General features: G+C 36.8%; 2 protein-coding genes and 3 pseudogenes across 6 annotated transcripts; all 5 read left to right on the top strand.

The window, feature by feature from the left end:
• The first annotated feature begins 21,156 nt into the window (after positions 1 to 21,156).
• On the top strand, positions 21,157 to 33,959 carry LOC128176388 (uncharacterized). Its single transcript, XM_052842686.1, has 14 exons — positions 21,157 to 21,365; positions 23,950 to 24,239; positions 24,956 to 25,072; positions 26,816 to 26,902; positions 27,044 to 27,121; positions 28,098 to 28,334; positions 28,642 to 28,806; positions 29,011 to 29,203; positions 30,132 to 30,258; positions 30,489 to 30,643; positions 30,953 to 31,146; positions 31,235 to 31,316; positions 31,629 to 31,738; positions 33,012 to 33,959. The coding sequence occupies exons 1-14, from the start codon at positions 21,245 to 21,247 to the stop codon at positions 33,036 to 33,038; spliced, it is 1,983 nt and encodes a 660-aa protein (XP_052698646.1). The 5' UTR covers positions 21,157 to 21,244; the 3' UTR covers positions 33,039 to 33,959.
• An 8,613-nt stretch (positions 33,960 to 42,572) lies between these two features.
• Positions 42,573 to 47,545, top strand: LOC128176893 (uncharacterized; annotated as a pseudogene).
• LOC128176892 (uncharacterized) lies at positions 47,417 to 48,452 on the top strand (annotated as a pseudogene).
• A 644-nt stretch (positions 48,453 to 49,096) lies between these two features.
• LOC128176389 (uncharacterized) lies at positions 49,097 to 61,353 on the top strand (annotated as a pseudogene).
• A 5,366-nt stretch (positions 61,354 to 66,719) lies between these two features.
• Positions 66,720 to 71,803, top strand: LOC128176387 (beta-1,3-galactosyltransferase 1-like). 5 transcript variants are annotated; one of them, XM_052842683.1, is made up of 3 exons: positions 66,720 to 67,007; positions 67,973 to 68,118; positions 68,345 to 71,803. In XM_052842683.1, exon 3 carries the CDS (start codon positions 68,388 to 68,390, stop codon positions 69,678 to 69,680), a length of 1,293 nt encoding a protein of 430 aa, XP_052698643.1. In that variant the 5' UTR covers positions 66,720 to 67,007; positions 67,973 to 68,118; positions 68,345 to 68,387; the 3' UTR covers positions 69,681 to 71,803. The 5 variants fall into 5 exon arrangements, with proteins under 5 accessions (XP_052698643.1, XP_052698645.1, XP_052698641.1 ...); XM_052842680.1 differs by having other exon boundaries at positions 66,721 to 67,007; positions 67,973 to 68,064; XM_052842685.1 differs by lacking the exon at positions 67,973 to 68,118 and having other exon boundaries at positions 66,720 to 66,988.
• The last annotated feature ends 286 nt before the right edge of the window (positions 71,804 to 72,089 follow it).

The raw sequence follows: 72,089 nt of genomic DNA, 5'->3' as shown, positions 1-72,089 counted from the left end.
AAACAAAAATGGACGCATATTGATTTTTTCTCTCATTTTCTTTTTGCTGCTTTTATAATTTAATCTTATGACTCTGAATTCATGCATGAAGTTTTTGATATATTTTAATTAGATAGATAGATTGATTTGAGTTTGTTATAAAGTTTCAAGCTCATGCTGAAATGATAACTCTGTGACGAAATAAAGTTTAGCTTTGGGTCTGATCCCCTACTATGTTGTTTATATTTTTCTTTACTTTCGTCATTTTTAATAAATGACATATTTCATCATGCACAAGTGTTGAGTTCATTTATCAGACAGCAAACACTGAGCTGCGGTGGGGTTGTGCAGCATGAGAAAACATAAATATCATCTTAGTATTTCGCTTTAGAGTGACCGATTTCATTTTACAATGTACATGATTTCGCCGATGTTTGTAAAAAAAAATCAGATATAGCCATCTTAGGCGCTAGGTGCCCTTTCATAACCGTACCGAAGTTATTACTAAAATTTGTGAAGTTAGGCCACACCAATTTTATTTCTTGGTTATCAGATTCTAGGCAAATAAATATGAGGGCGAGTGGGTGATTTATTAATTTCAAAATTAGAAACTGAAATTTGAAAAATTTTGTGCGGCATAAAAAAAATAGAGGCAAGCGAGTAGATTTTATTTTTAAATATCATTTTCCCCCTGTAAAATACATATAAAAAGCAATAAAAAGTTGGTGACTGTATATGTGTTCGCCATCGTATCAGACTCCTCCTGATGCTAATTCTATCCACACATACAACTCGTTAATCTTAAAATTGCTGACAATCTACATGGACATTTTTTGTATGATCAGAGTAAAAAAAAATGCAATCATGACGAATAAACAAATAAAAGAACCAAAAATGGAGCGGGAAACGGAACGGAACGAAATTTTAAGGTCCGGGATTTATTTTCTTTATTATTATTGGGAAAGCCTTTTTGCAGGCGCGCGCGGACCGGCGACCAAGGATTCAAATTGGTGTGGCCTTACATACACACATAAATATATGACATCGGATATATTTGTCTTTTTATGTCAAACAATTGTACTAATTTATGTTTGTAATATTGCAAGTGAATAGCAGGATGCATGTGGTGCTCTGAGATGGCCTCCTGTTCCAAAAAAACAATTCTGCATTTCTCATTTTCGGCCCTATCTCTCTCTCTCTCTCTCTCTCTCTCTCTCTCTCTCTATTAATTAACGAAATGACGGGCGTACAGACAGGCAGATTATCCGTTCAAGAATATTTCTGTATAGCTAGGGGATTTCATAAATTATTGCCAAATAAATTGCTTCAAAAATCCAAAAAAAAATCCAAAACTGGCTTTCTATATGAAATGCTCGAATAAGGGTTCTATGTCGTGCCGCTAGATTCATTCACATCTTGGCTTTGTATGTTCTTGGGAATTTGTAAAGGACATGCATGTTGGTAATGACCGATCAATGACGTCATCGATGTGGTTTAATACGTCATCGTTTAGACCCGTTACATATAAACGGATGCAGAAGACGATCTACCACATTGAGAATTTCTCTTAAAAGGAGGTGAACGCAGAAATATTTGCTGAGTTGAACTCATTCTAACGCATTGCCTATAAAATATTACTCAATTATCTTATTAATCTATAAAATTACGGTAAGCAATGTATATGTTAACGAACTATGTGAAAGGCATTAAGTAAAACCAAAGAAATGATCTATATTCCCCTTGAGTGTTACTCCGTTTTGTACATGTAAACACTTTGATTAAAGTTTAAGGTTAACGCATACGATATTGTTTGATCAACTATGATTCACATTATCCGTTATACTGAGTTTTATTGCTAGAACAATGAAAAAACAAAAAGGACAAGAGAAACTAAAGAGAAAAAAAATTGACTACATTGTTCTTGGACGGGCTTTAAGAACGTTTTGTACACCTTCTAATGATGATGATCTATCAGAAAATGGCCCCTTTGGGCAATCAGCTAACTCAATAAGTTGGTCAAACTCAATGAAGAATAGAAAATATCTCAAGCTGATATGGGTATCTAACAGAGGTAACGTAAGAGACACAATAAATGACCATTCTGCTCATGTTATAACCAACCCAGAATATGACCATTCAACCATCGTTAATGAAAAAAGGCCACTTGAAAGCAAACGGAAACGTCTGTCACTAAACAGAAGCAATAGACAGCCGATAGATATTTCGTCTGATGAAGCAGATGATTTAAGTCGGTCAACAAGAAAGTTAAGAAAACAGAAAGTTCCATTTACTCCCCAACCTCACAAACAAGAGTCCAAAACTGAATATTGCATTTGTGGACAGGGATTTGAATTGGTAGATGATGGCAGGATGATAGAATGCCAGTGTTGCAAAACCTGGTATCACTGCTCTTGTTTAAAGTTACCTACATTACCACAAGGTGTATCTGGAAAGCAAATTCAGTTTAAATGTGGAAGAGGCCCTTGTAATGAAGGTGATTTTTTGTTTTTATTGAAGGGCAAGTCTGTTACCCCTGTTAGCTTCATTTTACAAAATATCAATTGCGCAGAGAAATCCATAGCTGAAATTGAGAAAGATAGTAGAGGTCTAGAAAAAGAAATATTGAGGTTTTCAGAAAAAGCAAGTGGCTATATATACAAAGAATTGTCCGAGAAACTCACGATGTGTCTTCTTAACTTAGACAAAATTAATGTATATAACCAGACAAAAGTAAGGTCATACAGAAAGAGAACAGTTGATTATGTCCATCGCCTAATAGAGAAGCTGGACAATGTTAACAGTTACAACCAAGAAGAAAATATAAGTAAGAACACATCCAAAGATGAAGATCTTGAATTAAAAAAAAAATCTCATAGAAGGGATTCTGATTTATGCCCCGATATCAACGCTGATACAATTCTGTCTCCCACTGTCTTAACACCACCCCATGTTTTGCAATCAAATTTCCACCACCATGACTGTGATTCCTCATTTCATCTTGATTCTGGTGTATTTGAAAGTGTTCTAAATGATACCAAACCACAATCAAAATCACAACATGACGTAGATCTTGAAGTTCCTCCACCAACGTTGTTGCAGAGATCTGACATTGCTGATATACTCCACTGCGATATACCAGAGTATTTTAATTATAAGATTCCAACCGATACAGAATTTGTCATTTCAAATGATGACACTCTTCATTTAAAATCCATACAAAATGGAAGGACGTATAGGAGAGGACAATGGCAACATATTTTTGCAAAGGGCTTAAAAGATTCGAACAAACACTGTGTCTTCATGTTCGATGAGCACCGAATAAGCAGTGCTCATATACGACGGAAAAAACATGATACGCCTTTATTTCAGTGCCGAGCACATTGTAAATTCAGCGATTGTCCTGTTGAGGTTCAAATTAAAATGTTAAAGGAAGGCATCGCCAAGGTACAATACAAAGGAGAAATAAAACACAAAACGACCCAAGAACATGCACGCCCAATTAGGAAATCAGAAAGAGACATTTTGAAAGAAAAATTTAGGAACGGGGCAAAACCTCTGAAACATTTCTTAGAAAATTTCCAGAAAAAAGAAACTGCTCAATTGATTTCCGGTAATCTTGATGGAGTTGGAAAAGATGACCATGTCTATCGGCAGATAGCAACAGAAGGTCGACATGTAGGAAGGAAAGATGATGATGTAATAAAGTCTTTGTTAAAAAACATGGAAGATCAAATTAAAGAAGGTCATGGTTTTATTCAAAAAATTTCTGCAAAACCTTGCTACATTTTATTTTGGTCCGAGGAAGGTCTTCAGTTTTATCATAAACTTGCCTCAAAATCTGCTTTATTTTGGGATGCGACTGGGAGTGTTGTAAGGCGGGAAAATGGTAAACAGTATCTTTATTATGAACTCGCCATACAACATCCCGTACGAGGCAAAATGGGCCTTCCTTTAACTGCGATGATTACAGAGGACCAAAGTCTTCCTTGTGTCCAAGACTGGATAGCAAGATTCAGACATGCTGAAAAAAATTATTTGGTCATAACAATTCATCAAAACCCCAAATGATAATAAGTGATGAGTCTTGGGTTTTTATCATAGCAGCACTTAAAGAATTCAACACAGAAACTTTGCAAGAATTTTTAGAGCGGACTTGGAATTTTTGTTTTGGTAAACAAGTAGAGAAAACAAATTGTAATAAAACCATCGTCCATCTTTGCAAAAGCCATTTCATGAAAAAAGTACGCAGATTTTGTATGGTACATTATAAGCGTAATACAAAACTTGGTATGTATATGGTAAGTTTACTGCTCAATTCAAAATCCATCGATGAAGCCACAGAAATTTTACATGACATAGTCGTTACACTTCAATCAAGAACGATATCTAAGAAAAATCAAGGTTGTATTGATAGATTAATTGGAAAAGTAAATACTTTTGACACTTCAATTTTCAGTGAATTGTTAACTGATGAAGAGAGTATTTCTTCTCAATTTGATCCAACCCGTGTACCCCCTGGAAGGTTTACCGAGGAAGAGTTTTTAAACCTTGCCAATTTTTCTCCTTTTAAATCTTGGGGGCATAAAATTGCAAATACAGCCGTTTGTACATCTGTTGAGGAAAACCACGGATTAAAAAACCCATATCACTCCGAAGTTTTTCTGCAACAAATTCTGAATAAGTACATTCCTATTTTTCCTCTATGGGGTAGTCTTCTAACATCCAATTTCACAGTCCCGGAATGCACAACCCAAGGAACAATAGAAAACAGGTTCAGAATTCTAAAGTTCATAGGTTTAGACGGCAGAAAAAACAGACGGTTGGATGACTTTGCAGAGGAACTAAAAAGGCAAACAATAGAGATACAGCGATTGGCTGCCAAAGACTCTCTAAAGTCTGTAGGAAAACTAAAGAGAAAAAGAAATAGTTCCACTATGAAAGAAAATTGGTGCAAGAAGCAGAAATCCGACTTCTTGGATAATGTAGGCAAGTTTCAAAAAGCACCAACACAACCTCTGTCTTCCCCTAAACCTACTGAAAGAGTAATACATTTGAACAAAGATTCCTTTTGTCCAATTGAAAATTTTGGTGCAACCTGCTGGTTTAATGCAACAATGCAGAGCCTTTGTGTAACAAACATGGCAAAAGCTATCCTCCGCTTGTTTGAAACTGCCCCAATCAACTTAAACAAAGACCAAAATGATAATATGAAAGAATCTATGCGAGATATTATTCAATACATTGCAGACAATACATTAACAGGAGAGAAGGTGCCCAGACAAATAGTTCAAGTCGCGTTACGCAATTTATGCCTTGTAGTTGGAAATCTAGGGAGACATCATGGAGAACAGCAAGATGCAAATGAATTTTATTTGCAGGCATTGTCACCATTAGCACATGATCTTGGTGAAAAACTCGAAGTCAGCCAAGTCTTTACATGCATTGACTGTGGAAGACAATCCAACAAAAATGTTTCCCATCTCCAAAACTTGTGTCTCACTATTCCTAAAAAGCCAGGTATCCAAATGTCTGTAAGTCAATTATTAAAAGACTATTTTGAACATGACATCATAGAAAAATGTTTATGTGGGGGGTTGCTTGATTTGCAGCAAAAGTTGCTGGATGTTCCGAACACATTGGTGATAACAATAAATCGTTTTGAATATGATGTAAAAAGGCATCAGTGTAGAAAAAATGAAGTATCAATTCAATCTGACAAATCAATTGATCTTACACCGTATACGGAAACACTCCAGAACGTAAAATATGCTCTGCGGAGCGCCGTTTGTCATCATGGTCGTTCTATCCACAGTGGACATTATACAGCTTTCGTAAGCAAGGATGGTCATTTTGCAAAGATAAGCGATACCAATATAACATTAGGTTCCGAGTCTGAGCTGTCCAAAGGTTCCTATTTCCTATTTTATGACAGAATAGAGCCCCCGCTTCCTTTGTACACAAATTCTGTTTTGCAATGCATTGGCAATACAAAGGGATTTCGTTCAGCTTTGGCGTCACTTGACAAGGTTTCCTCCCAAAAATGCACAGTTATGATGGAAGGCATTAGAGATGGTAAGACGTTAAACCATGAATCACTCGACTTATTGAAGTGTACAATTGCACAAACATCCCACTGCCAAACGTCAGATGTTCCCGAAAAGTTCGTTAAACAACTTCTGGAAGGATTGTTTGGAAATGCTTCAAACAGTAACACATTTAGAATTGCATCGGAGATTGTTGTCAGTTGCAATTCATGCAAAAGGAAAAGTGTTGTTCCCGAGACACAGTATGCAATATTAACCCCACCTACTTTCTCATGTCATGATATAGCAAACTCATTGTGTATAAATCATGCTTGTCCTCTTTGTTCTTCTAAAAGAGTCGACTGCACATCATACGTATCATGGCTTCCTGAGACAATGTGTATTGTTACAAACCAAATTACTACAACAGGAAGTCTACAATTAGAGTTTGATCTCAAGGAATTCATTGATACGACTGTGCCTCTGATAAGTTCGAGTTATAAGCTGCAAACTTTGCTAGCGCATGATAGTGGAGAGTATATGAACATCATTAACGAAAAAGGCAGCCTCTTCATCAAAAATTCTATTGGTAAGCTTGTCCCATTCGAATCCAGCAAACTGAAAGGTATTGGTTTAATTTTAGGTTTTTATGATAGAGTAGAAAAGCAGGTCTTGTTGAAATCTATCCCCAAAAAGACTTTCAGTCTCTCTAAATTATCTGTTTTGCATATTCCAGAGTTAAATGTTACAGAAAAACAAATACAAAACTTCCAAGGGTGTTTTAACACGAAATATCATCTTGATAGATCTGCAGTTCAGTCCATATCAAATGATATGTATTGGCTCTCAAGTGATGATATAAATTGTTATATGGAGATGCTGTCTGCTAACACAAATAAAGATGCGCATATGGTAGATGCTGGATGGTTCAGTCATAAAGTTATTGCCAGTGTATCCTCCACTACTATTAAATGCGACATGTTTCAGCTTCAGAGCAAAAGTGTCAATTGGTTTGAAAAATCGCACATAGTCATTCCAATTAACATTCGAAATATTCACTGGATTTTAGTGATAGTTGATATTAAAGAGAAAACAATCTATTACTGTGATTCCAACGGCAAACTAAATAGAATGATTCTCTTTCAGTTGTGTCGGTATCTAGCCTACGATTTCCTAATAAGGAATGGCGAAACTTTGGATATTAGTCGGTGGCAATATGTTGATTACTGTAATGATTCAGAATTCCCTTTGCAAAAGGATGGCACAAGCTGTGGTGTTTACGTTTGTCTAATGGCTAAAGCGATTTTGTCTGGAAAAAAGTTGCCTTTGATGAATCATCTTGCCCATTACATGCGAATGCAGGTAACAAGGGAGTTGCTGTTCAGAAGAATTGAGAATTGAATTATATTGTCAAATATACATGTTACGTCGAAAACAAAACATTAACTTTTCAATTAATTCCCACCTTGGCTTGATCCTGAAAAGAACGCTAGAGATAAACGCCTTTAGGTTTCCTTATTTTTGAAAATGGCTACGGTAGAGACGACGTTTTCATAGCAAGTCTAAGGTAGCTGGAATAAAACAATAAAAAGATCCCTTTTATGTCTTCTGTTTTTGGTTAATGGTGAGAAAATATCTCATTATAGTAGACCCATGGTGAGTTGTACATATTTATAATAAAGTCATTGGTTTGTAGTAGATACAGTGGTGAATGTTTTGTTGATGCAAAGTAAGGTGTTAACTGCCCTTGAAAAATTCCAACCAATTTTGATCTGAATCAGTAAAACCAGCTGATTTTACGGCTTTGGAATTGTGTACCGTTTGAAAACAGTGTTTAAGCTGCGTTGTTTAAAATCATTAAGAAAACCATTAGATCCACGCTTAGAATCTGCAAGATCTCGTCTCCTTCAAATTGTTTTATGGTGTTTTTGTTATATGATGAGAAATATTCTTTGGTCATCAAAATAATACACCATAATCGTTCATAAGTTGTACATATTTAGAAAATGAACACAAGTATGTTGTACATAACGCAATCAGTATTTTGTTGATGTAAAATAAGGAGTCGATTTTCATCACAAAGACTAGATATTCTTGAAAATGACTAGGGTAGAGATTAACCTTTTTTCATTTCTTTTTTGCCAAATTATAGGTTCACTGGCATTTGAACAATGAGGTGATACGTCTTTTGTTTTAGTTTCAAGGCGAGAAAATATGAATTAAACCATTTTATAAAAGGCAGAAATGGGACTATGAATTTGCACAATCTAGTGTTTAACTTTATTGGTCCTTTTTTTTGGTTCATAGTTAGGAAACATCTTTTGTCATCAAAATAATATATCATTATCATTGATGAGTTGTACATATTTGGAAAATGGCTACAGGTATGTTGAACATAACGCTATAGATATTTTGTTGATGTAAAATAAGGAGTCAATTTTCATTTAAGAAAAACAAAATTAAGTAAGCTTATACTTGAAAATGACTAGAGTCTAACGTCACTGGCATTTAAACAATGAAGTGATCCGTCTTTTGTTCTTTGATTTGGTTTCAAGACGAGAAAATATCTCAGTATAACGTAATTATTGATGAGTTGTACATATTAAGAAACCTACCGTACTAGTTAAATTGTTGTACATATCGTGAAAAATATTTTGTTAGATGCAATACAAAAAAAAAAAAAAAAAAAAAAAAAAAAAAAAAAACCAAAAATCTGCGTAAAAAAATTGTTAGGACTGATTTTGAAATGAATCCTTGATTATGGTGATTCGTCTTCGAAATCCTTTTACATTTATTACAGATATTTAAAGTATGGTTCAATTTAATCATTTGATAAAAGCAAAAAAATTGGGCAACGAATTTGCATGATCTCGTGTTTTACTTTTTGTGGCTCAAGGATAGAAAATATTTCAGTATAACGTAATTATTGATGAGTTATAAATATTAATAAAATTAGAATAATTTTGTTGTACATTTCGCGGTTGTTAGATGCCAAAGAGAGATGAATTTGCGGAGAAGGAAGTGTTAGAAGTAATTCCGAAATGAGTCCTTGATTAAAGTTTATGGCCTTGAAACCCTATTACATTTATTACAGATATTCAATAGTATGATTAAATTTAACCATTTGATAAAAGCAAAAAAATTGGGCTACGAATTTGCACGATCTCATGTTTACCTATTCTGATCTTTTGTTTTGGTTCCTGGCAAGGAAATATCTCTGGTCATCAAAATAATATATCATAATCATTGATGAGTTGTACATATTTAGAAAATGGTTACAGGTATATTGTACACAACGCTATTGATATTTTGTTGAGGTAAAATAAGGAGTCAATTTTCATCAAAAAGATAAAGTAAGCCAATTCTTGAAAATGACTGGGGTAAAGAAAAACGTTTTGTTCTTTTGTTTAGGAAAGTCTTTTGTCATTGGCATTTAAACAATGAAATGATCCGTCTGTTGTTCTTTGATTTGGTTTCAAGACGAGAAAATATCTCGGTCTAATGTAATTATTGATGAGTTGTACATATTAAGAAAACTACCGTACTAGTTAAATTGTTGTACATATCGTGATAAATATTTTGTTAGATGCCAAAAAAAAATCTGCGTAAAAAAAACTGATTTTGATATGAATCCTTGATTATGGTGATTCGTCTTTGATGAAATCCTTTTACATTTATTACAGATATTTAAAGTATGGTTAAATTTGATCATTTGATAAAAGCAACAACAACAAAAAAGAAGAAAAAAAAGGGCTACGAATTTGCACGATATTATGTGTAGCTATTTTGATCTTTTGTTTTCTTTTTGGTTCCTAGAGAGGAAATATCTCTGGTCATCAAAATAAAATATTATAATCATTGATGAGTTGTATATATTTAGAAAATGGTTACAGGTATGCTATAAACACCTATAGATATTTTGTTGGTGTAAAATAAAGAGTCAATTTTCATCAAAAAGATAAAGTAAGCTTATTCTTCTCTAAATGACTGGGGTAAAGAAATGATCCGTCTTTGTGTCTTTTTTTTTTTGGTTTCAAGGCAAGAAAATATCTCAGTATAACTTAATTATTGATGAGTTGTACATATTAAGAAAATTGTCATAAACTTGTTGTATATATATCGTGGGGAATAATTTGTTGTTGCAACAAAGGCGTTAGGTTACCTGTAAAAAAGAAAACCAATTACATTTATCAACAGATACTAAAGAAAATGGTTCAATTTAAGCCTCTTAAAAATAGGGCCTGTTTCACAAAGCATACTCAGGACTAAGACATATCTCAGGAGAGAACTATTCCTAAGTTCGTTACTAATCCGTTTCACTAATCCATTTCTATCTTACTAAATTCTTAAGTTATATCTTAACTTTAATAGAGGTGAATCAACGTCTTAGGAATAACATTATCATGGCAGCTATTTATGTTCCACTGAAATGAAATATATGAACATTAAAGTTGTTGAACAAAAATTACTAAAATACACGTATCATTAAGACTTTTCTTAACTTTACTTCTACATTGAAAACTTTAGAACAATCTTAAAGTATATTTCTTCGATTAATTTCTTTTGTGTATTTTTAAGTATTTGATGTCCGATATCTACATCTATTATTTATAACAATGTGCATAATAGCAATGTTTACATTTTTTGGATTTTCCAGTCGCACGCGCAGAAGGATAACGGGTATATTTAAAGATGATGCACTGATAATAATTCAGTTTTACATGTCCAAGAATCAGTGATCGCTTAACCAGTTTAATTAAAATACTAAATAATTTCTCATTTACAGAAAGACTACACTATTTATACCATCCCTACAGTTTTATTAGGAAATATTTGCCTTTATCCTCAATTCTTCTTCTTGCCGAGATGCTTTTGATTTTGATGTTTCCTTATATATAAAAGAAAACGCCCCATCTTTTTTTAAACCACGTAAAAAAAACACGCGCTCCACTGAACTTCAAAAGTTCCACATTTCTTTGATCTAAATCCTACTTGTCACGACATTTTACTATTGTATTGCATTTGTATTGCATACTGTACTGAATGATACAGTAAAATGGTTTTAATGTAGGAAAGAGTACATCAATATGTTTATTTCAGCACGGGCTATAAATCCACTTGGTCACTTTTTAAAGATTTATAACAAAAATTATAGAATTGATATTTTCATTTGAATCGTGGTGTCTTATCAAAATTATATTTAAAATAGAGAAAATTTATATGTAAATGAAACAAAACAAAAATTATACTTCGATTATTGCATTCTGTCTTAAATTAAATAAACTAAACTTTGACCCGTGCGTGCACGGGTTGACTTTACATAATGGACATTTACGAAATAGATACATCGACACACCGTTTTGTTGACATTTACATAACAAATCTATAAGCCTACCATCTTTGTTTATAGATTAAGGCAGTTTGCAAATAAAATTCAAAATACCTGCACCAGAGTAACTGCTTACAGCTTTGGTATTTCAACACATGTGAAATGATGTCCGTAAGGTATAATTGAATTTTAACTGCTAAGTTATTAGTGTGAAATGAATCAAAAACCCAGTTTCATTTTCGATAAACAAGCCCGAAATAGCAAAATTGAGAGTAAGGTGGTGGACATGCTTTGGCGGATCTAAGTTAGGGGTACTTTTGATCAAAATATATACTTCCAGTAAAATATTATTGAATGATTACGTAAAAGTGAATATATTTACTGTAAGCCTATTTAGAAAATACATAGATGTTAAGATTTGACAAATGTGGAATAAATAAACTGAGTCGATTCGTTTCTTCAGTGGGTAATTTTAGTTCGCTTTCGCTTGCGAAGCATGGCCTCTGGGGAGAGAATGGGATAGAACTTTCCAGAACGGGGTAACCAAGAACGCGGATTGACTAATTAATGAAAAGTGTAGGACGAGTTCATCATGCATCGCGGGCAGATACCTTGGATCGGACTTCGATTAATACAAGAAGTTAATAAATTAAATGGAACAATTACTGCTATTTAAGTAATGATGAAAATAACTTTTCAGGACGGGGTGCCAAGAAACGGGTTGATTAAATAACATCATGGCGGAAAGTGTAGGGAGAGGTAACCATCGGGCAGATACTTTGAATCTGACAACTTTAGTTCAAAATATGCAAATAAATATGAATAACCTAGCGTGTTTTAATTTCATACATTTATTTTCATACCACGACAGATTGGTTGTAAACCTTAGACATTATTTTGTAAACATTATTTAATTAACAGATTATTGCATTCTATGTCTATATTGATAAATGATATATGCATAAAATAGGGAAGTTTAATCGGGACTCCCCCCGGCCCCTCAAATGGATTGCTTTTCACAAAAGTCTTTTATCTGAAATACTTATTTTGGACAGTAATAGAAATTTTATTGAAAAACACTAAATACCAATTTACTGGTTTGAAATAAACACAATAAAAAAGTTTATTTTTTCAGTCAGCTGCAAAAAACAGAATTTAAGCCACGTACATGTATATATTATTTATTTCAGTTAATTTTCTCGGGGTCATTATTCTACGTTACACCGGCTCCTCTAAATATCCAACAATGCAGTTTTTAGCTCACCTGAGCTGAAAGCTCACGTGAGCTATTCTGATCGCATTTTGCCCATTGTCCGTCCGTCCGTCTGTCTGTCTGTCCGTCTGTAAACTTTTTTTACATTTTGAACTTCTTCTCTAAAACCGCTTGGCCAATTTCAACCAAATTTGGCACAAAGCATCCTTATAGTAAGGCAAATATTAATTGCAGAAATGAAAGACCGATCTTTTTTCAAAGCAGAAAAAACCTCGAAACTGTAGAAAAAGGGGGATGCATTTTTAAAAATCTTCTTCTCAGGAACTACTGAGTCAAATTCAACGAAGTTTAGCATAAATTGTCCTAATGGGAAGGGAAATATAAATTGCCAAAATTAAGGGCTAATTCTGTTTCAAATTTGAGTAATTTACGAAAATAATAAGACAGAGAGAATGGGGGTCAATCAGTTTAACTTCGGATTCGGTATTCCATATCTCAAAACCTCTTTGAAGCGGCCATTTTGAACGTATGAGAAATGGGTCAATCTGACAAAGATGAATTTGGTTGTTGGGGATCAGTTTGCGTGCGAAAGGAATATTTGAAACATGCAAGATACATTAATGCCGATTTTGTGAAGTAAATTGAGATTAAATATTCCAATGCGTTGACATCGCCTGTATTTTGTAATTTTTACGTATCAATCAAATATAGACAACGGAAAATAAGACAGCTGACTGTTACTTGCGGAAAATAAGATACATTAACAGGTAAGGTACTTTAACAACTACAATACAAATTCTAATGGTAATACGGTATGGTCTTTGCGTAATAGTTGATTACTGCAATGTGTTTTAGGCTAGTTGTCAGTATTTTCTCTAGTCTATGAATTCATGATCAGTCTAAACGGAGATTAATTTTGCTGATGGAAATACTAAGTGTGTGTACATGTAGCAGAAACATAAATAATTGTTAGCTCACCTGAGGTGAGATATGCAGAGAAATATCTTTAAAAATATTCTTCTCAAAAATCAATTGGCAGAAAAGCTGTAACTTGTGTGGAAGCATCCTCAAGTAGTGTAGATTCAAGCTGTCCAAACCATGATCCCCGGGGGTACGGTGGGGCCCCAATGAGGGATCAAATTTTTAAATGCAAATGTATAGAGAAAAATCATTAAAAATCACTCAAAAACCAGTTAGTCAGGAAAGCTGTAACTTGTGTGGAAGCATCTTTCGGTAGTGTAGATTCAAATTTGTTCAAATCATGAGCCCCGGGGGTACGGTGGGGCCACAATGGGGGTCGAAATCTTTATATATTTGCACGAGGTCTCGCATTCGTTGCATGCGTTTAAGTGCTCGCATCAAGTCTCCTCAAAATAGTGGACATGCACACTATTCACTAAAAACTTGTTTTTCTGGGGGAAAAGATCTTCATATACCCTGAAAATTAATGCAATAAACGAACAACATATGAGTATACGAAATACGTGGATTTCTAAAAAAATGTTTCGTTTGATTTCCTCTGTTACTCTCACTTTTCTTTCATAATTTCGAATCATAGATAGTTAAGTTGGTTTTGTGATATTTAGAGAATCATAATGATTTAATATTTTTGATTTAATCATACTTGTCTACATCATATGCTCATATCAGTTTTTTCAACCTTTGAAATGGCCCTGTCACGTGACTTTCTAGACCAATCAAATATAATAGAATAATCGTATGGAGGTATAATAATCAATGCTGCTGCATCTCTGTTTCCTCTTCGGCGGCATGTTCTCTCGCTTTCAACTATGTCTACTGAAGAGAGTCGGAAACGGGCGGTATATATACCCCCTCTGACTCGCACGAGCATTCATGCCATGGAACACATGATCTCACGTCAAATCGCATTGGCGCACCTTCAATGGTCCGATCATTTGGTCTCTCGCGCGATACTATCGCATTATCTTTCAAAAGTCACTTTCATTGTACAAGAGTCGCATATAGACGCAAGATATATCGCAAGATTTAATGCGTTTACATCGCACAACGCTCGCTTAGATCGTGCGAATTTCGTACGTCGTCGAATACTTTTTTCAGATGCGATTATTTCGGCAACCGTTTACGATTCATATCTAATTTTATCGGTCGCACGAATATTCAGTCGCTTCTGCTCGTGCGCCAATTGTGAAAGGGGCTTTATATAGCAGAAAATTGCAGACTGTTCATGGGACCTCATTCTTATTGTCTGCCAAATATGGAACGGAATGAACAATTTATAAGGAAATCCTGAAATCAAACGGCACGTTGTAATTGTATGGGGAATGAAAATATACACAATGCATGGGATGTAAGCAGTCGTATGATAATTCCGGTGCATGTATATTTTTTGTATTCCGTTCAATCTAGACCACAGACAGCGTATGAATTACTTCTGAATGTAGGAACTGTGAAAATTACAGTCATCGACTTTATACTGAATAAATTTGCATGTTTCGCATTTCGTCATTTCTTCATTTATCAAGAATAGATCAATCCCGTTTAATTCAAACATTAGAACGACGTGACAAAAACTATAAAAGCTGTAATACATGTACACTGTACATGTGCAGAATGCATTCTCTAAAGACTGTAATACATGTGCAGAATGTATAAATATCCAATGTTTTTGGACTTCCCCGCGTTGGTGTATACTGAACCCACGATTTCTTATTTCGGTATGAGCTTCAATATCTCGATCACTAATATCTCGAATATGATAAAATGATTCAGTTTAAGCCTTTTAAAAAAGGGGGCCTATTTCACAAAGCATAATCAGGACTAAGGCATATGTCAGGGGAAAACTTTTCCTAAGTTTGTTATTTATATGTTTTACTAATCCATTCCTATCTTAATATATTTTAACTTTGATACAGGTAAATTTAAAAATATACATATTATCATGAAAAATATTGACAAAAAAATTGTTATAACATCAGATCCACCATGGCCTCCTATAGTAGTACATTTGTCAGCAGCGTCCCTCCGATGTGTCCTCCTTAGGTACCATGTCCTAAAAAAATTAAACAATACGACAACTTAGCCAATTATGTGCTTACGTTTTGCGATTAGTGTTGTTATATATAAGGAATAAGGAATCATTCTTTGAGTATTATGAGGTGATAATTTTTATCGGGGCGTGATCAAATCCAATAAAGCCCGGAGGGCTTTATGATAGATTTGATCACGCCCCGACCGAAATTATCACCTCAGGAATCATTCTTTGAGTATTATGAGGTGATAATTTTGGTCGGGGCGTGATCTATCCAATAAAGCCCGAAGGGCTTTATGATAGATTTGATCACGCCCCGACCGAAATTATCACCTCATAATATTCAATGAATGATTCCTTATTACTTATATTTATATAATTTTACGCCATCGTACGATTAAATATTTAAATATAAATAAACACCCTGCTGGCGCCTCGATTTGGCGTCATTTGTATTATGAGTTTTATATTACAAAATCGATACGTAGTGTTTTCACAGACAAAGACACTGGATAATGTAAAAATATATATATATATATATATATATATATATATATATATATATATATATATATATATATATATATATATATATATATATATATATATATATATATATATATATAATGCATGCTCTACACATTCATTATATACCACCATCTAAGCATTACATATACTAAATTAATTGAATTCTAAATTGTTGAAATATGTCGTGTGTACCAGATCATACATATACACAATTGAAAATGCATTAATTCTGAAATATGCCGTCAGAATTTTTTTAAACAATAAAATGCTTTCTTTGGGGATTCATTCGGGATATGAAGGTAACGCGGGTTATGTAATTTTTTTCTGCAATGATCGCTACCTTCATTACCCGCATGAATCATCAAAGAAAGCATTTTATTATTTATTTTAACATCTTTCTTTTAACTAATTAATAAATTGATTATGAAAAGTAACTAAATTACTGTTAATGTACATAAGTACGTTAGCTAAAAGAAACAGCCAAATCGTCCCCTGTGAGACTATGAGTCTGACATCATCATGATTATTTTGTGCAGTCCATGTTTTTTCTTAGGTTGCTGGTGGCTTCGACCAATCGATAAATGGGCGTGTCCATTTTATTCCTGTCAGCATCTTGTCAGTTTCACCCGTTGTAGATTTCGACCAATCGATAAACGGGGCGTGTAGATTTCAGTCTGGCTGTTTCTATAGAGCTATGAATTAACTATATGTTTCCGTAAGAAATAGAGGAAATGATACTTAGTAGATGTAAATATAAAGATATATTATTGACACATGCGACGTTCCTCATTTTAAGATAATTTTCCTTGATACATGTATAACATTTCTCTTTTATTTGCATTTAAACCTGTTAATGCCCAAAAAAAATCGTAGTGTATTACCAGGCTATTTTTGGAGTTAGATATTTTGATTTTGTCTTTTAATAGCATGCAAAATGTAATTGAATGCTTATTGATAAGGTAGCAGTATACATTTTCAACAGAAACTATATATTCAAATAGAAAATTATTAAATAACATGAAAATGTAAATTGGGAATTTAAGAAATGGAAATCTTCACATTGCTGAGATAGGAAAAAGTTGAAAATAATTGATGATAGGCCGCATCTTCAATTAAACTCTATACCCTTTGAATAACATTTACCACCTTAATAAAGTTCATTGCGGTTCATTGTGTTTCATTGCAGTTTACAAGACACGGCGTATTTGGCACCCTTTTTTATACAACATGTCATTTTCCTGTAAAAATACAACTGATGTATTTTACATTATACTTTATTTAAATAAGGCTTCTAATTGATGAGCTAGTCGCTCTATTTAAACCCATGATGAATGGAATCTGTATACATGTAATTATACGGTTCACTTAGCGCCATGGCGGTAATTATCGTTGCCTCTATTACCCTTTTTGAAACCTGATTCCGTCAGGAGACAACTGTACCCCCAAAGATCCGTTGTCAGATGGATGGCACACTTCCTAGTTAGGGCGCAATGGACCCTGTTTCAGAACCATTATATTGTATATAAAACTTGTATTAAAGGGACCATCCAGCGCCCTGGCGCCAGAAATTGGTGCTTATATCCCCCCTTTGGAGACCGGATTCCGTTAAGGCCACCTGTACCCCCGAGGATCCGGTCTCAGCTAGATGGCACACCTCCTAGTTTGGGCGCTAGGCGCCCTGTATAGATACCCTGTCTTAATGTATGGAATTGCATGATGGGGTCAACTCAGCGCCCTGGCGCCGGAAATCGATGCTTATATTACCCCTTTTGAGACCGGATTCCGTCAGGGGACACCCGTACCCCCGAGGATCTGGTCTCAGCTAGATGGCACACCTCCTAGTTTGGGCGCTAGGCGCCCTGTATAGAGACCCTACAATAATGTATGGAACCTGTATGATAGGGTCAACTCAGCGCCCTGGCGCCGGAAATCGGTGCTTATATCGCCTCTTTTGAGACCGGATTCCGTCAGGGGACACCAGTACCCCCGAGGATCCGGTCTCAGCTAGATGGCACACCTCCTAGTTTGGGCGCTAGGCGCCCTGTATAGAGACCCTACAATAATGTATGGAACCTGTATGATAGGGTCAACTCAGCGCCCTGGCGCCGGAAATCGGTGCTTATATCGCCTCTTTTGAGACCGGATTCCGTCAGGGGACACCAGTACCCCCGAGGATCCGGTCTCAGCTAGATGGCACACTTCCTAGTTTGGGCGCTAGGCGCCCTGTATAGAGACCCTACAATAATGTATGGAACCTGTATGATAGGGTCAACTCAGCGCCCTGGCGCCGGAAATCGGTGCTTATATCGCCTCTTTTGAGACCGGATTCCGTCAGGGGACACCAGTACCCCCGAGGATCCGGTCTCAGCTAGATGGCACACTTCCTAGTTTGGGCGCTAGGCGCCCTGTATAGAGACCCTACAATAATGTATGGAACCTGAATGATAGGGTCAACTCAGCGCCCTGGCCCCGGAAATCGGTGCTTATATCGCCTCTTTTGAGACCGGATTCCGTCAGGGGACACCAGTACCCCCGAGGATCCGGTCTCAGCTAGATGGCACACCTCCTAGTTTGGGCGCTAGGCGCCCTGTATAGAGACCCTACAATAATGTATGGAACCTGTAAGATAGGGTCAACTCAGCGCCCTGGCCCCGGAAATCGGTGCTTATATCGCCTCTTTTGAGACCGGATTCCGTCAGGGGACACCAGTACCCCCGAGGATCCGGTCTCAGCTAGATGGCACACCTCCTAGTTTGTGCGCTAGGCGCCCTGTATAGAGACCCTACAATAATGTATGGAACCTGTATGATAGGGTCAACTCAGCGCCCTGGCGCCGGAAATCGGTGCTTATATCGCCTCTTTTGAGACCGGATTCCGTCAGGGGACACCAGTACCCCCGAGGATCCGGTCTCAGCTAGATGGCACACCTCCTAGTTTGGGCGCTAGGCGCCCTGTATAGAGACCCTACAATAATGTATGGAACCTGTATGATATGGTTAACTCAGCGCCCTGGCGCCGAAAATCGGTGCTTATATTGCCTCTTTTGAGACCGGATTCCGTCAGGGGACACCAGTACCCCCGAGGATCCGGTCTCAGCTAGATGGCACACTTCCTAGTTTGGGCGCTAGGCGCCCTGTATAGAGACCCTACAATAATGTATGGAACCTGTATGATAGGGTCAACTCAGCGCCCTGGCCCCGGAAATCGGTGCTTATATCGCCTCTTTTGAGACCGGATTCCGTCAGGGGACACCAGTACCCCCGAGGATCCGGTCTCAGCTAGATGGCACACCTCCTAGTTTGGGCGCTAGGCGCCCTGTATAGAGACCCTACAATAATGTATGGAACCTGTATGATAGGGTCAACTCAGCGCCCTGGCGCCGGAAATCGGTGCTTATATCGCCTCTTTTGAGACCGGATTCCGTCAGGGGACACCCGTACCCCCGAGGATCCGGTCTCAGCTAGATGGCACACCTCCTAGTTTGGGCGCTAGGCGCCCTGTATAGAGACCCTACAATAATGTATGGAACCTGTATGATATGGTTAACTCAGCGCCCTGGCGCCGAAAATCGGTGCTTATATTGCCTCTTTTGAGACCGGATTCCGTCAGGGGACACCAGTACCCCCGAGGATCTGGTCTCAGCTAGATGGCACACCTCCTAGTTTGGGCGCTAGGCGCCCTGTATAGAGACCCTACAATAATGTATGGAACCTGTATGATAGGGTCAACTCAGCGCCCTGGCCCCGGAAATCGGTGCTTATATCGCCTCTTTTGAGACCGGATTCCGTCAGGGGACACCAGTACCCCCGAGGATCTGGTCTCAGCTAGATGGCACACCTCCTAGTTTGGGCGCTAGGCGCCCTGTATAGAGACCCTACAATAATGTATGGAACCTGTATGATAGGGTCAACTCAGCGCCCTGGCGCCGGAAATCGGTGCTTATATCGCCTCTTTTGAGACCGGATTCCGTCAGGGGACACCAGTACCCCCGAGGATCCGGTCTCAGCTAGATGGCACACCTCCTAGTTTGGGCGCTAGGCGCCCTGTATAGAGACCCTACAATAATGTATGGAACCTGTATGATAAGTTTAACTCAGCGCCCTGGCGCCGGAAATCGGTGCTTATATTGCCTCTTTTGAGACCGGATTCCGTCAGGGGACACCAGTACCCCCGAGGATCCGGTCTCAGCTAGATGGCACACCTCCTAGTTTGGGCGCTAGGCGCCCTGTATAGAGACCCTACAATAATGTATGGAACCTGTATGATAGGGTCAACTCAGCGCCCTGGTGCCGGAAATCGGTGCTTATATCGCCTCTTTTGAGACCGGATTCCGTCAGGGGACACCAGTACCCCCGAGGATCCGGTCTCAGCTAGATGGCACACCTCCTAGTTTGGGCGCTAGGCGCCCTGTATAGAGACCCTACAATAATGTATGGAACCTGTATGATAAGGTTAACTCAGCGAGCTGGCGCCGGAAATCGGTGCTTATATCGCCTCTTTTGAGACCGGATTCCGTCAGGGGACACCAGTACCCCCGAGGATCCGGTCTCAGCTAGATGGCACACCTCCTAGTTTGGGCGCTAGGCGCCCTGTATAGAGACCCTACAATAATGTATGGAACCTGTATGATAAGGTTAACTCAGCGAGCTGGCGCCGGAAATCGGTGCTTATATCGCCTCTTTTGAGACCGGATTCCGTCAGGGGACACCAGTACCCCCGAGGATCCGGTCTCAGCTAGATGGCACACCTCCTAGTTTGGGCGCTAGGCGCCCTGTATAGAGACCCTACAATAATGTATGGAACCTGTATGATAAGGTTAACTCAGCGCCCTGGCGCCGGAAATCGGTGCTTATATCGCCTCTTTTGAGACCGGATTCCGTCAGGGGACACCAGTACCCCCGAGGATCCGGTCTCAGCTAGATGGCACACCTCCTAGTTTGGGCGCTTTGCGCCCTTTTATCTTATTATACAATGCAATCGGGATCGGACGTCTCTAAAAATAGTCGATAAAAATACGCTAAGAATTGTTATTGGCAGGTAGCTTATTGGCAGGTAGCTTGACTAAAGCGCTCGGAGGATTCTGTTTCGCCACTTTCGGTTTCCGCCTCTCTAACTTAAAATCAACAAAATTTGCACTTCGAACTGTAATTTGTTCGAGAAAGATGTCCAAAACGACAGCACCTTACGGTACATGGAAGTCGCCAATCTCCAGCAAGCTTGCCACGGAAAGCAGTGTCAGATTTCAAGAGATCCGTTTAGACCAAAAACCTGGGTTTGTCGCAGGTGTTTAATTAATTCATAATATGTTTTACGGTTCTACCGTTCTGGCGAGCGCAGCAAGAATTACACATACCTTGCATCATTGTCAACCTAGTGTTATTTAGGTATCAACGAATGCTAAAGAATATTTGAGAGAGTATTGCTGTACAATAAGTATGCCAAATGTACTAATTTTAATGGTTATGATACAGCGCAACCCCCTACCCCGAGAGAGAGAGAGAGAGAGAGCCCGGTCCCTGTTTGTAGGTTGTGTAATTTCCCACTTTCAAATTTATATTATAATATGTTCTCGCTATTAATTGATACATGCAGTGTATGGCACGTCAAATTCACAAAAGATGGCTAAACATAGTTTCACGTTTGATAAACTAGGTTTATCGACTGTTAACTATAGTTTATAAAGCTGCAGGTCTGTAGTTACCTGGTCTGAAAACATTCGAATGGACGACCTGGGAGGTATAGTGCAACCCATTGAAAAATGGTATATATAGTAAAGAGACGATATCATTAGTAAACTGCACAAAGAATTTAATGGTACTAATTGTTCACAGAATTTGTGTATAAATAAGGTTAATTGGTCCAAAACTACTCTATAAGCTGTCCCAAGATATTTTTGCTGCATATTTCCTTAAATTATTCGATATTTATAAATACCTCTTGTATCAGACGATGTTCATCCAATAGTATGAAAAAATCCCAAGATTTCCCCTTTGAAACGCCCCCTCTAGCTTGTTGGGTATCAATACCCGGCTAAAAATAAAAAGTCTACAGGTTTTTTCCATTGCCAAGGAGATGAAGATGCCCGGATGATAATGTTGAAAAATGCGCGAGGTGTCCTGAGTACCTCCGAATGGAGAAAAGATGTCAACATTCCCCATTATAAATCTCCGTAGGAAATCTGTTTTCGTTCCTGTGATTTTTTACGAGGGAAAAATAATAATGTTTGAATGAAGTTATCTTGGTAATTTTCCCTTTCATCGATTTTAATTGCACTTCTGTCACAGGTATGTGTATTTTTATTAAAAATCGTTCAATTATGCAGCATATATATCTTGGGACAGACTATAGTATGTGCATGTTTTTTCGCGCAATAAATATACAGTTTTTTCAGTGGGTTGCACTGTAACTCCCAGGTGGTCCATCAGAATTTTTTCAGGCCGGGAGCTACAGACCTGCAGCTATAGTTTGCAAACTGTAAACTATAGTGAACGATTCGTTAACTTTCGTTTTTCATCTATGAATTTAACTAAACTCGTTTAGTATGAACATGGATATAGCGAATTCTTGGTTATAGGGAAGTTCTTCTGAGTCCCTGGTAAAGTTCTGAACAAATCTTTGCAAAATTTTACAGTTATAAAAATTTGGATATAACGAATTTACAGATATAGCGAACTGATTTTGAGTCCCTTAGAGTTGAATAATAAAGAAATTTAATACTTTTATAAAGGATTTCTTTACAGTTTAAAAAGTTTGCACTATCATTTAACATAAACAGTAGGAATGTATTTATTTTCATATAAAATTTTCAATTCACAATCCAATTATTAAAATATCATAGTAATGTATTTTTATTTTAAGCCTCAATTAGCAAAAATTATAGTCTTGTAAGAGAAAACATGTATATAGTGAATTTGCTATAGTTATTACTATGAATTCGTTTGACGGATAAAACGAAATTATGGATATAACAAAGCATATCCACTGGTTCCTAGGACTTCAATACAGCAGAGTTTTACTGTATATATTACTATAGTTTATATTTTTCTACTATAGTTTACTATGGTTAAACCTATTATTTAACTATAGTTGACAAACTGTAAACTATAGTTAACGATATGTTAATTTGTGTTTTTATATGTAAAGTAAACTACAGGCCTATTTAACGGTTGTAAACTTTCTTAAACGGTTATAAACTTTAGTTTATAAATGTTAATCTAAGTTTATCTGATTGTAAATAAATGTTAACAATAGATTTTGATGACAAATATAGATTCACATATTTACGTTTGTTAACTATAGTTAAGAGTGGTTAACCATACATGTAGTTTCACAAGTCATGAAACTATATTCATCAGATAAACTGATTGTTTTCAGTGTTAATTATTGTCTTCACTTCTGAAGCATAGATTATCATAATGGTTTGCATATGTGAAATATGATGAACGTCCTTAACTATAGTTTACAGTGTAACTGTCTGTAAACTACAGTTTACAACCAATAAACTAGTTTATTGACTGTAAAACAATAATTAACTTATTTTTGTGAATTTGGTGTGCCATAGCAATGATGCACAATTATGAAAATGAAGAAGTCTTTGCTAAAGTAATGTGTTTCTTATTATTAAAGTTACATGTGTAAGATTAATTCATGTTAAATGTTGTTTTTATGTGTTTCTTTTTTATAAGACATCAGCTATTAATCACTGCATTCTTAAAACAGGTTTGGTACAGTCAAAAATTTTGGTTGTTTGACCCTTATTAAGAGGTCAAACTCTCTATAATACCCCTATTTAATGTTCCAAACTTGAGACAACTTTTGTTCACATTTTTGTTTGCAAGTTTTTGAAATTGAAGCAATATTTTATTAGAAACTGTTTTCTGGAGTGAACTACGTTTTGATGAGGGAGGTCGCTATGTTGTATGTTCCCTGAATAAGAATGAAAAAGATTTCAAAGTTTGGACACCGAAAGACTTCAATGCCCGGACCAAAGTCCACGAGTATGGCGGAGGTGCATTCTTTGTGTATGATGGAGCGGTCTACTTCTCCAACTTCTCTGATCAACAGATGTATGTGCAGAAATCACCCGATTCTTCTCCAGAAGCAATCACTCCAAAGGACTGTAACTGGAGATATGCGGATGGATCTCTTTGTTCAAAAGTAATTATATTGATATGAATTTTTAAAAATATTAACTGGACTGTATTCCGATATCACATTTTTATCACATGTCTGCATGTTTGCATTTTTGTGTAGGTCAGTGCTGGGTAATGCCTTTGTTATCTTCAATTGTTTTACGGCTTTTAATTAAGGAATAAGGAATCATTATTTGAGTATTATGAGGTGATAATTTTGGTCGGGGCGTGATCAAATCCAATAAAGCCCGAAGGGCTTTATGATAGATTTGATCACGCCCCGACCGAAATTATCACCTCATAATATTCAAAGAATGATTCTTTATTACTTATATTTATATACTTTAAGCCATCGTACAATTAAATCTTTAACTATAAATAAGCAAACCCATATGTGTGTAGTACCAGAACTGGTACCTTAAGAGCATATGTTTAAGAAAAACAACATTAAAGATTGCTTCTTGTTAATTGAAATACATGAAACATGTGCATATAAATTACCAGTTTATCTGTTCAAAACTTTCTAACAAAGTACTCTATAACAAAGATCTAAACACTGTACTGCCAGGTAATCAATTCTCTTCATTACAAAAACACTCACTGATAACGTATATAACAGAATTCAAGGGTTTTTAAGTTAGTTATCATCTCTGTGCAATTTTGATTCAACTTGTAGAACATTGAAGATGTAATAAACTGTGTGCAATTTTATTTGGATTACTTAATTGTATTTTTTATTAGACAGGAAAAATATATTGCATTCGAGAAGATCACAGCCTTGTAGAGAAAAAGGAGGCAAAAGAACCCCAAAACACTGTGGTGTCCATAGACCCTGTCACACAGAAACAGACAGTGCTGGTGGGTAAACTGAGAGGAGGCGCAAAGACATGGAACAGTTTTGTCTTGTTATACCCACGCTCCCAAGGAGAAGGGGGTATACTGTTTTACCCTTGTGTGTCTGTCTGTCCGACTGTCCTTCTGTCTGTCCGTCTGTAACAAAAATTTCTGTTGCATTTTTTTCAGCAACTATTTATCGCAGATGCTTGAAATTTTAACACACTATCTATCTAGGCATGCCATATCCTGGGATATATTTTTGTACCAATTGGACGTCAACTTCCTGTTAAAAGACGACTTTGTTTATTTTTAGCCTAAATTTTCAAACAAAATTTCGTCAAAGATTTCTTAGCAACTATTCATCGCAGATGCTTGAAATTTTAACACACTATTAGTTTAGGAATGCCATATCGTGGAATATATTTTTTTACTAATCGGATGTCAACTTCCTGGTAAATGATGACTTTGTTTATTTTTAGCCAACATTTTCAAACAAATTTACGTCAAAGATTTCTCAGCAACTATTTTTCACAGATGCTGGAAATTTTAACACATTATTAGTTTAGGCATGCCATATTGTGGGATATATTTTTGTACCATTGGGATGCCAACTTTCTGTTAAATGTTGACTTTGCTTATTTTGCATATTCACATTAGAGTGGGGGTATTACTAGTAAGCATTGGCTCACAGATATCTTGTTGGTGTATGATGTACATTGTATGTTGATCCTTCAAGGTTTGCAGGAAACTCCTGCAAAATGATACAAAAACTTAAAGTCTTCCACTTTGTCTCCCCTATTATATCCTGCCACTTATAAACTTTTTTGGGGCATGCTTGCGTGTTTTAAATTCAACAGCAATTGAGAGGTTTTCTGTGATTTTGGCTTCAAAAGCGACTATGATCTTGGGTAAAGCCAAATCTGCTCTAGGTCTTTCACTCGTGATGACAGTGTTTCGTTTACTTTCTTTAACCTCTTATATGGTTTTGACTGAAGTCAGTTGTAAAGGTCGTGATATCTAATACATGTATAAGGATCAATGAGAGCTTTAGAAAAACACTCAACCACAAAATATATTCACCTATACACATATTAATGGACATTTATATATACACAATGTATAGACCATTCAAATGTCAATATCTTCAGAAGCCTTTGTTTAACAGACTTCAAACTTTGTATGCAGTTGCAGGTATTCCAGAGGCACTGTATACAGGGCAATATTTTCCCCATTTTATTTTTGCCCCTTTCGCCATTGTTGTCAGCGGGCGAATTTAAGACAACGCGAATTCGTAAGTGTTAAACTATCTTTCTTTATTCACAACTTTGTATGGGCAAATTCAAGATGGGGGAACCCGTATGCAAGTGAAAAGAGAGGAAAATAACACGGGGAAAAAATAACCCTGTTTACAGTAGTTGATGATCCATAGTGACTTTTTGGACCCAAGTTCAAAGATCAAAGTACTCTGGACATAGAAATATATTGTCTGCAGGGGCATGATATCTCGAGCCCTTGATTTGCTTGTCTATTTTGTGTTAAATTGTGAACAAGTTGACCCCTTTTCAATATGTGCATTTCCACATTTGGGTCCTTAGAATTGATATATTTATTCTAAATCATTTTTTGTTCAAATCTTAGGTGTATAAACAGCATTTTGTACTGTATGTTTTGGGTTTTTTTGCTGTTTTGTTTGGTATGATTGATTCTATGACTCTATTATTAAAATAGCTTTGATTGATAAATTTTTTTCTTTGATATTTTTAGGCAAGTGGTTGTGATTTTTACTCCAGTCCCAGATTTTCACCAGATGGAAAAAAGCTAGCCTGGATTCAGTGGAATCATCCAAACATGGTAACACAATGATTAACACACAGAATCTGGAGCTTTGTGAATTTTATCGATGTTAATAGTAGATCACTAATTCAGATTAATTAAGATGTTTTGATGAAAAGCATTGTTCTGAATGGGCTTTGTTGCTCTGTTTCTATGTAGCCCTGGGACAACACATCCCTGTTTGTGGGGGAACTCTCTAGTACTGGAGATGAAATTGTTCCTGGGACAGCCAAGCAAGTAAGTTTACTGTTACTGTAAATACCATTGCTAACAATTTTATTGAATAAATCACGGTGTGATGTTACAGGGTTCAGTTTTTGAGTGTTTTTTTGTGTAGTTTTACTCAATGAAACTGACATGGTTGTAATTGTTGTCCAATAATTATTTATAAACCTGTTCATTGTGGCATTAAACTACCATATATAGCATGTAGATGTTAACAATGAAATTACATTGTTCGATTCTTGCCATGTTTGTATATATGTTTTAGTTGAATCTCAAGATATAAAATAAGTTTTTAAAAAGTACTTTTAAAATTTTTATCAAAATTATTTTTATGGGTGCTTCTTTAAGGTACTTCACTACACCTAGACTTACACTTTTCAAGACACTACGTCACAAGATGGCGATTTAAATGTTTTGTTAAACTGTTTGTATCAATCGATTCAGATGTATATCATCACAGCTCAGTGGTTAAAGTATCAGGCTTGTGAACCGAAGATCATGAGTTCGAATCCGCCTGGGGCTTTTGTTCATGTTTACTGAATGAAAATTTTGAAAATATCATTTTTTATCCAAAATTGTACATTTTTTCGCCTATTTGACATATAAACTTCTTATCCATCATGCTCTCTATCAAAATCAAGTAATATTCTGCTGATCTGAGAAACTATTTCATGGTGTAGTGAAGTACCTTAAGTAGGTAGATGATTTCCATACTATAATAGAATTCAGTCTACTTTATTGTATGGAGAAATGTCTTCCTATTTAAAGAAATCCTTAAATGTCAAGTGCAAGTGGGTCAAACAAAACTAATTACAATTTATTTGAATTATCAGAATATGAACACTATTTTTCAAATTCTATTATAGGATATTAATTTTGTAGTATATATTTCTTTAATTTTTGATAGACTGACATTGAACTGCTATCGATCAATATTTCTCTGTGTCTCCTTTTAAAAGATAGTACTCTCAGTACTTTGATTTTTTAGGTAGCAGGGGGTGAAGGAGTGAGTGTCATGCAGCCAGTGTGGACCCCTGACAATAATCTTCTGTTCATTGGTGACCAGACTGGCTGGTGGAACCTTTATCAGTACTCTCCTGATGGGAACCACCAGAACCTCCTCCCGTGTGAGGCGGACGTTGGCGTTTGTCAATGGGTGTTTGGGAGACCTGATTTCAGTGTGGAGCCATCAGATGGGGGCACTGTTATCATGAAAAGGAAAGAGGTGATTTGAACACTTTTTTTTTATTGTACAAAATTACATTTGGGATTGGGCACAAGTTCAAAAACTTAGACCGCCCTCTCCTTATATGGCTGCAGTGTCTTCCATGCCTGTAAAAAAAGTTTCCCCAATTTTACCAGTATGAAGCAATGCATATGAATTTTTTTTACAAATAATTTTAAGCTAAGCATTAAAAATACAGAAAATGTATTATTCAAAATATTAATTTGTATATAAAGAAGTTTGGTGTTAGCATTTAAAGTCCCCATTGCTTAAATCTAAATGAATCATTTTTTTTTTTAATTTCCAGGAAATCTTAAAATTAGACATAAAAACAAAAGAATATAAGAAGCTGGAGACAAATTGTACATCACACAACATGCTGACATTTGGTCAGAACGGAGAGCTTTATTGTGAAGTGGGGAGTCCTACAAAATTCCCCTGCATAGTACAGCTGAACACTCTCTCAGGGGAGGTAGGATTATTTCCATTCATCAGTCAAAAGTCAACAAATAACTATTGAATAAAAATCATAATCTTAATCTCCCTTTTGCTCTTTTTCTATAGATTTGCCATCATAGATTTGTATAAAAAATTCACTAAATTTAGTTGAAGATGAAGATTTCATCCCTTAAACTGGTAGATCTAAATGTTTGACTACCAGAACTTTCTTTTATAGATTAAAGAATTGCGTGTTTCCAAGTCTCTATCCCTAGATAAGGGCTATTTTAGTGTCCCAGAAAATTACACCTGGAAGACTTCGGACAATGATGTGTGCTATGGATACTTGTACACTCCACAGAACAAGGATTACAGTGCTCCTGAGGGAACCCTCCCCCCTCTTCTTGTCAAGGCACATGGAGGACCTACAGGTGTGGCATGATTTAATTGTTTCACTTATTGCCTCTTATAATGTGATATTTAGCCCATACTATATTACATGTACTAGTACATACCTCCCCAATTTTTTTATAAGCAAACATCATCAAACTCTTATATCAGAACTAGTACTGTTTAAACAAGAAATTTGGAAGGAAGGAAATGTTGTCAGTAGATTTTTATAATTTTGTTTGTGTGTGTGTGTGTTACTGAGACTTTTGAAGGGTTTTTCAAAAATCAAGAAATTGGTTGTAACAAATTAAAGGATTATTAGCAAACTTATTTTGAGTCCCATAGAAGTGAAAAATAACAGTTTTTACAACAATAATTTTTATAGTGTTAGAAGAAGGCAATATTGATTACTGGTAACACTATTGTTTGAATTAGATTATTTCCACACAAATTACTTTGTTAACAATCCAATTATTGTAAGGGTTTTTTTTTTATATAATGCTGCAATAAACACATTTCAAATGATAGTCATGTGGAAGGAACCATGTATATAACAAATTCGCTATGCTTATTATTACAAATTGTGATACGAATATAACAAATTACAGATATAATTAAGTACAGTGGAATCATTAAAATTCGTTGGGGCCAATTTTCACGAATTGCTAAAATGTTATAAGTTAATGGGGACGTAATTTCGTGTATTTTCTTATCCCTACAAATGGAAATATGACTTTACAATCTAATGTATTAACTCGTGGAGGTTGTTAGTTCATGGTTGAGAGGTACCCACGAATTCCACAAAACTGAGCCACAACGAAATCTCATGATCCGTCATTAAATTCAGTGGTCCCTATGAATTTGTTAAAACCGAGTTTTACTGTACATGTAATAGGTAACTCAGATTAGATTTGCTGATTTGTATGTTTTTTTTAAAATATACATGTTTGATTCACATCTAATTTGCAGGCTACAGCTCCAACACAATAGCTCTGGGTATTCAATACTTCACAAGTCGAGGATTTGCAGTTCTGGATGTTAACTACAGAGGAAGTTTTGGTTTTGGAACTGCATACAGGAACAAACTAAAAACAAAGTAAATTTTTAGCTGTAATCCAGATATCCAATGGTCTTAATGACCATTTTAATGAAAAATTGTGTTAATTAACTAATTCAAAATTAAATTAAACAGAAAATGTTACCCAGTTACCAAGAGTTACCACATTTGTACATTGTATTAAAATGGTATTTTTAAAATTATCAAATTAAATTTTTTCTTTGCAATTTGAAATGTGCGATATACATGTATGTCAATCTTCCATCTAGGTGGGGAATCTATGATGTGGATGATTGCAGTAGTGGGGCTCAGGCTCTTGCGGAAGAGGGTCGTGTAGACAAGAATTGTCTGTGTATTGATGGGGGATCTGCGGGGGGATACACTACGTTAGCCTGTCTAGCCTTCAGGACCGTATTTAAAGCAGGTTAGAGTACACTGAGGGGGGAGAATGTAATAAATTCCTGTCTATGTAATACCAGGTAGATTAAAAGGCTGATTAGAATCAATGATGTATTAAGCATATTAAACATTAGCACGTTCATTTTCACTTTGTCTTAGATAATTATGTTTTGCATGGGATTTTAACAGTATAAGATAATAAAAGTGCTGAACTTAACTTTAATGAAAAAAAATTTATTTGCAAAATTTCTTTGAAGCTTAGATTTTTTAAACGATTCTCAATGCATAATTCTTGATTTAAAAAATGGCTTTTATAGTTTTAAATTTTAAACAGGTGCTAGCCATTATGGAATAGGGGATTTAGAAGCTCTTGTCAGAGATACACACAAGTTTGAGAGTCGATACATTGACAATCTTATTGCACCATACTCTGCAGAAACCGTCAAAATTTACAAGGAACGCTCTCCAATAAACTATGTTGATCAACTTAATTGTGCAATGGCTTTCTTCCAAGGGGATGAAGACAAGGTTTGACATTCACTATTTTATGTTTCAGTGTTGGATTTTTTCCTTCAGGAGGTCTGGCAACTGATTGAATGTACGTCTTTATTTTCAGATTGTTCTTCCTAACCAGGCTGAGATGATGTACGAAGCTGTTATGGCCAAAGGCCTACCAACAGTATTGGTCATGTTCAAAGGTCAGTACATGTAATGAACGCTGCTAGGTAGATACCATATTTATAAGATGACAACCATTTCCGGGGCCACTGAAATAACTGCAATGCAGCATATGCACAAAAGTATCATATGGTGTTAAAATTACTGGTTTACCTTTCATGCCTAGAATTGAAAAAGTAGAATATATGTCACTTTCATAATCATTATACAGGAAATATGTACATATTAGAATTTTTTTAAAAAAAATTTTGAAGTAAATATATTTTAGCTATATTCCTATATGATTAGTTAATAAAATGAACATAAGCTGTTCTTGATTGTTTAAATAATAGGAGAACAACATGGATTCAGAAAAGCTGAAAACATACAAAAGGCTCTGGATGGGGAGTTCTATTTTTTTGCCAAAGTTTTTGGTTTTGAGCCAGCAGATAAACACATCTCAGTAAGTCCAAATTATATATATATTTACATTTTCCAGTGCCTTTGCCTGTGATAACACTGCATATCGATTTTGTACTTTATAACCCATAATACAAATGACGCCAAATTGAGGCACCGGGTTTGCTTATTTATATTTAAATATTTAATCGTACGGTGGCTTAAAATTATATAAATATAAGTAATAAGGAATCATTCTTTGAATATTATGAGGTGATAATTTCGGTCGGGGCGTGATCATATCTATCATAAAGCCCTTCGGGCTTTATTGGATTTGATCACGCCACGACCAAAATTATCACCCCATAATACTCAAAGAATGATTCCTTATTCCTTATATATATACCAGTATATGTTTAGGTTTGTTTTGTTTTACGATTTTTTGCATATTCAGATATAGCTGCAGGTCTGTAGGTCCCCGGTCTGAGAACTAGTGCAAGTTTTTGTGCGCTGTAAATTGCAACTTTTTTACACATATGGAAATGTGGCTTCCAGGTTGTCCCTCTGAATTCTTTTCAGACCCGGAATCTACAGACCTGCAGTTACATGTATAATTCAGACAGCGTTAATTATATAGTTGCTTTATTTTTGCAAGTATATATTCTTACTTGTTACTTATTTTATCTGGGGCATTGGCTTTTCATCAAAGTATTTTTACAAATGCTGTGTTAACATAACAATTTAAAAGTATAATAAACAAGTATAAGAATATTTAAGGAATATAAGGAATCATTCTTTGAGTGTTATGAGGTGATAATTTGGTTGGGGCGTGGTCAAATCCAATAAAGCCTAAAGGGCTTTATGATAGATTTGACAGCGCTCCAACTGAAATTATCAGCTCATAATATTCAAAGAATGATTCCTTATTACTTGTCTTATATATATATTATTTCCAATTTTTACACTTTAAAACAACATTTCAAAACCACTATTTTTTCATGCGGCATGTGATGTTTTATTACTGCACAGCGCAGCCAATACCGTTTTTCGGTTATGCTAAAGACACTACCTTATTGTGTCGCTCATCTTATTTTGAAATTATTGGGTTATAGGCTCAAAATTGATTTGTAATGTTACCACACACAAAGACAGTTGAAAATGTAAATATATAAAGTTACTACTTCTTTATTTTTTCTTTAGTGACTTCTTACACAAAATACAAATCTCCAATTATTAGGAATCTAGCTATATAGTTAGAAACATTTTAAAATAACAAATCAGGGAAAAAAACTAAGTACCGGTACATGTTCTAATTCATTCTTTAATTTTCTTTTCAGCTCGATATAAAGAATCTAAAGAATTGAGAGCCACAGAGAGAACTGTTGCAGTCATCTATATTTGTAAATAACATTGATCCACAGGATTATTCATTATACCTAAAAAAAAAAAAAGTATTCCAACCATGATAGCTATGGATTTGATGATTTTGCACTATTTTCTTATTGAAGCCTAAAACCAATGTTTGTCATACTGTTTTTGTTTTGGGGTTTATATATATATATCTATATAAGTGTGTCCCTGAGTAATTGTTGACCAATCTAATTGATTTGTAAATGTTTGTTGTGTAATTGGAATGAATAAATTTCAATCTGATTGAAATTGTTGCTACAATAGAAAAACAAAGATCAGATCGAGGATCTGATTTTAATCAGATATTGGATTGAATCTAGCACTGAAATGAGATGATATGACAGATCTATTCATTTCTAGCATTACAATTATCATAAAGGTACCTTCTGTATACTACTATATCCAGAAAACAACATGGAAATGTATTTTATTTACAAGTACTAATTGTTACTGCTATGTTTTGATTGATTATAATTGATTAAGTGACCAAGCTGTGCCCAGAAGCCAATAGGCAGAACATAACCCAAAAATCAATGTTTTGTTGCACATTTTACTTTTTTAGATAATTAAAGGTTTCAAATTGAATATCATCTTTTTTATCAAAAGTTGTAGAATTACATGTATATGTATTTAATTGTTACTTTTCTGAGAAATTTATCAATTATTGAATTTTATTTATTTTTTTTATGATTTACGATCATGTAATATTTTTTAGATGTTGAATCATCGGTCTCACTCAATTGTTTTTTTTTTTTTGTGAACCAATATATTTATAGTGATGACTTGTAGATCAGGAATTGCATCTTAGAAATCAATTAAAATAGACCAATAACAGCTGACTATTTATAGACTAATAAAAATTGTACAGATCTTCAGATGGACTTTTCTTTGTATTTCTCGCCAGTATTGAGCTGATGTATGATTTGGGCATAGTCAAACTGAAAAGGAATTAGCATTGTTGACATATACATGTACTAGTATTGAATAAACTCAAAGACATGTTTCATTTCTGATCAACTTGGATATCCCAAAACACAGTCATTGGCATTAATTGAATCTATGTCATAAGTACTAGATATATACTGCATGGTCAAGCCTTTCCTTTTTTAAGTTTGAACAAATGATTAATGTATAGGTTAGATTTGACAACATCTCTCAAATGATTTCTTTTTTCAAAATGCTATTCAACTGGTGCATGTCAATACTTATTTAATAAGTAATATACTAATAAATATTGAAGATATAGCGTTACATGTCTGTATTTGTAAAACCACTTGCATACATGAAATGTCTATTTACGTAGCCTGAAGACTGTATAGTTTTTTGCTAATAAATATTTATAAATGTTATATTTAGTACATGTTTCCTCCATTGTAAATGTATCTGCTACAAGGGTGAATCCAGCTGGAGAGACATGCACTTGCAATCTTTATTAATATTCACAACCAGAGACATATTATATAGCAGTGTTATTTATGTCTGAGGCTGCTCACAAACCGACATGAATTGTAAGGTCCAGTGTTACATTGTGCCTTACAGGCCTAATTTGTCTTATAGCTGCTAATCCATTAATTGCTGGATATAAAAGGTGTCACTGCCTAGCTGTTAGCAATATTATAAAACTGAACTTGGACTCTTTACACAAGTCATCAACTCTAAATAGTTATATGTAGTGTCAAAAAGCATAATGTTTAATTAATGAAACTATTTGTATTCACAAGTACAAGAATTCTTGGAATATAACTTGTCCCTTTTTTGTCAATATAACTAAGGAAAATAATAAAAATGTGAATAGATGCTTAATTTAATTACATGACCAGTTAATGGTTAACTTTATTAAAATGATACTCAATTTACATGTATTGAACAATCAACTATATACACATATCAGTATACTCAGTTGGTGATTCCATTGCTGACGTGAAAAGCTTTACTTTAAAACGAAAATCGATATATTCCCATCCTTTTGTTTTAAACAACGAAGTTTAATAAATATAAGTAAACCAATTTGTTTTATTGCTTAGGGAGTTTAACAAATTCGTTTTGTTTTGAAGTCTTAGAAGCTCTTCACTTAAGCAATGATAAGAACAACTAATAGATAGAACCTGTAGATCTATATGTCGTTGGAATTACGCATTTAAATGCGTTGGCTAGACGTCTATTTTTAGATCATGACGAGTCATACAAGATCGATGTCAAACCGGTTCAATCCGGTTTCCACGTCATCGCGAAGGACTTTTTACTTCAATATCAGTCCGTTGTTTTTCTAAACATTATTATAAAATATTGAATATATTTTCTTAAACGATACATGTTTTAACACAAATTAAAAAATTGATTGTAGATATGTATAAATTTATGCTTAATTGATATCAATTCTTTGTAGTATTTTGTTAAACTTTGTGCACTATTTGATCTGTCATAACGCGCAGTGATCCTCAGCAGAAAGGTATAAATATAAGGAACTTCATTCGCATGCATTTCACGAGGGAAGCGGAGGTGCGTTATGAACTATGTCGCGTTACGGATAGGTGTAATTGTGTTATTTGTTTGATTTACTAGCATTTAAAGTTTGTTTTTTTAAAAAGATTATTTATGTGTGTAATTGTGATGTAAGCATTTATTCATAACTCTGTGAATCTTTCGATTTGAACGACTATTCATGTGAAGTTGAAATTCCAAAATGGCGCCCACTTTCCATGGAGACCGGAAACGAGAAATAAGAACTCAGCTGGTGAAAAGATTGCTGTCAAAGAAGAAGAAATTTTCAAGAAATGCTCATATTTGTGCTCTCATTCATAGTACTGTGAAAAGGGTTTTGGGAGGGAAGAGGACTTTAGGAAACTCGATGGACGCCGATCATAATTTCCACTCGGTGGATGTAGATGTAAAAGGGGGAGATCGTTTAATTTAGATAAGTTTGTTATTAAGTATTGGGTCAGGTAACATTTCTCAGTTTTTTAGTATTTTTCACCACTATGTGTTCAACTTGTTTTGTTATTTGTTGATAATATCAAATAAATGAATAAATCTTGTTTACAAAATTTAAATATTTCTATCTTTAACATTTCACGATGATTTATTGCAGTACAGGGTCCGACGAGGCTCTGACATTGAAATGTTTGGCTGTTCATTGCAACATCGTTAGGGTCAGCTCGTGTAGACTGTATTCTGATGAATCAGATGATAGTGGACCCAGCGTCCCGGCCCTCAAGATTCCCCCATTCCTGGTGCTGTTTGTCGCCATGTTAGCTTCTGCCTTTGGTATTCCCATTCATTAAAGATCTAAGAAAATTGGCATTCCATAAGAACGTCCATGGCTGTCTTGTGTGGATGATAATGGCAGAGAAATTCCTCACTGACCTCGCATAATTCCACTTGCTGTCCCCCGTAGTAGGTATTTTGCCAAATGTAGCGATCCCTCAGATCTACCACTAATGGGATGGATGTGATCCTCCTCCCTGCGTTTACTAGCATGTATGAAAGAGGTATTGTGTTTGGGACCCACCTCCCAGTGTTCTGCTGTATATATGGTTTGTAGATCAAACAAAAGTTTTTTAAAACTAGATAATGTTTAAAACTTTTAACTTTACAGTGGTAATCGACTATGGGCAATGATATTTTGTATAAAATTCAGAGTTCATTTCCTCGCCCTCGGTTAAATCAAGTGAGAAAAGCTAAAACTGAATTTTGGCAAATTGACAAGTAAATTATATTAAATGTCAAATTCTGTTGTAGTTTTCTGCTTGACTAGAAGGTGAATAAATGAAACTTCATCTTTCAAACTCTGAAATTATAACTTTAACATTTCACAGCTTGCTTGCATCATGATTGTCCCAATCAAGAATTTATGATTGAATTACCTGGGAGCTGACTCATTGCTTCTGGTGTACACTTTGATGAGTGGGAGGATACTTCTCCTGGTTCTTGCATTTAAAGAGAATTTAAAACAGACCCGAGGACCAGACTGAAACCCTGACCATGACAATATTAAAAAAAGAAATAATCTATAATGTTGAATTAAAGTAAGGTGGTACCTGTTGGAAGGTAATATAAAAGGAAAACTTGCATGTTTGAACCTCGAAGTAGCACAGTTTTTAATGTTAAATCTTAATGGTAAACATGTGTAAATTTTGAGAAATTCAGTGTTATTGAATTTGATTGGTTGTTTCAGCTTTCATCATCTCTTTAGAATTTTGATGAAAACTTCTTCCATCACTATCAAAGCCTATTGTCTGGATTTTCTTGAGAAAATTGTCTATCATCGTTTCAAAGAAACATGTGGGTCCCATAAAATAGAGAATGCATCCAAGATTTGTCCCTGAACAATGACCCCCAGAGTTAAGTTGAGCAGAGGATCCTGCCATCTAAAACGTGTGAAGTTGTCAATCAAATAAGCTGCTCAAGGACCCATGAGGCCACCTTGAGGAAGGTAATTTGTTGTAAAGTTATGTTCTTACTTAGTTTGGGTTTGTTCTCGGGGGTAGGGGCTGGGAGAGTTCAGTTTTTACAGATTATGGAACAGATTTACCTGCCCCTTGCTGATTTTGTCCGTCCGAACAATCTTGCTGGTGACCAGTCATTGTTCCTAAAAAATGGAGCTTGATCATTTAATCAGGGACAGACATGTAACAGGTATTTTTCAAGAGGGGATAATATTTTGAAAGAAATGCTTACTATACAAATTTTTTTTATGAATTGTTTAAAAAAAATTGACAACGAAACATTTTAATGGGGGTGGGTCAACATTACCAGTAATCAAGGTCTTTTTCAGAGATTAAGAAGTGCTGTAATAAAAGTTGAACCCTAAGACAATGCAAAGGTGACATGACAAGTTTAAGGTGACCTATTCTTGAGAGTGACCCAGTGATGTATTGAGCCTGTCACACACTCCATGCTACTGACTTCTCCTTGCCTCAACAGCATCACCATATTTTGCATTCATTTCCATAAAAGTGATCTTGGTGAAATGGTCCTTAAAGCAGCGTCCAAAATTTGTGAAATGGCACTATACTCTATAAACATTGATGTTGCACCTGGTCGTTTATACTGAAGCATTTCAAGCTGGTTGTATGAAAGTTAAACAACACGTTGAATACATGGACACTAGAGAAGTCACCAGATAAGGTACTGAAGGTGTAAAAGACATACTGTAGACCTAGCAGTAATATGGTATCCTCAGAAAATGTAATGTCTTGAAACTGATTTTAAATAATTGTTCTGAATTTCGGATGTAGACCAATATGGAAACGTTGATGAGCACCTATGCACAAAATACTAGATAAACAAAATCCATGAACACGGTTACGAAGTCCTTTAGTCAGAAATCAACAAAAAATCTTCAAAGATATATAATTTAATTATGAAACAAGGCGTTTAAAATTTGCAAATATTCATAAAACTGTAAAACTCTCAAATGAAAGGAAAGTTGTATATTTTCAATTGTGAAACATGGCTTTTATGTTAAACATTTAACTGAAAATCTAAAAGATTTGTCATTTTTAAAAGGAAATACTCTGTAAGGCAAGTCGGTTTAAAACACTTCGTCTCTTAGATACAAAACATTAATATCTTTAAAAAACATATTTCACTAGACCATTTTTATAGTTGAATGCATGTGTTTGGAGTGAATTGAATTTGTAGCATAGACGCCGGATTGAAGTCTACGATGCATTTCCATGCACACAAATGATTAGAGGGTAGCGGAGGTATTCTTTTATAGATGAAGACACTGGTACCAGAGGGGAATCGGCATGCATATCCATGCATATTCGGTGAGAATATAAAGAATAGGTACTCTTCTGTGCTGATTAAAAAGCAGTTTATTGCTTTTCTCCTTGGATTCATCAATGCATGTCCGTGCACCTTGACGCGTCAACACAACCGCTTGTGAGGGAGTCAACATGCATATCCATGCATACCAGATTTGCAGCATCTCCAGATTCAACAGAAGTCAACAGTCTTCGTAGTGTAATGTTTTTGTTAATAATATATGTTGCGAGGAGTCAACGTGCTATGTCCATGCACACAATAGTGATCCAAGCCCTGATTATTCTTGAAAGGTAGCCTTTGGTAAAATAAAAATCCCATTAATTTGATTATAAATGTGAAAATAATATTCTGTCTTCTAACAAAATGAAATTTAAATAACTATAAAGTGAAATTAGCTGTTGTGTATGATTGTTGGGGTGAAGTTAATTTTTTATAGCCCTGATATGTGCTTGTGTGATTAGTCCAATGAATGAAGAGGTTTGGGAAAGCTTTTTGTCCGAAGTGCAAGGTAATATACTTTGTAGATAGATCCAGCTGTTGAAATAAGAGAATTCTGACCATTTACAAGTTAATAGTCTTAACATTTTCACAAGTACAAGAGGTTAAGGAGTATTGTAACAGTCAATGAAATAATACAGTATGTAGGTAAGACATGTCTGGGGTTTTCTTTGTCAACCCATTTCATTGTCTAGAAGTGCAAGATCAATTTGAAGAGAGCAATGGGTTGTTGAGAATATGTCGATGTCTGATGAAGAGTTAACACAAACCTTCTATGCTGCATCATTGGTCCAGTCTGCTTGAAAGAATGGAAAGCTGATCATCGACATAATAGGAGAGTGTTGCGAATGGGTAAATAGGCTGTAATCAAATGTCCTAGTTTTAGAATTTACAGGTGATGCCCAGATAAATTATTGAAACTAGAAGTCAATGCATGATCAACTATATAATGTAATGCACTGATTGAAAAAGACATGGGGACATTTTTGTAAAAGGTAACGACCCATGGCAAAAAATTAAATATTTTTTAGCATTTGATCCAAGAAGCAGTGAAGTGTTGGAGATGTTTTTTGATGCAGCTTAGATAATGAGGTTAAAAAACAAGGTGTTGTGAAACATGGTTGATGTAAAAGCTGCTGTAAAAATTACCACATAGGTCTGAGGACCAGTTTTCCTGATTAACGGGTAAATTCCAAAATTAGATTAACTGTTTATGGTCAGCCTTAAAAATGAAAAAAGTTTTATCTATTTTAATATGAAAGATTTCTATCATGGTTTGTGTTTATGAAATTTTATCTCGGAGAGAGTGTTGGGACACTTATGAGCTTAAAGAAATAGTGCTATTCCCTGAAATTATACTACTAGGTGTAAACAGTATTAAATACATGTACATTAAAAATCATTATTATAACACCCAAATGAGTTCTTTAAAAAACCAACATGCCATTCAATGGACTACTGGAGGATCAGAAATATCCCATTTATCAGTTGGAGGAACTTATTGAGAAGCAACAGTAGACCATCAAAGAACGCATGAATATACCAAAGGAGGGTGAAGAAGAAAATGAATTGTCTACTCGTGGGTCCTGTTCAGGTACTTAACGTTTTTGTTATCAACAGGTTTAAATGGGAGGTTATCAATATGAAAACACTGATTGAGCAATTCACCAAGAACGCGTTAAATAAAACTGGTATGTGGTAAATCAACCAAAGAACAATCCATGTGAACTTGGAAGGAACATCTGCAACAGAATTTCTACTGGCGAGGCCAGCAGGTACTTGGTAGTTTGATAGCATTTTTTTTGCAGAATGTGAAAGCACAATGCTGCCATGAATGTCAATCAAGTCAAAAACATCCATGAAGGAGTGAAATACTGACTGCGGCTCTGAGGGGATAATAAAACAGGCATTGGGAAATAATAAGGGAAAGGGAAAGGTAATTTTTTGTAGAAAACATCTAGTGAAGGACTATTAGCAATATGATACAGATAGATATAAGGACAGATGAAGGGACTGGTTCCTTGGGGATCAACTGCTGGACAATGTCTTAGGAAAGAAGGGAAATAAAAGACAACTCTCATTGACACTCGACAGGACACCCTACTTCAGGTAGATAATTAACAAGAGTACCATCAACAAATGATCCATTAGCATTGAACGTTGCATTCACCGACGATCAAACATTGAAAGAAAATTTCAGTAATCTTTAAGGTACATAATTAAATATAATCATCAAAAGATCATATATACAAAGTAAATTTTTTTTTCAGAAACACATTACTTTTATAAAGAAGAGTATTTGATAGGTAAAAGGAAAGCAAAAAACAAAAAACAAAAAAAAAAACAATTAGGATGACCATCAGTTAAACATTACTAAAAGATCATCAGTTGATTATTGGAGTACTCCCTAGTACTGAAGGACCATCAACTGGACACAAACCATCTGCAAGTTAATTTTAAAAGAAAAACAGTTGCAAAAGAGCCCCCATTAGTAACGTCCAGTGGATTATTTACATGATTTCAACTGGAGGATCAATAGAGCATATACTAAAAATCATCAACACATCATTTAATGGAAGATCAACAACAGGATATCTACTGAGGACTATCAAAGGGACGTCTACTTGGGGATCACCAAATTGTCATCAAATGGATGATCACCAGCAGGACAGCTACAAGGGGCTCATCAACATGACATCAACTAGAGAATCATCAGTGGGGCATGTCCTGGAGAAAGATCATCAGGCCACCTAAGGAAAAAGAACATCAACGACAAGATTTCATGGAAAGCAGTGTCAGGTACTAGTATTTTGTGCTTTTATTTGCAGAATGCAAGAGAACTGCCATCATGAATGTCTACCAAGTCACAGACATTTCCTGCAGGAGAACAACTTTGGTTGCTGCTCTGAAACAATTATGAAACACAGTAGATGGAATTGATTCGGAGGGAAAAAGAGAGGTATTTTATTGTAGAGATCATCATCTTTAAGAGTAAACATGATGCAGTGTTGGGGGGAGATGACGTCACTGGTGCATTGCGGATCTGCTGGTGGACAATTAAGTAGGAGAATATAAGGGGCAACTCTGGTTGACTTCAAACAGGACACAGCACTACTGGTAGATGAACATCTAGAGTAACATCAACTAAAGATCCATTAGAAATCAACAACACATTAGCGAATATTTGCAGGTACATTAATAACAAGGAATTATCAGCAAATCATATGAAAAAAAACACACAGCAATTGTAAATGTAAATATAATTACATTTTTTTTTTTATAAAGGAAAGTATTTTACAGTTGACAGAAAAGCAAAATAACAAACACTAAGAGACCAACAACTTGATACCTATTTGAAGATCATCAACTGGACCATCTACTGATTGACCAACATGAGGACACCTTTTGAAAGATCATCAACCGGACCATCTCATGGAGGACCATCAACAGGACATCTTTGGAAGATCATCAACTGTACTATCTTCTGAATGACCAAAAACAGGACACCTTTTGGAAGATCAACTGGACCATCATCTGGAGGACCATCAACAGGACCTATCAAAAGATCATCAGCTGGACTTATTTCTGGAGGACCAACAACAGGACATCTATTAAAAGATCATCAACTGGACCATCTACTAGATGACCAATAATAGGACATCTATGTGAAGATCATCTACTGAAGGACCAACAACAGGACACTTATTGGAAGATCATCAATGGACCATCTACTTGAGGAACATCAACAGGACACCTATTGGAAGATCATCAAATGGACCATCTACTGGAGGACCAACAATAGGACATCTACTTGGGAAGATCATTACTTGACCATCTACTGGAGGATCAACAATGGGGCATCTATGGGAAGATCATCAACTGGACCATCTACTGGAGGACCAACAACAGGACCATTATTGGTAGATTAACAACTGGACAACCTATTTGAGGACTTTCATAAATACACCTATTGGAGGATCATCAGATGGACCATCAATTGGAGGAACAACACCAGGACATCTATGGGAAGATCATCAACGGACCATCTACTTGAGGACCTACAGCAGAACACTTATTGGAAGATCATCAACTGGACCATCTACTGGAGGACAAACAACAGGACCTAATGGGGGAAAAGAAGCAGAGCATCTCAGAAAAGGATACTGGGGGATCTTTATAAAACTTGACATCTACAGAGGACTATCAATAGGACATACTTTGAGGACCATCAATGTGACATCTACTGGGGGTTCATCAATATGACACCAACTGGATGATCATCAGCAGAATTGCTACAAGGGGCTCATCAACATGACATCAACTGGGGAATCATCAGGGGGACTTGTCGTGGAGAAAGATCATCAGGCCACCTAAGGAAAAAGAACTTTGGCAACAAGATTTCTTGGTAAGCAGGGGCAGGTACTAGTATTTTTGCTTTTATTTGCAGAAGGCAGGAGAAGTGCCATCATGAATGTCTACCACGTCGCAAACATATCCTGCAGGAGTACACACTGGTTGCCTCTCCGACAGAATGATAAAGCATGCACAAGATGGATTTGAGTTGGAGTTTTGAAAGGAATGGGAGAGGTATTTTTATTGTAGAGAATATCGACTTGAGGAGTAAACATGATGCAATTTTGGTGGAAGATGACGTCACTGGTTCGTAAGGGATCTACTGGTGGACAATGAACAAGGCATCTTCTGTAGGACAATAGACAATACATAGAAGATGGATTGGAGTTGGAGTTTCTTATTCAAAAGGAGAGGTAATCTATTGTAGAGAACATCGACTTGAGGGGTGAACATGATGAAATTTTGGTGGAAGAAGACATGACTGTTACATTTGGGATCTACTGGTGGGCAATTAACATGGCATCTTTAGTAAGACAATATAAGGGGCAACTATGGTTGACTTCCAACAGGACAGAGTACAACTGGTAGATCAACAACTAGAGAACCATCAACAGAAGACTCATCAGCAGTTAATCAACAACACCCTAATTAAGATAGAACCTTTGAGCAAATATTTAAAGGTACAATAATTACAAAGAATTATCAGCAAATCATATGAAAGAAAACATATAGCAATAGTAAATATAAAGACAATTAGATTCTTCTTATAAAAGAAAGAATTTTACATTTTACAGAAAAGCAAACAAACATCTACTAGAGAACCAACAACAGAACACCTATTGAAAGATCATCAACTGGACCATCTACTGGAAGACCAACAACAGAACACCCATTAGAAGATCATCTACTGGAGGAACAACAACAGGACTTCTACATGGGAAGATCATCACTGGACCATCTACTGGAGGACCAACAACAGGACATCTACATGGGAAGATCATCACTGGACCATCTACTGGAGGACTAACAACAGGACACTTACTGGACGATCATCACTGGACAACCTATTGGACTTTCATAAGGACACCTATTGGACAATCATCAGCTGGACCATCTACTGGAGGAACAACAACAGGACATCTATGGGAAGATCATCACTGGACCATCTACTGGAGGACCAACGACAGGTCATCTATGGGAAGATCATCACTCGACAATCAACTAGAGAAACATCACTAGGACACTTAATGAAAGACCATTACTGGACCATCTACTGGAACATCTACATGGAAAGATAATCACTCGACCATCTACTGGAGGAACATCAACAGGACAATTATTGGTAGATTAACAACTGGACAACTTATTTGAGGACTTTCATAAGGACACCTATTGGAAGATCATCAGCTGGACCATCAACTGGAGGAACAACAACAGGACATCTATGGGAAGATCATCAACTGGACCATCTACTTGAGGACCTACAGCAGAACACTTATTGGAAGATCATCAACTGGACCATCTATTGGAGGACAAACAACATGACCTCATGGGGGAAAAGAAGCAGAGCATCTCAGAAAAGGATATTGGGGGATCTTTATAAAACTTGACATCTACAGAGGACTATCAACAGGACATACTTTGAGGACCATCAATGTGACATCTACTAGGGGTTCATCAATCTGACATCAACTGGATGATCATCAGCAGAATTGCTACAAGGGGCCCATCAACATGACATCAACTGGGGAATCATCAGAGGGACTTGTCGTGGAGAAAGATCATCAGGCCACCTAAGGAAAAAGAACTTTGGCAACAAGATTTCTTGGTAAGCAGGGGCAGGTACTAGTATTTTTGCTTTTATTTGCAGAAGGCAGGAGAAGTGCCATCATGAATGTCTACCACGTCGCAAACATATCCTGCAGGAGTACACACTGGTTGCCTCTCTGACAGAATGATAAAGCATGCACAAGATGGATTTGAGTTGGAGTTTTGAAAGGAATGGGAGAGGTATTTTTATTGTAGAGAATATCGACTTGAGGAGTAAACATGATGCAATTTTGGTGGAAGATGACGTCACTGGTTCGTAAGGGATCTACTGGTGGACAATGAACAAGGCATCTTCTGTAGGACAATAGACAATACATAGAAGATGGATTGGAGTTGGAGTTTCTTATTCAAAAGGAGAGGTAATCTATTGTAGAGAACATCGACTTGAGGGGTGAACATGATGAAATTTTGGTGGAAGAAGACATGACTGTTACATTTGGGATCTACTGGTGGGCAATTAACATGGCATCTTTAGTAAGACAATATAAGGGGCAACTATGGTTGACTTCCAACAGGACAGAGTACAACTGGTAGATCAACAACTAGAGAACCATCAACAGAAGACTCATCAGCAGTTAATCAACAACACCCTAATTAAGATAGAACCTTTGAGCAAATATTTAAAGGTACAATAATTACAAAGAATTATCAGCAAATCATATGAAAGAAAACATATAGCAATAGTAAATATAAAGACAATTAGATTCTTCTTATAAAAGAAAGAATTTTACATTTTACAGAAAAGCAAACAAACATCTACTAGAGAACCAACAACAGAACACCTATTGAAAGATCATCAACTGGACCATCTACTGGAAGACCAACAACAGAACACTCATTAGAAGATCATCTACTGGAGGAACAACAACAGGACTTCTACATGGGAAGATCATCACTGGACCATCTACTTGAGGACCAACAACAGGACACTCATTAGAAGACCATCAATTGGACCATCTACTGGAGGACCAACAACAGGACATCTACATGGGAAGACTATCACTGGACCATCTACTGGAGGACCAACAACAGGACATCTATATGGGAAGATCATCACTGGACCATCTACTGGAGGACTAACAACAGGACACTTACTGGACGATCATCACTGGACAACCTATTGGACTTTCATAAGGACACCTATTGGACAATCATCAGCTGGACCATCTACTGGAGGAACAACAACAGGACATCTATGGGAAGATCATCACTGGACCATCTACTGGAGGACCAACGACAGGTCATCTATGGGAAGATCATCACTCGACAATCAACTAGAGAAACATCACTAGGACACTTAATGAAAGACCATTACTGGACCATCTACTGGAACATCTACATGGAAAGATAATCACTCGACCATCTACTGGAGGAACATCAACAGGACAATTATTAGTAGATTAACAACTGGACAACTTATTTGAGGACTTTCATAAGGACACCTATTGGAAGATCATCAGCTGGACCATCAACTGGAGGAACAACAACAGGACATCTATGGGAAGATCATCAACTGGACCATCTACTTGAGGACCTACAGCAGAACACTTATTGGAAGATCATCAACTGGACCATCTACTGGAGGACAAACAACATGACCTCATGGGGGAAAAGAAGCAGAGCATCTCAGAAAAGGATATTGGGGGATCTTTATAAAACTTGACATCTACAGAGGACTATCAACAGGACATACTTTGAGGACCATCAATGTGACATCTACTAGGGGTTCATCAATCTGACATCAACTGGATGATCATCAGCAGAATTGCTACAAGGGGCCCATCAACATGACATCAACTGGGGAATCATCAGAGGGACTTGTCGTGGAGAAAGATCATCAGGCCACCTAAGGAAAAAGAACTTTGGCAACAAGATTTCTTGGTAAGCAGGGGCAGGTACTAGTATTTTTGCTTTTATTTGCAGAAGGCAGGAGAAGTGCCATCATGAATGTCTACCACGTCGCAAACATATCCTGCAGGAGTACACACTGGTTGCCTCTCTGACAGAATGATAAAGCATGCACAAGATGGATTTGAGTTGGAGTTTTGAAAGGAATGGGAGAGGTATTTTTATTGTAGAGAATATCGACTTGAGGAGTAAACATGATGCAATTTTGGTGGAAGATGACGTCACTGGTTCGTAAGGGATCTACTGGTGGACAATGAACAAGGCATCTTCTGTAGGACAATAGACAATACATAGAAGATGGATTGGAGTTGGAGTTTCTTATTCAAAAGGAGAGGTAATCTATTGTAGAGAACATCGACTTGAGGGGTGAACATGATGAAATTTTGGTGGAAGAAGACATGACTGTTACATTTGGGATCTACTGGTGGGCAATTAACATGGCATCTTTAGTAAGACAATATAAGGGGCAACTATGGTTGACTTCCAACAGGACAGAGTACAACTGGTAGATCAACAACTAGAGTACCATCAACAGAAGACTCATCAGCAGTTAATCAACAACACCCTAATTAAGATAGAACCTTTGAGCAAATATTTAAAGGTACAATAATTACAAAGAATTATCAGCAAATCATATGAAAGAAAACATATAGCAATAGAAAATATAAAAACAATTAGATTCTGCTTATAAAGGAAAGAATTTTACATTTTACAGAAAAGCAAACAAACATCTACTAGAGAACCAACAACAGAACACCTATTGAAAGATCATCAACTGGACCATCTACTGGAAGACCAACAACAGAACACCCATTAGAAGATCATCACTGGATCATCTACTGGAGGAACAACAACAGGACTTCTACATGGGGAGATCATCATTGGACCATCTACTTGAGGACCAACAACAGGACACTCATTAGAAAACCGTCAATTGGACAATATACTGGAGGACCAACAACAGGACATCTACATGGGAAAATTATCACTGGACCATCTACTGGAGGACCAACAACAGGACATCTACATGGGAAAAATATCACTGGACCATCTACTGGAGGACCAACAACAGGACATCTACATGGGAAAATTATCACTGGACCATCTACTGAAAGACCAACAACAGGACATCTACATGGGAAAAATATCACTGGACCATCTACTGGAGGACTAACAACAGGACATCTACATGGGAAGATCATCACTGGACCATCTACTGGAGGACTAACAACAGGACACTTACTGGACGATCATCACTGGACAACCTATTGGACTTTCATAAGGACACCTATTGGACGATCATCAGCTGGACCATCTACTGGAGGAACAACAACAGGACATCTATGGGAAGATCATCACTGGACCATCTACTGGAGGACCATCAACAGAACATCTATTGGAAGACCATCTACTGGAGGACCAACGACAGGTCATCTATGGGAAGATCATCACTGGACAATCAACTTGAGAAACATCACTAGGACACTTATTGAAAGACCATTACTGGACCATCATCACTGGATCATCTGCTGGAGGAACAACAACAGGACTTCTACATGGGGAGATCATCATTGGACCATCTACTTGAGGACCAACAACAGGACACTCATTAGAAAACCGTCAATTGGACAATATACTGGAGGACCAACAACAGGACATCTACATGGGAAAATTATCACTGGACCATCTACTGGAGGACCAACAACAGGACATCTACATGGGAAAAATATCACTGGACCATCTACTGGAGGACCAACAACAGGACATCTACATGGGAAAATTATCACTGGACCATCTACTGGAGGACCAACAACAGGACATCTACATGGGAAGATCATCACTGGACCATCTACTGGAGGACTAACAACAGGACACTTACTGGACGATCATCACTGGACAACCTATTGGACTTTCATAAGGACACCTATTGGACGATCATCAGCTGGACCATCTACTGGAGGAACAACAACAGGACATCTATGGGAAGATCATCACTGGACCATCTACTGGAGGACCATCAACAGAACATCTATTGGAAGACCATCTACTGGAGGACCAACGACAGGTCATCTATGGGAAGATCATCACTGGACAATCAACTTGAGAAACATCACTAGGACACTTATTGAAAGACCATTACTGGACCATCATCACTGGATCATCTGCTGGAGGAACAACAACAGGACTTCTACATGGGGAGATCATCATTGGACCATCTACTTGAGGACCAACAACAGGACACTCATTAGAAAACCGTCAATTGGACAATATACTGGAGGACCAACAACAGGACATCTACATGGGAAAATTATCACTGGACCATCTACTGGAGGACCAACAACAGGACATCTACATGGGAAAAATATCACTGGACCATCTACTGGAGGACCAACAACAGTACATCTACATGGGAAAATTATCACTGGACCATCTACTGGAAGACCAACAACAGGACATCTACATGGGAAAAATATCACTGGACCATCTACTGGAGGACCAACAACAGGACATCTACATGGGAAGATCATCACTGGACCATCTACTGGAGGACTAACAACAGGACACTTACTGGACGATCATCACTGGACAACCTATTGGACTTTCATAAGGACACCTATTGGACGATCATCAGCTGGACCATCTACTGGAGGAACAACAACAGGACATCTATGGGAAGATCATCACTGGACCATCTACTGGAGGACCATCAACAGAACATCTATTGGAAGACCATCACTGGACCATCTACTGGAGGACCAACGACAGGTCATCTATGGGAAGATCATCACTGGACAATCAACTTGAGAAACATCACTAGGACACTTATTGAAAGACCATTACTGGACCATCTACTGGAGGACCAACAACAGGACTGGAGGAACATCAACAGGACAATTATTGGTAGATTAACAACTGGACAACTTATTTGAGGACTTTCATAAGGACACCTATTGGAAGATCATCAGCTGGACCATCAACTGGAGGAACAACAACAGGACATCTATGGGAAGATCATCAACTGGACCATCTACTTGAGGACCTACAGCAGGACACTTATTGGAAGATCATCAACTGGACCATCTACTGGAGGACAAACAGCAGAACCTAATGGGGGGGAAAGAAGCAGAGCATCTCAGAAAAGGATATTGGGGGATCTTTATAAAACTTGACATCTACAGAGGACTATCAACAGGACATACTTTGAGGACCATCAATGTGACATCTACTAAGGGTTTATCAATATGACACCAACTGGATGATCATCAGCAGAATTGCTACAAGGGGCCCATCAACATGACATCAACTGGGGAATCATCAGGGGGACTTGTCGTGGAGAAAGATCATCAGGCCACCTAAGGAAAAAGAACTTTGGCAACAAGATTTCTTGGTAAGCAGGGGCAGGTACTAGTATTTTTGCTTTTATTTGCAGAAGGCAGGAGAAGTGCCATCATGAATGTCTACCACGTTGCAAACATATCCTGCAGGAGTACACACTGGTTGCCCCTCTGACAGAATGATAAAGCATGCACAAGATGGATTTGAGTTGGAGTTTTGAAAGGAATGGGAGAGGTATTTTTATTGTAGAGAATATCGACTTGAGGAGTAAACATGATGCAATTTTGGTGGAAGATGACGTCACTGGTTCGTAAGGGATCTACTGGTGGACAATGAACAAGGCATCTTCTGTAGGACAATAGACAATACATAGAAGATGGATTGGAGTTGGAGTTTCTTATTCAAAAGGAGAGGTAATCTATTGTAGAGAACATCGACTTGAGGGGTGAACATGATGAAATTTTGGTGGAAGAAGACATGACTGTTACATTTGGGATCTACTGGTGGGCAATTAACATGGCATCTTTAGTAAGACAATATAAGGGGCAACTATGGTTGACTTCCAACAGGACAGAGTACAACTGGTAGATCAACAACTAGAGTACCATCAACAGAAGACTCATCAGCAGTTAATCAACAACACCCTAATTAAGATAGAACCTTTGAGCAAATATTTAAAGGTACAATAATTACAAAGAATTATCAGCAAATCATATGAAAGAAAACATATAGCAATAGTAAATATAAAGACAATTAGATTCTTCTTATAAAGGAAAGAATTTTACATTTTACAGAAAAGCAAACAAACATTTACTAGAGAACCAACAACAGAACACCTATTGAAAGATCATCAACTGGACCATCTACTGGAAGACCAACAACAGAACACCCATTAGAAGATCATCACTGGATCATCTACTGGAGGAACAACAACAGGACTTCTACATGGGAAGATCATCACTGGACCATCTCCTTGAGGACCAACAACAGGACACTCATAAGAAGACCGTCAATTGGACCATCTACTGGAGGAGCAACAACAGACATCTACATGGGAAAATTATCACTGGACCATCTACTGGAGGACCAACAACAGGACATCTACATGGGAAGATCATCACTGGACCATCTACTGGAGGACTAACAATAGGACACTTACTGGACGATCATCACTGGACAATCTATTGGACTTTCATAAGGACACCTATAGGACGATCATCAGCTGGACCATCTACCGGAGGAACAACGACAGGACATCTACATGGGAAGATCATCACTGGATCATCTACTTGAGGACCAGCAACAGGACAATCATTAGAAGACCAACAACTGGACAATCTACTGGAGTACCAACAACAGGACATCTACATGGGAAGATGATAACTGGATCAACCACTGGAGGACCAACGACAGGACATCTACATGGGAAGATCATCATTGGACCATCTACAGGAGGACCAACAACAGGTCATCTATCGGAAGATCATCAACTGGACAACCTATTAGAGGACTTTCATAAGGACACCTATTGGAAGATCATCAGCTGGACCATCTACTTGAGGACCAACAGCAAGACACTCATTAGAAGACCATCAACTGGACCATCTACTGGAGGACCAACAACAGGACATCTAAATGGGAAGATTATCACTGGACCATCTACTGGAGGAACAACAACAGGACACTTATCGGAAGATCATCACTGGACAACCTATTGGACTTTCATAAGGACACCTATTGGATGATCATCAGCTGGACCATCTTCTGGAGGAACAACAACAGAACACCTATTGGACAATCATCACTGGACCATCTACTGGAGGACGAACAACAGGTCATCTATGGGAAGATCATCACTGGACAATCAACTAAATAAACATCAGTAGGACACTTATTCAAAGACCATCACAGGACCATCTACTGGAGGACCAACAACAGGACATCTACAAGGAAAGATCATCACTGGACCATCTACTGGAGGAACAACAACAGGACATCTACATGGAAAGATCAGCACTGGACCATCTACTGGAGGAACAACAACAGGACAATTATTGGTAGATTAACAACTGGACAACCGATTTGAGGACTTTCATAAGTACACTTATTGGAAGATCATCAGCTGGACCATCAACTGGAGGAACAATAACAGGACATCAATGGAAGATCATCAAATGGACCATCTTCTGGAGGACCAACAACAGGACACTTATTGGAAGATCATCAACGGACCATCTACTTGAGGACCAACAACAGGACATGTATTGGTAGGTCATCAACTGGACCATCTACTGAAGGACAAACAACAGGACCTAATGGGGGAAAAGAAGCAGAGCATCTCAGAAAAGGATATTGGGGGATCTTTATAAAACTTGACATCTGTCAACAGGACATACCTCGAGTAGTAAGGAAAGTATTTTATAGTTTTCAGAAAAACAAAATAACATCAACTAGATTACCAACAACAGAACACCTATTGGAAGGACTTAACTTGGACCGGTATCTACTGGAGGACCAACAACAGGACACTTACTAGAAGTTCATCAACTGGACTATTTCCTGGAGGACCAACAACAGGAAACCTATTGAAAAATCAACTGGACAATCCACTGGAAGACCGACAACAGGACATTTATGGAAAGATCATCACAGGACCATCTACTGGAGGACCAACAACAGGAAATCTATGGAATAATCATCAACTGGACCATCTACTGGAGGACCAACAACAGTACATTTATGGGAAGATCATCACTGGACCATCTACTGGAGGACCAACAATAGAACGCCTATTGAAAGATCATCAACTGGACTATCCACTGGAGGACCAACAACTGGACTCTTATTGGAAGATCATCAGCTGGACCATCCACTGGAGGACCAACCACAGGACATTTATGGGAAAATCATCACTGGACTTATTACTGGAGGACCAATAACAGGACACCTATAAAAAGATCATCAACTGGACCTTCTTCAAGAGGACCAACAACAGGACACCTATTAAAATAGTTGCAGGACTTTAGACCCCAGTCTGATAGAATTCGCATGGATGACCACGAAGCTACAGTGCTACCTGTTGAAAAAATTGTAGATTTATTGCGCAGAAAAAAGTGCGCTAAAATTTTTAACTGATTAATCATATTTATGCGCAAATTCTGTGGATACAATTAGTACCAATATATTCTTCATGCAATTTACTACTGAAATCGTCTTTACTTGCCTTTGACATTCTGTCAAACACTATCACTAGCCCCGTTAATTGAAGTGGTGCAGTTTGTTTACATGTAAAATGGAGACTCAATATCTAAATGTAAATTTAACAATCTTTGATATTCCAAGCTCGGTATCATGTTTCGGAGAAAGTCTGAGCCAAGTAAAGAGAAGATATCAGTGCTGAATTACATGAAAAAATTTATGGTTCTAACTGGTTTTACAGAATTTGCGTATAAATAATGTTAATCAGTCCATAACTAGCACATTGTTTTTTTTTGCATTAAGTACAAAATTTTTTCAATGGTGGCACTGTAGCTCCCAGGTTTCTAACCAAATTTTTATAGACTGGGAGCTGCAGACCTGCAGCTACTATTAGAAAATCATCACTCAGACCATCTACTGGAAGATCAACAAAAGGACACTTTTTGGAAGATTATCAACTGGACCATCTACTGGAAGACCAACAACAAGACACCTATTAAAAGATCATCAACTAGACCATCAACTGGAGGACCAAAACAGAACACCGATTGGAGGGAAAATCAAAAACTGGACCATCTATTGGAGGACCAACAGCATAACACCTATTGAAAGATCATCAATTGGACCATCTACTGGAGGATCAACAAGAGAACACCCATTGGAAAATCATCAATTGGACCATCTACTGGAGGATCAACAACAGGACACCTATATGATGGTCATCCACTTGACCATTTACTGAAAGACTAATAACAGGACATTTTTGGATGATCATCGACTGGACCATCTTCTGGAGGTCCAACAACAGGTCACTTTTTTGGAAGATCATGAACTTGACTATCTACTAGAGGACCAACAACAGGACATTTACTGGAAGGTCATCAGCTGGCTTAATTATTGCAAGACCAACAACAGAACTCCTACTGGAAGATTATTAACTGGCATCTATTAAAGAAGAACAGCAGATTAGAAGATCATCATGATGACCATCTATTGAAGGACCAGCAACAGGACACCTATTAGAAAATCATCGTCTGGACCTTCTACTGGAGGACCAACAACAGGACATCTTTTGGAAGATCAACTGGACCTTCTACTGAAGTACCAACAACAAGGACACTTACCGGAAGATCATCAACTGGACCAGCTACTGGAGGACCACCTATTTGAGGAACATCAACCAGGTTACTTACTGAAAGATCAACAACAAGACACCAATTCAAAGATCATTAACTAGACCAGCTACTTGAAGACCAAAAACAGGACACTTACTGGAAGATTATCAACTGGACCTTGTACTACAGGACCAACAACCTGACACCTATTGGAAGATCATCAACTATACAATCTACTGGAGGAACAACAACAGGACACCTATTAGAATATAAGCAACCAGACACTATACCAGAGGACCAACTACCTGACACCTATTGGAAGATCATCAACTGGACCTACTTCCAAAGGAACAACAACAGAACACCTATTGGAAGATCACCAACTGGACCAGCTACTGGAGGACCAACAAAGGAACACATTTTGGAAGACCAACAACAGGAACATCTACTGAGAGACCAATAACATGACTTTGGGAAGATAATTAACTGGACCATATACTGGAGGACCAACAACAGGACATTAACTTGAAGGTCATCAGCTGGACTAATTACTGAAGGACCAACAACAGAACTTCTACTGGAAGATTATTAACTGTCATCTACCAGAGAGCCAACAATAGGACTATTAGAAGACCAGCAATTAGACCATCTTATGGAGGACTAACAACAGGACACTTTTGGAAGATCATCAACTGAACCAGCTTCTGGAGGACAAACAACAGAACACTTACCAGAAAATCATCAACTTGAGCCTGCTACTGGAGGACCAACAACAGGATACCTACTGGAAGATCATCAACTAGACCATCTACGGAGGAACAACAACCTAACACCTATTGGAAGATCATCAACTTGTCCATCTACTGGAGGAAGAACATCCTGACACCTATTGGAAGATCATCAACTGGACCATCTACTGGAGAACCAACAACACAAAACCTATTTGAAATTTATCAATGGGACCTTTTACTAGTGGATCAACAACCTGACATCTATTAGAGGATCACCGCCTTGACCATCTACTGGAGAACCAACAACAGGACACTTACTGGAAGATCATCGACTGGACCATCTACTGGAGGACCAACAACAGAACACCTTTTGGAAGATCAACAACTGGAACATCTACTGAGAGACCAATAGCATGACTTTTGGAATATCATTAACTGGACCATCTACTGGATGACCAACAACAGGACATTTACTTGGTCATCAACTGGACTAATTACTGAAGGACCAACAACAGAACTTCTATTGGAAGATTATTAACTGGAATCTACCAGAGAGCCAACAATAGGACTTTTAGAGGAACAGCAATTAGACCATCTTCTGGAGGTCTAACAACAGGACACTTTTTGGAAGATCATCAACTGGACCAGCTTCTGGAGGACAAACAACAGAACACTTACCAGAAGATCATCAACTTGAGCCTGCTACTGGAGGACCAACAAGAGGACACCTACTAGAAGATCATCAACTAGACCATCTAGTGGAGGAACAACAACCTAACACCTATTTGAAGATCATCAACTTGTCCATCTACTGGAGGAAGAACATCATGACACCTAATGAAAGATCAACAACTGGACGATCTACTGGAGAACTAAAAACACAAAACCTATTGGAATTTTATCAATGGGACCTTTTACTGGAGGATCAACAACCTGACACCTATTGGAGGATCATCAACTGGACCTACTGCTTCAAGAGGAACAACAACAGAACACGTATTGGAAGATCATCGCCTTGACCATCTATTGGAGGACCAACAACAGGACACCTACACCAGATCATCAGCTGGAACATCTACTGGAGGACCAACAAGAGGACTCCTATTGGAAAATCATCAACTGGACCATCTACTAGAGGACCATTAGCAGGAAATCAACTGAAGGGCCAACACAAGGAAATCATTTAGAGGATCATCAGCTAAATACCATTAAAGACAATTGACAGGACTTCTACAGGAGGACCCCCATTTGAACATCTATTGTTAATATTCAATAAGATCATCTACAGGGGGACCATCAAAATTAACCAAAAACCATTAACAGGGAGTGAGAAGGAACATCTACAACACAAGATTTCCTGGAAAGCAGTGGCAGGTACTAGTATTTTATGCTCTTACTTGCAGAAGGCAAGAGAAGTGCCAAAATTAACCAATAGAAGAGGCAATCTATTGAAGAGAACATCCACTTAAGGTCTCAACATGATGCAATTTCTGGGAAAGATGATGCCACTTGTTCTTTGGAAATCTACTGGTGGACAATTAACAAGGCTTCTTTCATTAGGATATTGTTAAGGGCAACTTTGGTTGATTATCAACAGGACACAGTCCTACTGGTAAATCATCAACAAGGGTATCGTCAACAAAGATCCATCAGCAATCATCAATCAACAAGAGATTTACTGACGATCAAATTAAGAAACAATAAATTAATACTTTCAGGTACAATAATTACAGAAAATTATCAAAAAATCATATTAAAGAAAACACATAACAATAGTAAATGCTAATACTATTACAGTATTTTTTAAAGAAAACTATTTTATAGTTTAAAGGGAAAAAAACGAAAAAAAAACAGACTGGGGAATCATCAAAACAAAATCTACTAGAGAACCAACTACAGGATACCTACTGAAAGGACCATCTACTGGAGGACCAGCAGCAGGAAATCAACTGAAAGGCGATCAAGAGAATCATCAGCTGGACATCTTCTAGTTTTAAATTTCATAAGCACATCTTCTGGAGGACAATCAACAGGATATCTATTGGACATATTCTGGTGTATAATTAAGAATACCATTTACAGGAGGACTATCAGCTTGACTATTTACTGTAGGATCATAATCAGGGCTACGCAAAAGGACATCAACCTGAGAATCATCAACATCTATTGGATCATCAACTGGATAATTACTGGGGTATGAATAGTACACCTACTGGAGGACTATCAACTTACAGGACATCAACCCAAAGAACATCAACTGGGCCATCTACTAGAGGCCCAACCATAATAAAGATTCTGGACCATCTGTTCAAGAACCATCAACAGGATACCTTCTGGAGAACTATTAATTAAACATCAATAACTACTAGTCCATTAACTTGAGCACCATTTACAAGGCTCTCTACTAAAGAATCATCATCAGGACTAATTAGCATGCCATCTTTTGAAGGATCATCAGCAGGACATCAGTTTATCATTGGGACATCTACTGGAGGACGATCAACAGGACTTCTACTAGAGAATCATCAAACAAACATATACTGGAGAATCAACAATTGGACCATGTACTACAGACTATATATTAAGAATTGTCATTAGGAACATCAACTGAATAAAAATATGCATCAAGATTATCACAAACTATAGATCTACTGGTGGACCATCAACTGCACATCCACTGGAAAACCAAAAATAGGACACATACCAAAGTTTCCTCAACTGAAAGGACTTTTGAAGGATCATAAGCAAAGTACCAACAACAGGAACTAAAGGACCTTTTTTATACGACCATTTTAAAGATATCTACTGGAGGACCTTCAGCAGGAAATCAACTGGAAGGCCATCAACAGAACATCATATAAAGAATCATAATCAGGACTCTTCGTAAAGTACACTCAATAGAATAAATACTTGAAATTAACCAACAAGACATTGATTGAAAATCTATTCATAGGGCATCTTTTGGAGGACTATCATCTGAAGGATCATTAAAAGAAGACACCTACTGGATGATCAACAACTGAACTAGCTGTGGATCTGTAGCTCACTAGTCTGAAATAAACAAGAAACTGTTTGGTACACAATAAATCAACATTTTTTATGTGTGGTGCTGTAGCCCTCTGGTCGTCCATCCAGATTTCTTTTAGGTTAGTGGCATACAGATCTGCAGGTACTGGAGGATCGAAATTGGATGATATACTGGAGGAAAGAAAACAGGACACCTACTTGGCAACTGGACCACCAAACTGCTGGAAGATCATAAACTGGAAAATCTATTATAGGGCCATTAACTGGAATTACAATTAGTAGTTCATAAGGACCATCTACTGGAGGATCATTCACACAACACATTAACTGGATTTTTATCAACTAAAGGACCAACAGGACACCAACTGGACGATCACAAACTTAATTATCTACTGGAGGACCACCTAAAGAGGATAATCATCAGAATCACCTACAGGAAGATCATTAACAGGACATCTACTGACTGAATATCTGCTTTACATCTACTGTTGTACAACAACAGGACAACTACTGGAGGACTATCAACAGGACCACCTTCTGGAGAATCATCTTGAAGGACCATCAACAGGGCATATACTGGTAAGCCATTAACTAATTATTAAGGATCTTAATCAAACCATCTAATGGAGGACCATCATCAGGACTAATACTGGTTAGCCATAAAATAGACATCTACTGGAAGACAAACTACAGACACCGACTTGTGGATCATCAGCTGTAAAATCATCATTAGGCAATCTACTACTGCACCATCAACATTGACCATAGGATCAACAACAGGACTTCTGCTAGGTAATTGGACCACCAAACTGCTGTAGGATCATCAGGTGGACATTCTACTAGAGGGCATCAACTTGAAGTTCAATTAGAAGCTCATCAGGACCATCCACTGGAGGATTATTAACAGAACATTAACTGGAGATATATTAACTCTACTTCAACTAAAGGACCTACAACAGGACACCGACTTGAAGATCAACAACAGGGCCTCTACTGGAAGATCAACAACTAAGTTATTTACTCAAAGACCATCTATATAGGATAATCATCAGAACCATCTGAAGGAAGATCATCAGCAGGATTTCTACTGGAGATCGTCAACTGGACAATCAACGGAAGTGCCAAATGGAACATAAATTGAAAATCATCAACAGGTCCCTTGTTAGAGGATTATCAACTCAACATCAACTGGAAAACCTACAACAAGACACCTACTGGAGGATGAACAACTAAATTATCTACTGGAGGACCATCTTTTAGAGATTTATACGAACCATCTAATTGAGGATCATCAACAGGATATCTACTGGAGGTTCAACAACTTGACCAACCACTGGAGGATCATTCACATGACATTACTTGGGGACCATCTACTAGAGGATCATCATCATGATCATCTTCTACAAAAAAAACAGGACATCTTATAAGAGGATTAATAATAAAACTTTCTTCGATTGATCATCAACTCTCAAAATTCTATTGAAGAACCAACAACAGGACACTAACTTGGTGAACAACAACAAGAAAATCTCATTGAGGATCAACAACTCAACTATCTACCATTGTATGAGCAATCTAATAGATGATGATCATCAGGACCATTAACCTGAAAAGAAAGATTGGACATCCATTTCAAGGATCATCAACAGAACATCAACTGGAGAACCATCAACTGGATATCTATTGAAGGACCAGCAACAAAAAATACCTTGTGGGGGTTCAACAACTTGTCCATCATCTGGAGGATCAGTAATTAGACCATCTGGTTGAGGGCAATCAACTGAAACATCTACTAGAGAATCATCAAAATCATCTACTGGTGGATAATCCGCAAGATAAATAATGGAAGATCATCAACTGGACATTTAGCAGGTAATTTTTTAAGAGTATCAGTAGGACCTTGAATAAAAGACCATTTCTATGACATCAATTAAAGGACAATCGATAGAAGACATACTGCAGGATCAGTAACTTTACATTTATTTTAGAGCTATCAACAGGATATCAACTGAAAGACCAACAACAGGGCACCTACTGGAGGACCATCAACTTGATCAGCAGGACAACTATTGAAGTATCATCAGCAGGGATCTACTGGAGGACCATCAACAGGAAATATTTTGAATGGATCACCAGCAGGGGAAATTTCTAGAGGATAATAAATAGGACACCTACTGGAGGATAATTTTATCTGGACATTTATGGGATCATCATCATCATCATAATATCTTCTGGAAATCCAACAACACCTTTTAGAGGATGCCAACTGGACCATCTACTGGAGGACTATCAGCTGAGGAATCATCAACAGACTACAGGAACATCAACTAGACATCAACTTGAAGACAAACTGGGTACCTACTAGGGGACAGACAACTGAAATAATTTAATGGAGAATCATTAAATGGGCAATCTATTAGAGGATTATTATTGGGACCATCTACAAGAAAAAGGGAAACAGGACATCAAATTAAGCAATCGTCTACATAATATCTACTGAAAGACCATCAACTGGACATCTACGAGAGGATCAACAACAGGATGCCTACTGGAGGAACAACAACTGAAATAATGAATGGAGGATCTTTAACTTAATATCTACTAAAGGACCATCAACTGGACATCTACTAAAGGATCAACAACAGGACACTTATAGGAGGAACAACAACTAGACCACCCTATGGAAAAACAACTGGACCATTAAGTTGAGGATCATTCACTGGACAATCTACTGGAGTACCATAATCAGGACATCAACTTGATAACCGTCACAGGACATCTTCTAGAGGACTATAAGCAGGACATCGTCTTGAGAAACATCATCAGGACCATCTGTAAGAGGAACATTGACAGGACATTTAATTTGGAGCAATCCAATGAACTATTTATGGGATAACCACCAACACCAAAGGCTGTTGGATCAAACCATATAACTATTAAGTCAAGACTTACTGTTTTCTTGTATTTTAATGTAAAATGTTAAATAAATATTGCAATTTTTAGCACTGTATTGTTTGGTTGGTTGAAGTAAGGACAAATTGTCAGGTGAAAATCAAGAGTCAAGTGACAATTTGCTATTGCATTAAGGTACCTCACTACATTAAGACTCAAACTTTTTAAAACTGTGTAAAGATCTAGATGATAAATGTTAGATTGTTTGGATCAGAGCTCAGATGATAAAGTATCTGGCATGTGAACCGCAGATCATGAGTTCTTGGGGCATCTGTCCATGGTTACTGATTAAAAATTATGGAAATCATTTTATTAAAATTTGCATATTCTTTTTTCAATTTAACTTGTATACTTCTTATACATCATACTATCAGATATTTGCTGATTTTAGAAATTACAGTGTTAGTGAGCCACCTGAAAAAAGAAAAATACTGAATTTTAAAGTCTAATATATGTAATCAGTACGCAAACTTTCTAAATAAATATCATTCTGTCTTTTTATCATGAAAATATTTTCAATTTGAAACAGAAATTTTAATGATTGAAAGTTGAATGTTTACCATAAAGTTCCTTGGATACCATCTTGGATGGCTGTTACAAAATTGTAGAACTAAACGTTACTGTAGCTTATGTTTTGATTGACCAGGAACGCTTTTAATAAAATCAAAACACTCAAAAAGACGCCAATCAACGCCAGTTAACTATTTCAAATACATTTATCTCAGCAACTGGAATTGACAATAACCTGAATTGAATGCGCAGACGCAGACAGGCCGTGTTTCATTTGTCTTATCTGATATGTAGTTTCTATATGATTTGATATCGATTTTTATAAAAATAGAGGCGAAAATAAGGAGCGATAGTAATATCGCTCCTTCAACTTCGCACTTTCGCCTTCGCATCTTCGCGCTTCGCCGTCGCATCTTTGCATTTTCGCCCCTTTGCCGTCGCACGTTTGCACTTTCGCCTTCGCAACTTCGCACTAACGCATCTTCGCCCTATATGCAAAATTGTTTTGCGAGGGGTGTCAATTTCAACAGTTACCCTCCCAAACAGGCACTATTTATTTTATTATACTGAATGTCTTATTTTTAAAGAAAATATTATTGCTTTTATATAGGAATGACTTGAATTCTACGGCGAATCGTACGCGCATAATTTACGCGCATGTAACAATTCGTTGTGTTACCCGTTGCCAAGTGTGTTGCTAACGCTTAGGGTAATAGAACGGATTAACAACTGCGTCTAAACCAATCAGATTTTAGTATTTAACATGAAAGTATAGTATAACGGATTGTTACATGCGCATAAATATGCGCGTACGGTTCGCCATAGAATTCAAGTCATTCCTTTAAAAAAGCAGTAAAGTTTTCGTTAAAATTATGATATTCAGTATAATAAAATAAATAGTGGCTGTTTGAGAGGGTAACAGTTGATATCGACAACCCTCGAAAACCATTGTCAACCGACGCATATGGAATATGGGCTCTTTGAGGAGATGAATAAAAGATTGACAAATAAATGAAAGATTTCTTTTGACAAATTTACGATAATTTTTTTTCCATTTTGGTACTATATAGACTAGTTATTAAAATCGGCTAAAACGTACGGTGTTAATTAATGAAGAGGTATCACAAGAACATTTATCGTCTATACGTGATGAAAAAGAAGAAAATATATAAATTATATATACAGTAACGGAGAGTATGGTGGCATATCTCTGCCCCTTGTGTGCAGTTGATATCAGTTGTTGTTATACTTTCATGTTAAATACTGAAATCTGATTGGTTAAGACGCAGTTAATAATATTTACTATTACCCTCAGCGTTAGCAACGCACTTGGCAACGGGTAACATTAAAAAATGTTACATGCGCGAAAATTATGCGCGTACGGTTCGCTGTAGAATTCACGTTGTTCCTATATAAAAAATATTATACCTCATATCAGGGTTCATCTGATGGTGAATGTCTTAACTTCGCCTGCTACGATCTGATTTGACAAGAGCCAGTCAAAATTGTTCATCAGCGAAGATGTTACACTGTTACAGCATAGCTTGTAATGCCTTGTACGTATTTTACTAACCTGTATGGGGTTGAAGGGGCAACTCAGAGAGATACCGATACTAAATACATGTAAGTGCACTCTTAATAGCCCAATCGGCTGCAAATAAAGCCTTGCTAAAAAATAAAATAAAATGAAAAAATGAGGAACCTCCTTTTAAATCAGACAAAGCCCTACTTCGCTCATCTTCACAGTGTCAAGATTTTGTATTTATGGAACTCCACACAAACTGCATGGAGTTTCGTAATCACAAAACCTTGACATCGCAAAGGTGTAATGTAATTCGCTTATCAAGCTGTAAGAGCTCTCTCTCTCTCTCTCTCTCTCTCTCTCTCTCTCTCTCTCTCTATTTGAATTAAGTGCATTCCGATCATATAAGAATAATTTCAAATGTTAGTTTACATAAGAAAAATATTTGTTTTCGACCTGCACTATACTATTTTCACTATTTCAATGCAGTTGCATTGTTTCAACCGTATGTGTTGTTCTGGCGGCGGCTTGTCTATGTTGATGGCGAAGCGACCTGCCGACTGAGTTTAACGAGCGGCTGACGCAAAAATTGACTCTCAGAAAGTGCATAGGAAAATCGACGGTTTTTTTTAAACGAGCTATATCACTGCGTCTATACCGCGTGTTTATTAGAATGCAAAGCAAGGCTTTTTTTTTTTTTTTTGCATGCTCAAAGCGCGCGCCGTCGCAAGGCGTTAAACAATGTTCAAGGCGATCCCATCGCGACAAATGAAGCTGCTGTTGCGTTGTTGCGGCGTTGTAAGGGAGGCTCTACTGCGTGTACCTTGCTGTGATACATTATTTAAGATCGCAGCGGGGTAGCCTTAAAGACGCAGTCCCCGTGTGGATCGGATTTAGGTGAGATAGAACAAAAGTAAAAATGCCATACAAGTATAAATTTATAAATAAACTCTAGTAGTAATAATCTGGCCCATAAGTAGGAAGTTCTTGTTCCCGTTTTTGCACACATTTGAAAATTAGGTACATCGAAAAAAAAAATGTGTGCGAAACGGGAATTTGACCAGGTGAGATATAATTGCTTAATTGCTATAGCCGGTATCATACTTCCTGTGATATTTCATTTGGTCGGTCATCTTACGTAACAACTATAAAAAACTCATTCTTCACTTTTTTCTGTTTCTGTTTCGTAAATCCTGCTTTTCTTATACTTTCGAATATAATTCTTCTGCACCTTATGTAGCATTATAGTTATGATTGAAAAATAAATGAACTTGAACTTATGACTGAAGGGAATTGACAATAGAATAAATAAAACATATCGCAATTGATATTTACATTTATTTTATGTTACAACGTAAGTTTGAAATTTTTTTTCTTCAAACAATGCAGATTGTTGCGAAAATGCTGTACATGTGGTGCTTTTGTTTACCTTCCTGCCTTTAGGAAGTATATACGCATAAATGTTTGTGAAATATGATACCATGTATTGATAACCGTTGAATTCAATATGTAAGCCACCGAACTTGCTATGTAGGCAAGAAAGTACATGTAAAAGCAAACAAAGCATTCAATGAGATACAGTCATTTAGTTTTTCAATCGCATTGCATTTCAAGTTTTGGGACGTTTGAAGTGTCGTTATGCAATGCACAAGTGTATGATGACAAGTCGATAATTTTAAATGCTTCAAGAACTGTAAAGATTTTCCACAAAACATCAAATGTTGACCTCATTCACGCATTTTAACCCTCTTCAATATGGGGTATATATCGAATCAATATTTTAAACAAAAATAATATATTGTCGTAAAGTTTTGTGCCAATTTAGCTATACTAATAAATTTGAAATAACAGAAAATGACCCACAATATACTAGTACTATAGCGACGATGGCGTAAGTTGCTGCTTCAAAGATTGAAATATTTTGTGTTATTAGTCCCCTACCGGTTTTCACCGGAGGGGACTATATCTTTCCTCTGCGTCCATCAGTCCGTCTGTCTGTCCGTCGGTCCGTCTGTCTGTCCCACTTCAGTTTTCCACACTTTTTTCGTAATGCGTTTGAGGAATAATATGAAATTTGCTGAACAGCTTCAAAATGTCAAACTACAGATCAAGTTTACACCTTTGTAGCGTCTGGTTGACATATTTTCGAGAAAATTAATTCTTTATATTCAGATTTTTTAATGTTTGGGTTCTGCATAACAGTGCATTGTTTTTACAATTTCCACAAACCGGTAGGGGACGTGTATTGCGTATGCAATACTCTCAGAATGCTTGTTTATATTTTGCAACTAAGTTATAAAAAGAGATTCTATATATAACGTAAATGGACTAAAAATGTAAAAGTTAAATCGTCTGTCATAAGTCTTCTTATCAATGAGCGGACATTTAAGAACAAATATCATTATTTTTATTTTATCAAATAAAAAAAATTGCTGATATTATTATTTAGACTACATAATTGCTATCACAACACAAATCACACCTATTGTTCTATACCCAATTAACACATGTGTGCAAAACGGGAACACACCGAAGAAAGTAGTGCAAAGTTGGGGGTTGGGGGGTTGGTTAAGCCTATTTGATTACTTGATATAAATCTATTCAGTCTGAAGCCCCCACCCCCGGACCTCCTCTCCTCTACGCTACTGCATGCTATTACATGACCTGAATTTCTATACTATTTTTTCGAATTGCAAATACTTAATTGAAATATGTAGGAATTTACACTTTATGCTCGTGTAAAACAGTTACACAAGTTTTTGAAGTGTAATTTTTAGGAATAGAATCGAATACAGTATCTATAGTCAGGCAAATGAATTTATGTACACGTAGATCCATGCAAATCCTTGTGTATTAATATGAATTTTATTCTCTTGTAAATCTTTAAAGTTGCTTTGTATTTTGTCGAAATATCAAAATAAATATAAAGAATTTTCATTAATTTGCACGAAAGTATACCTCTCAGTTCGATGTACATACTGAGTTTATATATGTGCGTGTACACCCCTTCCCCCTAAGGAACGTAGCATCAAGTGGGGACCACCCCACCCCACCCCCGCTCATTTTCTCAAAACAGACATATTTCATAGATTTACATAAATACATGTAAAGATTGAATTTTGAAGAAGCTGCCTCGGCCGTTTCCACTTTTTTGGCCGGGAGCATGTACAACAATATTTTTTAAAGAGAACTTTTAGGTAAAACGAACTCACCCCCCCCCCCTCGGATTAGGATATTGAAGATTTGCTGTTTGTGGTTTCTTTTCTTGTCATGATTATGGATAAGTCTGCCCCCCCCCACCCCACTTTCAAAACGATGCCTCGTGCATGCCTGCGTGCACCCGTGACTCTGCTGTTCCATTGTAAGTCTTTCATGCAGAAATATTGGCAAAGAAAAGACTTGCTGTCTGGAACGGCCGTTATCTCTAATTAGCCACCAGACAAGTCATAAAAGGAGGGTAAAAGAACATGGATTCACAGGCCACAGCCAACCTCTATTGAATTAGTACAAACATTGTACAAACATTGTAATATAGTTTGTTCTAGGGTTTTTCAATTATTCAGAGTAGCATTTAACTATCGATTATAGCTTATACTTCTGAGGTGTTCCTGCGCTCCAGATATTTGGAGCCAATGCAATTCTTCCGAGAGATAGTAAGCATTCCATGCACAGGTTAGTTATTCGCGTGTTTTCTTATGAAGTAACTAGATGCTTTGATTTAAATGAATAGTACTACACTTATGCTGCAAAATTTTTGTAATTTCTTTCACTTAAACTAATATTTAGTTCAGTAAGTACTTATCGCAAACTGTTGTAAAGTATGTTTACTTATTTTTTAATTTATTTTTGTAAGTTGACCTATTTATAAATTAATAATAGTGTGGTTTTTAAAAATATTTGTTCTATATGGTGGCATAGCATGCGCGGATCTAGAGGGGGGGGGGGGGGGGGGGGGGTCGGGGGGGTCCCGACCTCCCCTGGAAAATGAAAATTTATCAAATTTACATAGTAAAATTATCGCGAAAATATGCCTCGGACCCCCCCCCCCCCCCCCTGGCAAACACAATTATCCTTCGGACCCCCCCTGGAAAAATTTTCTGGATCCGCGCATGCATAGTTCTCCCAATATTTTTGTAAGCCGACCTATTTATAAATTAACAGTAGTGTTTTTTAAAAAATATTTGTTGTGTATGGTGGCATAGTTCTGCCACCACTTGAAAGATTATTATGTCGACTTGTCAGATCTTGATGTTGACTGGTCAAATAATTATGTCGACTTGTCAGATAATTATGTTAACTTGTAAGATCTTGATGTCGACCTGTCAGATACTATGATGACAAGAAAATGACAGTTAGTGGCACTAACACGCTTTTACATCAAAATATTGAGTTGACATAAATATCCGACATGCTGACATAAGGATCTGACGGGTCGACCTAAGGATCTGGCAAGTCGATATGATTATCTGACAAGTCGACATAATTATCTGACGAGTGGTAGCAGATATATGCCACCATAGTTCTGTGAACGCATGCACATGCATTTAAATGATCACAATGAGAATCCTGCATAATAAAATTTGGGTAGCTTAACATAACGTGACTAAAGCCTGTTTATTTCATTGCATGCCATTCAGTCACATGTGGCTCACTGGTATTAAAAAGATCCGTCAGACTCTAAGCCGGGCCGATGTTATCTGTGCAACAGTGTCATTTTCAACTAGGACAGGTGGATAGTTTCTTTACACCAAAAATTCCTAGTTATGTTAAAATAGGTCATGCAGTAAGTCACTAAATTTTAATAGGATTTTCTTACACATTTTTGTTCAGTAAGTTTAAATGTTATTCATTAAAAGGAATATATATATATATATATATATATATATATATATATATATATATATATATATATATATATATATATATATATATATATATATATATATATATATATATATATGCATGTTGCCTTTGGTATTAATTTATTGAACATATATTTTTTGTTTTAGACTTAAATGAAAAGGGTCGAGAAAAATTGTTGAATTAGAGATCATGGTGCGATTGAAGCGAAAGTACACCTCATTGTTAAAGTGGATGTGTTATGCTTTGTATCTCTCGCTGGCGTTTTATGTACTCCAGATATTGCATCGAGATAACATACTCGGAGAAGAACAAAAAATTTACTTTCCTCCAAATCGAACTTTCAGAAATATACCTCAAAAAGTGGAATTTACTTTTGTGACTCATAGAAATGAAGTTACTGCTGTAACTCAAAGGAATACAGTCTTGATACAAAAAGAAAAGAATTCATTAAAGGATGGATTTATTAAAACGGGTACTAAGGCAACACATTATCGGCAATATCCACTTAATGTGGACTTGAAGGACATCGTACGTAGAATAATGATGAAAGAACCAGTAACAGTTAACGTGATAAACCCCCATCCGTTCCATTACACTTTGAACCCGAAGAAAACGTGCTTAATATCAGAGACGTACTTGTTAATTCTAGTGAAATCTGCAGCTAATCACACAAAAAACCGCGAAGCCATTCGAAAGACATGGGGGAGAATTTCTGACCCTGGAACCAAACTCATCTTCTTGGTCGGTTTCTCCACCATTAATAGTGCTATAGTTGCAGAAAATGCAGACCATAACGATATAGTGCAAGAGAATTTTCTGGACGTATACTGGAATAACACTTATAAAACAATCATGGGTTTCAACTGGGCAACAACATTCTGTCCAAAGGCCCACCATTTACTTTTCGTGGACGATGATTACTTCGTTAATCTACAAAATCTTCTCTACTTCGTAAGACACTTAAATCACAATATGCCTCTTTTAACAGGAACTCTCTTGCCTGTGTCTATACCTTACCGGGATAAATCAAGCAAATGGTATGTTTCATTGAAAGACTACCCCTTCCGTAAATATCCGCCATATTTGGCTGGAGGCGCCATAATTGTTTCAATGGATGTTGCTCGGAAAATGGCCGCTGCCTTCCCCTATGTGAAATATTTAGTGATTGACGATGCATATTTAGGAATAGTTGCATATAAACTTGGAATAGGCGTTACCAGAAACGCCAAGATATCAGATCAAAACTGTCAAGATTGGAGCTTGCGTACAAAAATTGCTTGTCATGGATTTAGTAACGTAACCAATCTTCTAGAGACTTATAAGCGTCTGAATAAACCAAAAACAAAACCTGTCAGTGTGAAAACCCAAAGTCAACCCCAATCTCTACCCAGAGTTATCGTTCCTGCTTCGCTCCAGCGTAATACGCCCTCTGGTGAGAGATTGAGTCAACCCCAGAACATAAAACGACATGGAAAGATATGAAAAAAAGTCGGGATATATATTCACTCTGGTTGAGCTAAATTCTCACTTGCAAAATAAAAGTTCGTTGGTACCGTTATTACAACATTTACCTCATATTGAAACTAATATATAAATTACATCCTTTCTCATAATAAAACGTCGCCAGAAATCCTAGATTGCATGGCCAGTATCGTTTTCTATAGCAATTGTTGTTCAGAACCTCGTGGTAGGCAGAGGTTGTATTTGAATGAGTATCGTGGTTGCCTGTTTGGAGACGTATAGGCTTCCCCCATCGTCGGAACCCACGGGTTTTCTATCCGTTACAAACGGATAGAAAACCCGTGGGTTCCGACGATGGGCTTCCCCGGGCACTCCTGTTTTTTCCCACATCAATGACCCCATTGCGCTATCATCCGTGCCAACGAGACATATTAAAATAAGTTGAATAACTTGTTTGTCAATCATTGTAACATTAAATAAATAAAATGAAACCTCTATACAAAGATTTAAGAATTCATTATATAAATCTAAAAGCATAGCTAAAGCCCCCTCTTTTTTTACACATGGTAAGCGCAAGCTAAACATAATACATACCAAGCTATGACACAATTGCGTACTCAATTATGATTTACACAAAATAAATATTATACGAAGCGGCAATTGTCGGTGTGGATCCCCCGAAGATGCTTACCATTTTTTCTTCAAATGCAAAAATTATACAATCGCTAGAAATAATTTTTTTCTTAATCTGCTACAACTAGATCATTTTCATATAATTAATACTCATCTTTTATTATGGGGCGATGAGTCATTATCCCTTGATATTAACAAGCAATTATTCTCATTAGTTCAATTGTACATCAACGAAACTGGTAGATTTGTTTAATATAGTTTATGTGCATGTTTCTTATTCTCGTTTACGTCACTTATTTTCATTTAACGTAATAACAATTCTACGAGGGTTGTTCGGAAAATATTGAGACAACACGGATATTTCCATTTCTAAGGGACGAATTATGGTGAAAATTGGCATGAACATTGAAGAAACCTTAACAAATAATTAAAGAAAGTAATATTTAAAAAAATGTTTAAAATTTTGTTTACAACGGTAGATTAACAAATCGGCGGTGGGGTACCCGGCGCAAGCGTAAACTCGGAGATTAAGAAAACTAAAACACCGTCTATCTAAGTGTCCGCAAACTTACAGCTTATACTAAAAGAAATCAGATTATATATGTTAATTTTGCTATTTATTGTGACTAACTTTTGATCAAGTTTTACGAGTGTTTGAGTTGAAATACGGACATGGTACAGATATATTTACCAAGCAATAGGAATTTGAAAACGTCAGTATATAGAAATTTCACGCCAAAGCGGCGCAGTGAATATACATCAAATTAATGAAAATTTCGGAAAAAGACCTTTTTATACCACCCAACTGCATTAACAAAAACTATACGACGGCAAGGGATAAAGAACTTCAGTTTATCGTCTTTTTTCACTAATTGTTTAGCTAGAATTCAGACAAAGTGACTAAATATCAAGTACTTTTTACACACTAACTGATGTAAACAGTTCTAAAATATGTACACAGGATCACTGTTGGAGACATTTCACAGTAATTTGATTTTCAGTTAGAAATGGCCCGATTTTTTTTTCACAAAATCAAGAATGGAAGGAATATGCGAATGTTGACATCTTGAAATATACAGAAAATATGAGAAATGAAGAATTAATTCTAATTTTCCCTTTGTTTGTTAGGTTTTTAAAACATAGGATCAATAAGAAGCGTCAAAATGACGTTGCGGTAAGTTTGCAGTTGCGCCAGGTCACTGGGTGATGGCACATTGGTCAGCTTACCAGGAATGATCCAATCATGCTATGGACAATAAAATTTTTACATTGATAAACTCTATCCTGGTGTACGTTTTGGTGAAATTTCAAGGATTTATCTTTTTCTCCAAGGAAATAAGAGTAAATGTCTCAATAATTTCCGAACAACCCTCGTATATCATGCAATAACAGTGGTAAGTTTTGTATAATTTTTCTATTTAATGGTAAAGACCTAGTAAGTTGTCAGAACTTGTTTCCAAACCATTTGTATATGTATCTTATATATATGTATACAATAAAATATGTTCAAATCAAATAAATAAAATTCATTTTTTTTTCAAATTGTTGTTCATTCTTATCAAGAAAAATTGTTCTTTTACAAAAAGGACTATACTTTGCTTATGTTTGCATAATTCTATAGTTCAAATAGGCTCGAGTAAGCTTTTCTGGTCACTTTATGTCAGTATATATTCTTGACGTTTCTTTTCCATTTGCATCACGTTCAATTTTGAAAGCTGCATCAAGCTACGGTGGAAACAATGTCCGCCTCTTGACCAAAAACTTTTTAACGACTAGGTCGTCACTCGAAATCATTTT

The sequence above is a fragment of the Crassostrea angulata genome, chromosome 3, assembly GCF_025612915.1.
Source record: "Crassostrea angulata isolate pt1a10 chromosome 3, ASM2561291v2, whole genome shotgun sequence".
NCBI classification, from domain to species: domain Eukaryota; kingdom Metazoa; phylum Mollusca; class Bivalvia; order Ostreida; family Ostreidae; genus Magallana; species Magallana angulata.
The sequence above is the reverse complement of the archived record's forward strand: the minus strand, read 5'-3'. Positions and strand labels throughout refer to the sequence as shown.

Coding starts and splice junctions, on each gene's coding strand:
- LOC128176388 (XM_052842686.1), top strand. CDS start 21,245: ATGTCCAAAACGACAGCACCTTACGGTACATGGAAGTCGCCAATCTCC. Junction 28,807..29,010: donor TGAACACTCTCTCAGGGGAG/GTAGGATTATTT, acceptor TTTCTTTTATAG/ATTAAAGAATTGCGTGTTTC. Junction 31,317..31,628: donor AGTATTGGTCATGTTCAAAG/GTCAGTACATGT, acceptor TTTAAATAATAG/GAGAACAACATGGATTCAGA.
- LOC128176387 (XM_052842685.1), top strand. CDS start 68,388: ATGGTGCGATTGAAGCGAAAGTACACCTCATTGTTAAAGTGGATGTGT.